The sequence below is a fragment of the Rissa tridactyla genome, unplaced genomic scaffold (assembly GCF_028500815.1).
Source record: "Rissa tridactyla isolate bRisTri1 unplaced genomic scaffold, bRisTri1.patW.cur.20221130 scaffold_29, whole genome shotgun sequence".
Taxonomy (NCBI): Eukaryota; Metazoa; Chordata; class Aves; order Charadriiformes; family Laridae; genus Rissa; species Rissa tridactyla.
Genome location: NW_026529507.1, coordinates 1171168 through 1241752, shown reverse-complemented (window position 1 = coordinate 1241752; position 70585 = coordinate 1171168). Strand labels below are relative to the sequence as shown.

Here is a 70585-nt window from a genome sequence, read left to right as displayed (position 1 = left end):
AAGTGCCAGAGGTGGCCCAAGACATGTGCAGGTATCTCTAAACTTTGATGGAGCAGTTCAGAGGGACAGGGCAGCATCTGGGGCCATCATTTTGGAGGCTCTTGGGGCATTGCTTTGGGCAGCTGAAGTGACAGCAGATGGCCACCTTTAGGACAATGAAGCCTGTTCCTGCTCACTATGTACAGGGCAGCCTGTAGAGCTATTCCTCTGAGCAAATGGAGTCATTGCCATCTGAAGAGCTACGTCTCTCTCTCTTCTCCACCAGCTGTCTTTACCAGATCTCCATTGGCAGTTAGGGCTGGGTTCTCACTGGCACCCCTACAATGCCCAACCTAATTCAGGGCAGCTGCCCAATTTCAAGGTTAACTCCATCCTGTGGAGCTGCCTGAGGTGCCAGGGCTCTCCAGCACAACTGCGTGCAGCCGGCAGGGACAGCACAGGACTTGCGCGAACATCATCCCCATTCAGAGCAGCCGTGTAAGAGACCCCAAGAGACCTTCTGAGGCGGTCAGTGCTTTCCTTCAAGCAACTGCAGTGAGGCAAGTGCTGTCCCATCTCAATCCAGTAGATGCAGGGAGTGCTTCTCCCACATCCCTCAGTCATCCCTTTGATGATGCAGTCAAGGAACAGAGCAATGATTTGCACAGTGTTCCTGGATCTCAGGATACCCATAGCCAAGGACACTTGCAAAAGCCCCTTGTCCTGCCTGGAGATCAGCTTCACCTGCACCACAGGCCCTCTGGGGCTGCAGAGACCCCGCAGACAGCAAAGCCCTCTCCTGCCGGGGCTGCAGAGTCCAGCCCTGCTTCTCTCTCGTCCTGAGGAGAGCAGGGATTGATCTCCTCCTTTCCCCTTTACATTGCCATCTGCCATCCCCCCCAGCATGCTCTGACGCAAACCTTTTGCCTGCACGGTACTTGGGCACTTGGTAACAGCTGGCTTTGTTGCACGCCTGAGCTTGGCCCTGGTGCCACGACTGAGGTCCAGCACATCTCTGCTCTGACACAAAGAACCTATAATGAAGGAGAGGAAGGGGACCAACTCTTATTTAACCAACCTGAGGAAGTCTTGGGCTCACCAACGACGTAACGTCTTACCGGGGACATCAATGACCCTGTGTATTGCGTTGACATGGCTAGGTTTTGGTAGGGGTGAGGGGGCTGCAGAGGTGGCTTAGGAGAAAAGGGATCAAGAGGTGACTCCATGTGAGAGAGAGCGACTTTCAGCTGGCTCCAAAGGGGACATGCCACTGCCCAAAGCTGAGCCAGTAAGCAATTCTCGTGGCACCTCTGTGATAGCATATTGAAGCAAGGCTAAACAGCAGTGTGCAGTCACTGTAAGAGAGAGGAGTGAGACACATGGAGAGAAACAGCCCTGCAGACAGCAAGGCGAGTGGAGAAGGAGGGGGAGCGGGAGTGAAGCTGGGTGGGCACCTGGCAGCCAAAAGTCAGCCCAGCACCCCCTGACATTCCCAGGAGAGCACGGTGCAAATGCTCCTTTAGGTGTCTGGAGGCTCTTTGCCTCAGCTTTTTAGCACAGCTGCCAGATGGGCCAACCAAGGTGATGCTCATCTGGATCAGAAAACCTGTGTCATCCTTGTCAGCCTTGGCTCTAGTAGCAAAGAAAGAGTGGAGTCTCAGCTCCCGAGGGAGTGAGGACGAAGAGCAGAGTGCAGATTCCAGGTCTCAGGGTGGCAGACATTGGCCTGTTCTGGGAACTTTCCGTTCAGGCTGGAAGTGACCTTGCAAGATTTCTATAGACCAACATTCTACGCAAAGCAGGGTCACAGCAGAAAGTGCCTGCAGCATTTGGGTGCTGCCAGTTGTTAGGGAGTTCCCGCAAACTCCAGATCCTTTCAATGATGATGGAGAGTGGCTTTACTGTGGCATCGTCCTGCCCTCTCAGCTCCCTCGGATGCCACCCCTCCAGTCCCATAGACTGGTAAGGATTGTGTTTGCTCAGTAACTCCTGACTCTATCCAAATTCACCACTGTTTTTTTTCCCTCCAGAGTCCTGCCTCAAGGCACAAAGGCCTGGGAGAGCTTGCTGGAGGAGACCAAGGCAAGAAGGACACAGAGAATCTCAGATTCATCTACACCTGCTGTTACTAAATTCCAGCAGTGGCCACTCATTCTCTTTGTTTCTTCTTTAACTGTTCCTGAAGCAAGTTCCTGAGACTTCCTTGTGTTGCTTAAATAGGCAAATGAGTGGAGATCCCAGTGTGATGTGCTTCCTGTTCCTGAACTGCTCTGCATCGACTGGATGGAGGTGGGTCAGACCCTGCCTCATTGCCCTCGTGGGATTCAGTTGCCGGCCAACAGAAACTGATCCTATCAGTCATGGCATCTGGAGTGTGTGTCTCGCACCCACTCTGAAGGCGATGCCTTTCCCGTAGGTCCTGTGCAGTCCCTGCCGGCCACCTGCAGTTGTGCTGGAGAGCCCTGGCACCTCCTGTAGCACAACAGGCCTGTCCATGGCCATTGAGTAGCTGCCCTGAATTAGGTTAGGTGATGTGGGGTTGTCCATGAGACATCTGCCGTTACAGTCAGTGGGGATCTAGTATACACGGCTGATGGAGAAGATGGATGATGTCAATGGCAATGAGTACATCTGGTCCCCTGTCTACCTCAGAAGCCTGCCCTGGGTTGAAAGAGTAGGGAAAAGTTCAGTTGTCCAAAATGTGGGCACGTGCTGGTGGCCAAAGGAATTCCTCGTGAATCTCAAAGATGACGGCACCAGATACTGCCCTGTCTCCATGAACTGCTCCGTTAGATCTTGCAGTTACCGGCACGTATCTTGGACCACGTCTGAGACCTGAAATGTCAGTAGGTGTTTGAGTCTGAAGAGCTCACTGCTGGCCTCCATCTCCAGGAATGACGCTGGGAGCTGAGACCAGCAGCTCCCATGCAGCAGGTGCCTATTTTGTGCCCACCTGAAGAGAGGCAAGAGGAATCCCCCCTCCTGTGGGATTGTGGCAGCCCTAAGTGAGAGCTGAGTCCACTTCACACCCAGGACTACAAACCAAGGAGGAGATGCCTCAATTGACGAAGCCGACTGCCTTCGCTCAGCGGGGGCAAAGGAGATCTGGCACTGTCCAGGTTTCCTGTCTCATAGTAGAAGGAACAAGACCTTTCTCGTGCGCAGCTCTCTCTGACAGGAGAAATTACCCGGCTGGAAAGAAGCGTCTCTCCAGAGGTGCAAGAGAGACCACACAGTATTACTTCAGTCTCTTTCCCAGCAGGTTCCCCTGGAGGCACAGGGACACCTCCAGGGAGCCCCGAGGAGGCAGAGAAAGTGACGTCTCGGGCTGGTCCTCTGCGTCTGAGCTGGGCTGGGCTCCTGGGATGGAGGGAGCTCGTGGCAAGCGGGCAGCGCTGCAGAGAGACGGCTCTGCCCAGGAGCAGCTCCTCTGCAAAGGGCAGCAGGGCTGAGGGCACTGCCTGCAGGTAACGAGGGGAGACGTGTGAGGCCAGCAGATCTTAAAGGCAGCCTGGGGTGGGAGAGTGCTGAGAGCTCACTGGGAGAAATCCTCACAGCCTTTGCACAGTCTCTGGCTGCAGGGCATTGAATCTGCAGCTGCTGGAGGCATCTCCAGAAGCTGGACCAACCCCCAGCCTACGGGATCTGCAAGTACAACTCTCACAGTTTCTCTAGTTTCGAGGAGAAGGACAACGTGTGGAGCAGGGCTTCCCTGCTGCACCGTCAGAGGGACAGGGCATGCTGTGTCTCTGCTGCAGTATAATGCAGAGAGGCTCCCTGGAGCAGTCTCCTAAAGCTGGCATAGCCCATGGCTAATGTGATCTGTCAGGAAGGCTCTCAAGGCTCCGTCGGTGTTGAGAAGGATGTGCTCGAGAGCAGGGCACCCCTACCACATCACCAAAGGCACAGGGCATGTCGGCTGCCTTCTCCCAGGGACGGCTGCCGGGCTGTGAAGGTGGGTGTGCGTGCAGGGGTGCTCAGGGCTGTCCTTCAGAGCAGGGTCCCCGTGTCCCAGGGAACTGTGTGCTGGGCCAGGGACTCTGCTGCCTGCCAGGGTCAGCTCTCAGCCTGCCCGGGGAGCTCCCCATGGCGCTGCGGGGAGAAGCTGTGGGTGGAAGGAGTGACCCCAGTCGTGTCATGGCAGGGTCCTTCTGCAGTCGTGAGGGTGCTGCATGGGTCGTGTTTCCTCCCAGCTCCAGATCACCCCCAGGACATTTGCAGAGGGTCCTTTTGGAGAAGTACAGAGAGGCAGCATTTACCTGAAAGAAAGAGGGTCCCTGCTTGGAGTTTTCCACTCCTTCTTTGCTGGATGGGTTGTGAGAGAGAGGATTTTTCTTCTCCGTTCTGGAGAAGGCAATGATACCCTGGTTCTAGCAGGAACTTTTCTAAGCTGCTTGTTAGCGCTTGCAGGCACTTGCCCTGAGGGCAGAGCTGAGCACACAGCAGGTGTGGTGGGTTCTCTGAGCACTGAAAGGGAGGAGACCTGGGGACAATGACACAGCCCCAGGCAGAGACAGCTCTGGATGGCAGAGACATGGGCAGAGAGTGAGAGGGAGCTACTGCAGGAAAGGTCATGGGAGAGGGGATTCCAGGCCCTCCCTGCCATCCCCTGCAGTGCAGGTGCCTTCTCTGGAGACATTCTATGGTCTCCTCTCCCCACACAGTAGAGTCCTCCACCCTTGACTATCCCGGGTATGAAGTCCTGAGTGTCCTTCCCAGCAGCCCAACCACCAAAGAGGAGAAATCCTTGAGTGTCTGACTGTGTCTCCCTGTCCTGACTCTCTTGGCAGGAGAACTTTGGCATGTTCCCCTTTTGCCCCTTCTGCCCTTGTTCTTTCCCTTCTTTTCACTGTGGTGGGGCGTGAGGATTCGGGTGCAGCTCAGACACTGACGCTGCATGTCCAGTCATGCCGGTGTATCCAGGGAGGAAAAGCATCCAAATCCACTTATGTTTTGGGCTCTGGGGACTGCAGTGTGTGGGGCTGAGAGCAAGCCGGACCTGTGGGCAGGATACTCCATCTTTAGGCTAGTTGATTCTTTCCCAGGAGTGTCCTGCTTGGCTGCACGCTGCCCTCCAGAAGGGCTCAGCTCTCCCGTGGCATCCCTGTGTCGTCTAGGAGCCCCACGGAGTAGACATGTCAGTGCCAAGGCCACGTAAATCCAGCTGGAGGGCTGAATGTAGGCAGCTGCAGTGAGCCCCCTGTGTCCCTGGCTGGGAGGGGAGAGCTGAGATCCTCCTCGGGTCCAGTGAGCTCAGGTGAGGGGCTGGGAGAACTGCGCTTGTAAATGGGACTCCTCTGCTCTCAGCAGTGTCCAGGTTCTTCTCAGGGGAATGTCTGCTTGGGATCATCCTCCAGCTCAAAGAGGCAGCAGCACAGGGCAGCTGAGAGCAATTCCGATGGACAAACTCGCTGTCCTCGCTCTGCACTGAGGGACAGTCCCCTTGGCTCGCAGGACCCACAAGGTTTCACTTGCAGCACAGCAGAAATGCCAGGGATTTCTGCCTTAAAAACACTCCTCAGGTGTGGTGGGGAAACTACAACAGAACAACACCAACAACAAGGTGCCCTGAGCTCTGCCCTGCAGTCGGGTGACAATGCTGAAAAGCCCTTTGATGCCAGGAGTGGATTTAATCTGAGATCACCCCGTGTTCCTTTTTACCCATGGCTGTAGGGCAGGACTGAATCCTGCAGAGATCTCAGCTCTCTGGTGGACTATCAGCCAGCACCAACCAGAGTGTACAAAAAGGACCTGCAAAAGGTCTTCCTGAAAGGCGAGAGCCAGTTTGGTGGGTTTCTAAGACCAATTGAATACTTTAGTTTGAGAGAAATCTTCCCTAACTTCTCACTGCTTTTCTTTCCATTCACAGGTCTCCAAGCCCAGGGGAAGAAAATGTCGAATGGCAGCTCCATCACCCAGTTCCTCCTCCTGGCATTTGCAGACACGCGGGAGCTGCAGCTCTTCCACTTCTGGACCTTCCTGGGCATCTACCTGGCTGCCCTCCTGGCCAACGCCCTCATCATCACCACCATTGCCTGTGACCACCGTCTCCACACCCCCATGTACTTCTTCCTCCTCAACCTCTCCCTCCTTGACCTGGGCTGCATCTCCACCACTCTCCCCAAAGCCATGGCCAATTCCCTCTGGGACACCAGGGACATCTCCTATGCAGGATGTGCTGCACAGCTCTTGTTCTTCGTCTTCTTTCTTGCAGCAGAGTATTGTCTTCTCACCATTATGGCCTATGACCGCTACGTTGCCATCTGCAAACCCCTGCACTACGGGACCCTCCTGGGCAGCAGAGCTTGTGTCCACATGGCAGCAGCTGCCTGGGGCAGTGGGTTTCTCAATGCTCTCCTGCACACGGCCAATACATTTTCCCTACCCCTCTGCCAGGGCAATGCCCTGGGCCAGTTCTTCTGTGAAATCCCCCAGATCCTCAAGCTCTCCTGCTCACACTCCTGCCTCAGGGAAGTTGGGCTTCTTGTGGTCAGTGTCTGTTTAGGCTTTGGTTGTTTTGTTTTCATCATGCTGTCCTACGTGCAGATCTTCAGGGCCGTTCTGAGGATCCCCTCTGAGCAGGGACGGCACAAAGCCTTTTCCACGTGCCTCCCTCACCTGGCCGTCGTCTCCCTGCTTGTCAGCACTGCCATGTTTGCCTACCTGAAGCCCCCCTCCATCTCCTCCCCAGTTCTCGACCTGGTGGTGGCTGTGCTGTACTCCGTGGTGCCTCCAGCACTGAACCCCCTCATCTACAGCATGAGGAACCAGGAGCTCAAGGAGGCCATTAGGTATCTGATTTCATGGATTTTTTTCAAGAGGGAGAAATGTTCCACCTCTCTCCACAAATGACTCCCGCACTATTTGATTCCATCTGCTTTTTTGTGTGTTTTGTTATTGGCTTTGTGTTTTTAATGATTACATTTCTCATCATTGCTGTTGATATTGTCATTTATGGTTTTTATGCTCCTACACAAAGGTTTCACTTGTGTCACTACACCTGAGACATTTATTTCTTAGTTTCACCTGGTTCCCTTCTAAAAATGTATTTCACAGTGGCTCAGAGCTGGCCTCTTTCACAGAGTCTCTGTTAACAAAGCAAGATCTCCCTGGTGCAGTGCTTTAATGCTGGGGTCTTTCTCCAAACATGCCTGAGGAAATTCACCCCTGAAGGTCTTCTTCCTCCTCCATGTGTCCAGGAATAAAAAGCTGACTGTCCGTTTGTAACATTTTAGAGATATTGGACTGGATTTAGGAGTCACCAGTCGGTGTCTGGTGAGAGGTAAGATCGTGGGTTTAACTGAGGGACGTACCCCAGCCCTTCACACAGATGACATAAAGGCCACCCATCCTGTGGGAGGGGAATCTGGAGCTGTCTGGAGAGGCTGGTGTTTCTCCAGGGACAGCATGTTCCTGGGGTTGTGCTGGGATGGCAGAGGTCAGAAGGATGGGGTCTGGGGCCTCAAGCAGAGGCCATGTGCAGACCTCCTCTGGGCACTCTCCCGTTCCTCCCCACCTGTCTACAGCAGGAATTCCCACAGAGGGACAGACACGTCCAGGTGTGGCCACACCACGGCTCACTGAAAGGGCATGAAAAGTCAAGCTGTCTGGGTAGCCCTCTCCTCCTAATCCATCCCTGTGTGCAGCTGGCCTTGTTCATGGTCAGCATGCGCCACTGCCTCATGTGGTGTCCCTCATAATGCGTGGGCCCTTCTCCTCAAGGTCACTGCTCATCCTGTCACGTCCCACCTGGCACTGTAATACGGTGTTTTTCTTCCCCCTGATGCAGGACTGGCCACTTCTCTTTGTAAAACTTCAGCAGTTTCTTCTGGCTGACTCCCAGAATTTCCCAAGGTCCCCCTGGACTGAAGATCCATTTTGTTCGTTCTTCATGTTTGCGTGCAGACAGCTCACCATGGTTGTGGTGATGCATCAGCACAAGATAACAGCACGAGGAGTTGCAGGGCACTACAGGGAATTAAAGACATTCCTAATTTTGTACTGTCCAGCAGAGGAATTGTCACAACAGCTATGTTAGAAACATCTTTGTGCCCCGTAGAGAGGGCACAAAGCAAGCAAATGTAGGGCCTGTGGGGAAAGAGAAGCTGGGCTGTTTGTAGAGGAATCTACGACAATGGTTAAAGAAAAGAACTTGGGAAGGGGAAAGAGGAAAAAGGAAAACCGAAAGTTCAACTCCAGCACAGAACCACGGAACCCTGGAGGCTGGAAGGCAGCCAGCTTCCACCTTCTCTGTGCTTCCTCTTCAGGCTTGATGTTACTCAGAGCTCTTTTCTCATGCATGCCAGCCTCCTGACACCTTGGCATGACTTCCTGCATGTTGGCATGGACCATTCTGGATGACGAAGAGGTGATCCTTGACCACCAAAAAGCTCTCTGCAGGACCCACCTGGCCACAGACATCCTCTGATCCAAGGGTATCAAAATTTACCTCCCTAACTGTTATGCCCATCAGTCTTTATCGTATGAGAATGAATTAACTTTCTTAAGATATATAGCTAGCTAGCTCCCATTGTGTACTGATTTATCATGCTTGGGTGAGTTAAAGGACGTCAGCTCATCACAAGGAGCAGAAGAACAGCCCTGCCCTCAAAATAAGGACTTCTCAGAATCATTCAGCTGTCCATGAAGGATAAAAGATACCCCTGGAGAACCCAGATAATGCCAGTATCCTTGTCCCTCTTACACACCTTTGAAACTCTCCCAGTGTCCAGCATCACAGACAAGTAATTAGCAATAGACCAACTCCGGGGACGTCTGGATCAATAGACAAGCCGCGAGAAGGCTGATGGCTGATGGAGCTGCAGAGATATAGCTACTTTGTGCAGTTTTACTGTGATTAGGAATTGGTACTCCGTGTCTGTGTTAGTTAGTCATTAGTCAAATAATAAGGTACCTGAATGCTTGAATGGCATAAGAACCCTGTGTTTAACCGCATTTGAGGTACCCCAATTGAGCTCGGACGCCTCATGCACATGACTAAATATTTACACTTGCACCTCTGTACTTTGTGTCCTAGCCTCTCTGCTCGGTCAGCACGGGCCACTTGCAAATTTTCATAACACAAGTGACTGATTGCCACTGCAGTGGGGCAAGGTCTCTCCCTTCTCCATGCAGTAGATGTGAGGCAGTTTAGAACACAAGACACGTCACACCAGGGTCTCCACTCATGTGTTGCACTCTCAAAGTGCTGTTTTTTCTCTTGCCCAACATTTACTCGCCCTCTTCATAATACAGTCAAGGAACAGGCAAAAAAATCTCGTGGGGGACCTGTCAGCAGCACCTTGTCATTCATGGAGATCACCTTCACCTTTGTCAAAGGCCCTTGAGGGCTGCAGAGACACCACTGACAAAAACCCTCTTTCTTGCCAGGGCCGCCCTTCCCAGCCCTGTTTCTCTCTGTTCTTGCAGACAGCAGGCTTTGCTCACCATCAACATCCAATTTCAGCTTTAAGCTTCCAGGTGCCGTCCACTTGACCGTGTCTCTGCCGTGAAGCAAAGCCTTTGCACACAGAAGGTCTTCAATGCTTGGTACCAGGTTTCCTTTAAGAGACGTCCGAGCTTGGCCTGGAGCTACACATGAGGTGCCACAGCCCAGATGTGCACCAAAACTCTCAGCCAGGGGAAGAGACAAGTTGAGAGAGAGCCTGTGCTTTTTGACTTTGACAGAGGAACTGCCAAGGCGTGGTGGGACAAGGCACACAGCTTGGGGTGCTGCAATGGATGGCTACAGGCTTTTCAGGAGAGACAGGCTGGAAGGATCAGGAGTGGGGTTTCCTGAAAGTGAAGCCGTTAACTGGATGTATGGCGCAACTCCTTGGGGCAGGTGAAGAGTTTGGTGAGCCTTTGTGGGGGAGGGTGAGAGGAGAGGCCAGTAGAAGTGTCCTGTCATGGCGGGAGATAAGGAACCCACAGTCAGGATGAGGAAGAGGGTATAGTCTTTCTGAAGGATCCCAGGGAAGCGTCTGGCTGTACGAGCCTGGGTCTCGCTGGGGACTGCCATGATACTGGCAGCTTCTGAAAGAGGAGCACAGCAGCACGTACAGTCCAGGTGGTTTCTGGAGTGTCTTAGGACAACGTCTTAGCACAGCTGCCAGATGGGCCAACAAAAATAATGCCAACCTTGATGTGATACCTGCAATGCAGGAAGAGCTGGTCAGAGACGTGAAGATTGGCTGTCGTGACCCTGAAGTGGGGTCCCAGCACTCCAGGGCAGTGAGGAAGCAGAACAGAAGACTGCAGACGCTGGACCTCAGAGGTCCTTTTGCCTTTGGCCTACGCTGAGGAGTTTTCGTGGGGATCCAATGGTCAGGAGCATTGAAGGTGGCGCAAAGCTCTGTACAGCTGGTTTTCAAGGACAGCATCCTCCAAGAAGAACATTGGCCTGTATCAAAACTCAGTTTGAAACCTGAAAGTAAATTCAGGGGAATCATAACGAGATTTCCAACTTCAGGAATTCTTACAGAAGAAAACAAAGATATTAGTTGGACACTGCTCTATTGAGTTAGAGTAGGGAGAGAGAGTTCCGAGATACTCTATGCCTTTTTTGCCTCAGGCTTCCCCAGCAAGGTCTCTCAGGGCTTTGTGCCTCAAGGCAAGACTCTGGACAAGAACAGACAATGGCGGATAGGAATGAAATCAGGATCTACTGGAGCAAACTCAACCACTACCAGTACATGGGAATGGACGGGGTACATCCAGAGGTGCTGGAAAGTAAGAGAATGTCACAGTGAGGCCACTCTCCCTCATCTTGGAAAGGTCCTGGAGGCTGGCGGGACTCCCTGACATCTGGCAAAAAGTAAATGCTGCATGCATCTTTCAAAAGGGTCCAGAGAAGGAGGTGGGGAGCTAAAGGCTGCTTAGCTTCCCTTTAGATGAGGAACATGTCCCAAAGCATGTTCTCTCGCACTGCATTTCTGGGTGCCTGAAGGAGACGGTGCCTGGATGAACTCAGGGAACATGTACACCGGTTACGGTTTGGCACTTGGAGGGCCATGGTGTTATGCCATTGTACACCCCATAAAGATTTGGCCATCTCAAAAAAAGGGACGATAGGAGGGAAGTGCTAGCAGGTGGGACCATTGCTTGACTGCAAAGAGATAAAGGCAGGATCTATCCAACGTATCCAACCTTCATTGATCCCAGCCTCTTTTAGATAGGAGATATAGATGTGAAATATATTAAAATAAACTTGTCCTCGGAACACAGTCTGGGATCTGTGCCTGACAGGAAAATGTGTTTTCTATTGGTCTAAGGCCATCCAGAATGGAAAGTGAACTTCAGGGCAGGGAATGGGGACGTGACATACAGCTGAGGAATATCTCTGTATTGAACTCTGCCTGCCTTTGATTTCCTTTGTTGGCCATTAGGAAACACCATTCTGTGTCAGCTCGTTTTCAAGGTAAAGCAGGTGGGAACCGGTGCCAAGGAGTGGAAACACGCAGCTACGGACTGGAGTGGAGAAAGCTCAGGTTTGAACAGGCTGCTGTAAGTCCCGGTTGCCAGGTGAGAGACATGGTGAGATTGAGACAAAGCCTGTCCATGGAGTGTTTGCAATAAAGGGTCTTGCCTTAAAGGGTCTTGAGGCTCCATTAGCAGAAATTCAGGACCAATATGAACTGGAGATTGCTGGCATCATTTCATGTGTAAGAAGAAAAAATAAAGAAAAAAATAAGAAGGAAGCAATCCTTTCTTATGGTTGTTTAGTATTGAAATGTATTCATCTGAGAACTCTCTAATTAAGCACAGAAGAACTGAGGAATCCAGGAAGTCTATGCACAGAGACTTGGCTGGTTATGGCATTTTGTATGGAAATGAGTCCTCTCCGGCCAAGATCCTGTAGACCCTCAAATACTGGGCAAGCCTCTAGAGAAGTAAAACTCAGCAGCAAACCCCAAGATGGTGAGGGTGTTACCAGGCCCCACTGATGCCCATCACTGGAGACACCATGGAGGGAACGACCGGACAAGATTCCTGTCCCTGGGGACCGGTGAAGCAGAAAGTCAGAAGCACTGGTTATAGGTGGAAAATCAAATGTGGAGGTGGCTCTGAAAACCTTTGATGCACTTCATCAATGGAGATAGCTACGCCCTGTCCCCTGTCCCTTGGGGATTTGCCAGAGCCTGTGAGATTCCAACAGTTCACCCACCTTCTTCCAAAGCCCTGATAATGTTCCCCTCGCACAGAAGATGCCTTAGCCCCCCGACTTGCTTGAACCTTCTGGTGGAAGTTCCAATATGAACTGGTGCCAAAGGCAGCCAAGTGGTGTGCTACATCTGACATTGCCAATGCATTCTTCTTTTCAATCCCTTTGGCAGCAGGGTGCAGGCCACAGTTTGCTTTCACGTGGTGTCCAATGCACCTGGAATGCCCCCAGTGACAGGACAAGAGGTACTTGAACATAAGAAGTTCCATCCAAACATGAGGAGGAACTTCTTGACTTTGAGGGTGGCAGAGCACTGGAACAGGCTGCTCAGAGACGTGGTGGACTCTCCTTCTCTGGAGACTTTCAAAACCCGCCTGGACGCATTCCTGTGCAACGTGCTCTAGATGAACCTGCTCCGGCAGGGGGGTTGAACTACGTGATCTCCAGAGGTCCCTTCCAACCCCTACCATTCTGTGATTCTGTAATCGACTATCCTACAGTTTGCCATGGACTAATCCAAACTGCACTGGAACAGCGTGATACTCCTGAACATCTACAATACATCCATGATCTCATCATGTGGGGCAACAAAGCAGAAGTGTTTGAAAAGGGGAAAAGAGCAATTGAGATTCTTCTGAAAGCTGGTTTTGCCATAAAAGAAGCAAGGTCAAGGGACTTGCAGAGAAGATTCAGTTCTTGGGAATAAAATGGCAGGATGGATGCCGTCATGTCCCTACGGATGCGGTCAACAAGATTGCAACTATGTCTCCACCAGCTAAGAAGAAGGAAGCACAAGCTTTCTTAGGCCTTGTGGGATGCTGGAGAATGCATATTCCAGGTTATAATCAGCTTGTGAGCCCTCTCTATGGAGTAACCTGAAAGAAGATCTATTCTGAGTGTGGCCTTGAGCAACAGCAACCCTTTGAGCAGATCAAACAGGAGATAGCTTGTGTGATAGCTCTTGGGTCTGTCCAGACAGGACCAGCCGTGCGTAATGGTCTCTACAGTGCAGCTGGGGCACGTGGTCTCACCTGGAGCCTCTGGCAGAAATCATCGGGAGAAACCTGAGGTCAACCTCTAGGCTTTGGAGATGAGGGTATTGAGGATCGGAAGCCCTCAGCACCCCAACCGAAAAAGAGATCCTGACAGCGTATGAGGGAGTTTGAGCCACTTCAGAAGTTGTTGATAGGCAAGCACGGCTCCTCCTGGCACAGCAGTTGCCTGTGCTACACTGGATATCCCCTCCACACATCACGCGACTGACGCTACATGGACTAAGCGGGTAGTGCTGATCACACAGTGAGCTCGACCAGGAAAACCAAACCTCCAGGAATCCTTGAAGAGATTACGGACTGTCCAGAGGGCATAGATTTTGGAGCATCTCATGAGGAGGTGGCTCCTGCCCAGGTGGCACCCTCATACAATGAGTTGTCATCTACTGATGAAAGGTGTTATGCTCCGTTCACTGAAGATCCTGTCGTGTTGTAGGAAACCATCGGAAGCTGTGGTGTGGAGTCCCACACAAAAAGTTGCTGAAGCCACGGAAGGAGAAAGGGTGTGAAGGCAGTTTGCAGAAGTGAAAGCCATCCAACTGGCCCTAGAGACTGCTGAACAAGAAGAGTGGCCAGTACTGTCTACTCTGGGGGTGACCAGAGCAAAATTAGGGGCAGAGGGGAGGGCATCAAGACTGCCTTGCAACCATCAGCTCCAGGTGAGCTTTGCCTTTCCTAAAAACATTCTTGTGCAACACAGACAATAAATGCCAAGTACTTTTCTGTAACCCGTCCTTACTTTCACCTCCTGGACACCTGCTTTGTGGCCCATACCAGTGCCCTCTCCATACCCAGCCCCAGCCCCACGCTCGGTCCCACTGTGCAGGATCCCCGTGGGATGCATCGGTTCAGGGGTGGGGAGAGATCACCAGGGCAAAATGCCCTGAGAGCCCTCAGTGCTCAGTCCATGTCTGCCCTCCTGCACTGACAGCACCCTCAGTGCCTGACCGCTTCCCAGCCCCAGCCGTGTCCCACACGGAGGGTCGCAGACAGTCCTGCTGTGGGGTCAACCAAGGTCTGGGCAAGTAGAGAGACTGGGCACGGTGGGGTGTTCCCCTGACAAAGGCGCTGAGACCAGCAAACCTCACCCATTACCTGGGGCGAGTGGCAGGTGCTGGCAATGGCCTATGGGACATGCTGGGGTGATGAATGTCCTGGACACCTTCCTGGTCTGTTCATGCCACCAAGGGCACACAGCAGCCTCCTTTCTCCTGCACCTACGTGTCTCCGCTCCCTTCATGGACACCTGGCTCTGCACTGCACACCCACGGGAGCGTGTCCTCACCCTGCATGGTCACACCGCCCAGCTAATGCTCTTTGGTTTTTTTCTCTCCTGGTCACTTTGCAGTCCAGGCCAGCTCTCCTCACCTCCCTCGCCCTCACCCAGCTGAACCCAGACCAGCAGAGCAGCCCATTCTGGGCTGTCCCCATGGCAGAGCCCACCACAGGGTGAAGCAACACTTGGGGAGCTCACCCCACAGCCCCTCTACAGGGCTCAGCAGCTGCTGGGGGGCAGAGAGGGGTCTCTGTTTCCCCATGAGCCCCTGGGCCGGAGGCTGAACACAGCAGGAGGAAAAGGAGGTTAGTGAAACTTCGTGATCCCTGGTCTCAAGTCCAGGAGATCCCCACCACAGACTGCCTGAGCTCCCCCAGTCCCAGCCCCTCTCCCCAGGCCAGATCAAGCACCCTGGCCCAGCGACAGAGCAGCCTGCCCCAGGCGTGTGCCTGCAGAAAGAGTTTCTCTTTCTCACGGATTCCTCCCTGCAGGCAAACAAATGCTCCCTTGCTCTTCTCCAGAGACACCCCTTCTCCCCAGAGAGCCTTTCCCCAGGTGAGTGTGTCTCTGCTGGCCTGGCTGGCCGTTCACGGTTGCCTCCTCATGCGCCCTGCAGGGCCCCGAGCTGGCGGTGCTGCTCTGTAGAAGGAGGGGGCTGCGGTGCCCTGTGGCCATGGAAAGACCCTGCACTGGCCGGGCTGGTCATAGTGCCGAGCAGCCCCAGCCGTACGATGTTCACGCTTGCTGAGCCCTTTTGCATCTTCCTTCATGGCTCAATAGCCAAGGATGGGGCTGGGCAGGATTCAACCCAACCAACTCGAAATTTCTAACCCAAAAAATCCAACTCAAAAAACCCCAAATCCAACCCAAAATCTAACTGAAAAAAACCCCAAATCCACCCCAAAAAATCCAAGCCCAAAAAATCCAAGCCAAAAAAGGTAAAGCCCAAAAATTCCAAAATCCAAGCCAAAATCCAACCATTAAAAAAAACCCCACTCCAACTTCAAACCCAACCGACCCAAAATCCCAGGGCTCAAGGCCAGCTTGGACGGCGTTGGGGGAACCTGATCTGCTTGAAGATGTCCCTGCCGATGGCAGCCCCACCACTGCGGGCAGCACATCAGCGGTTGCCATGCCACCACCGCCAGACACTCAGTGCTGGCCCTGCCACCGTCACGTCACAATGGCTGCCTGACACGCCTGCACAGAGGTGAAAATCCAAGGCAAAGAATCCAACCCTAAAAAATCGACCTGACCAACCCACAATCAAACCCAAAATCCAACTCATTAAACCCAAAATCCATCCCCAAAAAAACCCAACCCCAAAAACCCAACCCCCAAAAACCAACCACAAAAATACCGGTCCAAAAATCCAACCCCAAAAATCCAGTCCAAGAAACTCAAAATCCATCCAAAATCCAAATCAAAAAACCCCAAATCCAACCCAGAATCCAACCCAACCGACCCAGAAGAGGCTGTGTCCAGTTTTGCGCCCCTCACCACAAAAAAGACATTGAGGGGCTGGAGCAGGTCCAGAGAAGAGCAATGAAGCTGGTGAGGAGTCTGGAGAACAAGTCTGATGAGGAGCAGCTGAGGGAGCTGGGGCTGTTTAGCCTGGAGACAAGGAGGCTGAGGGGAGACCTTCTCGCTCTCTACAACTCCCTGAAAGGAGGGTGTAGAGAGGTGGGGGTTGGTCTCTTCTCCCAAGAAACAAGCAACAGGAGAAGAGGAAACGGCCGCCAGTTGCCCCAGCAGAGGTTTAGACTGGATATTAGGAACAATCTTTCCCCTGAAAGGTTTTTCAAGCATTGGAACAGGCTGCACAGGGAAGTGGCTGAGGCACCATCCCTGGAGGTAATTAAAAGACGGGTGGACAGAGTGCTGAGAGACCTTTGGTTTAATGATGGTTTTTCTTAGAGTTAGGCTGATGGTTGGACTAGATGATCTCAAAGGTCCCTTCCAAGCTAGGCAATTCTATGATTCTATGATTCTCCCTCAAGTGTGCCCCGGGGCCCGGCTCAATGCTGCTGGATGAGCCAGAAGGGCACATTGCCCCAGCACCTGGACACACAGACGCCTGCTGCAGGCAGGGCCCCGGCCGCGCATTGGCATGGTGCCAGAAACCAACCCAGAAAACTGGCAAGTCCTCCTTTTTGTCTCTGTGCCAGGGAGCCAGGAGCTCCCCTCTCCTCCCCTGCGCTGCCACGTTGAAGGGCTGCAGCGCCCACTGTAGAGCAGCTGGCCACAAGGGGGAAGGACAGGGGGACTCTGTCAAAGAGGAGAGCTTTTCTACCCCTTTCCACTTCCTTTACCTTTTCCCCCAGCTTTGTCCTGCAGAAGACAGGCTTGGAGCCAGACAGCACGGGGACCTTGACCCCGAGCGGGAGGTCCAGCAACGCTGTAGGTCCTTCTGCCAGTGGCTGTCTCCTGCTCCCGAGCTAGAAAGAGACACACACTCAGGGGCGCTCAGGCACTATCTCCATAAGCCTCCTGCACGGCACTTGCTAGAAAGGCTCTCGCAAGACTCCCACCAGGGGCAGCGCCAAGAGCAAGCCCCGTCAAAAGCTGCTCTCTGCTTCCTCGCCCCCGGCCCCACAACTCCCATCCTCTCCTCAACCCACATCCGCCTCCTGTCGCAGCAACCCCTGCCACCTGCTTAGCCGTGAGCCATGCTGGGCAGAGAGGCACGACTCCCCGCAACTCTGCCCAATACCACCACCTTTCCATCCCTCCCAGCTCCCCACACACACCCCGAGGCCCCAGAGCAGCCCCACGTGTCCCCGGCTCCCGGGCTGAGCCCTCTCCATCGGCCCGTTGCTCACCTCTCCCCTCCTCCCCACTGTGCTCAGCAGTGTGTCCACCTTTGGGACGCCAGCAGTGAGACGGTGCTCCATGGCTCCTTGCAAGAGCTCTCCTGGAGCTGTGACCCTGCGCTGCCACCTCTCGCTCCAGCGGCACCCAGCTGCGGCCACCACAGCCAGTCTCCCAGCAAGCGGCTCTAGAGAGCAGACGCACATTGTTGCATCGTCACGTTGCCACGACACCGCACTGCACATCGTCATGTTGCCACGCCGCTGCCCGGCTGCTGCCCAGCCACCCCGGGGCCCACCTGGAGGCCCATCTGGACACGTGTGTGGGCCACTCGCTCTCGCTTTGGACAGTCAAGATGTGGCTGTGAATCTAAAAACGACTGCCTGGATGCTAAAAATGCTGTTTGAGAGCTTGACAATGAGTCTTTGAATCTTAAAAAGGGCTTTGGAACTTGTAAATGAGGGTTTGTACCCTAAAAGTAAAGCTTTGGGATCAAACCCATGATAATTTGGTGCCTAAAAGAGGGGTTTAGACCATAAAAATTAGGGTTTTGACATTCAAGATGCACCTTGGACCCTAAAACTGACTGGCTTAATCTTAAAAATGCCTCTTTGGAGCCTGAAAAAGGGCTTAGGAAACTAAAAGTATGTTTTTGTACTCTTGAAAGGAGACATTACACACCACAACTGAGCCTTGGGGTCCTCCCCAGCCCCCAGTGGGGTCGACAGTGTCCCCTGGTCTCACTGTGACACGGAGGTGGACAAAACTGATGCTGCCATGGAACCAGCCCAGCAGGCGGCCGCTGTCCCCACAGCCCTGGGCATAGGGCACCTGTGGGGACAGGGAGGGGGACAAGAGACCTGGAGGGACAGAGACAGGGCTGGGGACAGTGGTGTGGCCAGGACACCTGTGGGGACAGCGATGGGGACATGGCACCTACAGGGATGACACTGGGGTCAGGGATAGGGTCAGCTGCAGGTTGTACACCTGCCCCTCCTCTGCGCTCCCACATGGGGAAGTCAGGGGGCTGAATCTGGCACGTGTGTCCCCCTCCCCGCAGTGTCCCCACACCCCAAGGTGCTCTCCCCATCTCCTCAGTGTGTCCCCCAAACCTGTGAGCAGCAGAAGGGTCCACGTCACCTCCGTGCTGGTGATGACCGCCTGTCTGACGCGGATGGAGGAGGGGAAAGATTGTTCCTAATATCCAGTCTAAACCTCTGCTGGGGCAACTGGCGGCCGTTTCCTCTTCTCCTGTTGCTTGTTTCTTGGGAGAAGAGACCGACCCCCACCTCTGTACACCCTCCTTTCAGGGAGTTGCAGAGAGCGAGAAGGTCTCCCCTCAGCCTCCTTTTGCAGGCTAAACAGCCCCAGCTCCCTCAGCTGCTCCTCATCAGACTTGTTCTCCAGACTCCTCACCAGCTTCATTGCTCTTCTCTGGACCTGCTCCAGCCCCTCAGTGTCTTTTTTGTGGTGGGGGGTGCAAAACTGGACACGGCAATCAAGGTGGGCCAAGTGCAAGGTCCTACACTTGGGTCAGGACAACCCTCGTTACCAATACAGGCTGGGGGATGACTTGATAGAGAGCAGCCCTGTGGAAAAGGACTTGGGGGTCCTGGTGGATGAAAAGCTGGACATGAGCTAACAATGTGCGCTTGCAGCCCAGAAGGCCAATCGTGTCCTGGGCTGCATCAAAAGAAGCATGGCCAGCAGACCCAGAGAGGGGATTCTCCCCCTCTACTCTGCTCTCGTGAGACCCCACCTGGAGTACTGTGTCCAGCTCTGGAGCCCTCAGCACAAGAAGGACATGGACCTGCTGGAGCGGGTGCAGAGGAGGGCCACGAAGATGATTAAAGGGCTGGAGCACCTCTCCTGTGAAGACAGGCTGAGAGAGGTTGGGGTTGTTCAGCCTGGAGAAGAGAAGGCTCCGGGGAGACCTTATAGCGGCCTTCCAGTACCTGAAGGGGCCCTGTCAGAAAGCTGTTGCAAGGCTGTTTGCAAGGGCATGTAGCCTTAGGACGAGGGACAGTGGTTTTAAACTAGAGCAGGGCAGGTTTAGATTAGAGTTTAGGAAGAAGTTCTCTCCACTGAGGGTGGTGAGACAGTGGCACAGGTTGCCCAGAGACGGGGTGGAGGCCCCATCCCTGGAGACATTCAAGGCCAGGTTTGATGAGCCTCTGAGCAACCTGATCTAGTTGTCGGTGTCCCTGCTTACTGCAGGGGGGTTGGACTAGATGACCTTTAAAGGTCCCTTCCAACCCCACACATTCCATCATTCTGTTATTCCATGATTTGTCCAAAAGCTTGTTGCTGCTCAGGGTCCCCTTTAGGCAGATTTGTGTATTCAAAAGACCATTTGATTTTCTTTGTCTCTTTGCTTCTCTCTGCGAATCGAGGGAGCTCGTGACGTGAGTGTAAGCCTCACTGCGTGCAAAGAACAATTATGGACAAAGAAAGAAAGTCCAGGACAGGGAATCTTTTGGGAAGTCTTGGGATCTGTGATTTAACAAAAATTATGTTTTCTGTTGGTCTAAGGTTAGCCGCTGTAGGAAGCAGATTTCGGTGGGGGTAATGTGGACTTTACACATAGCTGAGGAATGTCTCCTTTTTTTACTGAACTATGCATTCCTTTGTTTCCATTTGTTGGCAAGTGACAAACACCCTTCTGTGTCCGTGTGCTGCTCGTTCTCCAAGTAACCCAGGTGGGAACCGGTGCCAATGGGCTGAACCGCGCAGCTTCAGTGGAGGAAGCTCAGATTGGAACAGGGCTGCTGTAAGTCCCAGGGGGCTGATGAGAGAAATGCTGGGTTGGGGGCAGGATGAAGACTGGCCATAGGTTGTGGAACACAAAGGGTCTTGATTTTCATATCTGTTCAGACTGCATTAGCAGACGCTCAGGATCAGTATCATGTAGAGACTGCTGATTTCCATTCATGTATAAGCAGAAAAATAAAGTAGGAAAAAGAAAAAAGAAACCCTTTCTTCTTGTTGTTTAGTAATCATATTATTTCACTTTGATTACATTCCTGCAACTTCTCTAATTAAGCACATGAGAATTGAAGACTTTAAGGAAAAATATGCCCAGAGAGACTTGACTTGTTAGGGCGTTTTGCATGTTAATGAGCCCTCTGGTGCCAAGTGCCTGAACTGCAGATCCTGAAAGACTGAACAAGCCTCAAGACAAGTAAAAGTCAGCAGCAAACCTCCAAGAGTTTCCCAGAGTCCTTGGAGGCTGGTGAAGCAGGAAGTCAGAGGTGCTGCTTCGAGGTGGAAAATCAAACGTGGAACGTGGTTGTGAAAGCCCTTGATGGGTGTCACCAAGCAGGACAGCCAAGCCCTGACCCCATCTGCTGGGAAAGGGGATCCGTCAGCTCACGGGATGCTCACACCTCAAGCCCTGCTCCCCCGGACACTGCTTCAAGGCTTCTAACAGAGATGCAGACTGCTGCATTGGACATATGTATGTTTATATTTTTTTTAATAGGTACTGATACTCCTTGGGAAATCAAACAAACTCCTGAAGGAGTATTGAAGGATTCTTGATATGGTCAGGGCTGTATAAGGGCATGTGTAAAGCATCCCTGCACCTGATGCGAATTAATTCGGTGGCCATGGAAGCTCTGATGCACACACAAGATGCCGGTGTGACCAGGAAGGGGAAGACTGGATCTAAACAGCACGTTTCCAAAGCTGAGAGCATGAGCGTCATGGTTTCACTGCAGGAGAGCTCCAGCCTTGGGGCAAAATCACAAAAGTGGTCTAGTACATCAGGGCCAGCAAATGTGTCTGGGACAAGAAGGAAATGATTACTGCAGATGACAGAAATCCCCCCAGCCAAGGTGCAGCTGTCTTCTAGCGACAACCCTTCCAGTTCAGGAGTCTTGCAGAGAGCAGGGGGTGGCACAGAGCCAAGTACTGTTCATAGCATGTGGCCACCAGCAGGAGCCACTCTGTACATGCCAAAGGTGCAGGAAATAGCCCTAAGAGCGCTGTGAGCAGAGATGGTGCTGTGCCCAGTGGGAGGACAGTCAGGGTGGCGGAGCTGTAGCAGGTTTCCATGTTTTCCAGCAGCAGCCCCATGCTGAGGCTGTTCCCGACTGCAATTATGGGGCAGGTCATGGGAGGGAGGAGGAAGAGATTTTTCTGAAGGTTGGGGGCGTTGCCCATTCCCATTAGGGGTAACGCCATTGATGATGACAAATTGTCCTAATCCCCTGTTTCCATGGAAAATTTTAGGTCTTCCTGTCCCCTCTCTCCTTGTGGGTACGCCTTCGAGTAACAACATTTGTTTCTCTGTTAGGTGCCTAAGGACATTGGGAAGGAAGTTCAGAGAGGTGAAACACGGAGGTGTCTGTGCTTCTGAGTGCATCATAGTCCCTAGACGTGCTCTGTTCTGTGTGAAGGGTGAGAAAAGCCATCTTCTGGAGGGCAGTGACACTCCTGCTTGCAGAACGCTTTCGGACTGCGCGGGCGAAATGCTCTGTGGACGTGCTGCTTTCAGACTGTGTGAAACAAGGGATGGGCCATAAGGACAGGGGAGGGTGAGGCAGCACACAGAGGCACTTGCGATGAACCGGAAAAGGCAGGTGAGAGAAATCTCATTGGGCCGGTGGGGTTGTTCCTGAAGTCACACGCAGAATTGTCAGGGCTCTGACAGGGCTGTTCAAAGCCGCGAGCCCTTCCCTTCCACGTGCAGAGGCGTAGGGACTCTCTGGCCTCCTGCTGCCACTCCCAGATGCTGGGAGGCACCTCAGCCCTGTGGTGTGGTGCCCATCTGAGATGCCTCATGGCATGAGGTATGGACATAGGGACCCTGGTTCACGGAAGCACATCCCAGTGCGGCATCCAGGTGGTTTCCCAGAGGACGTTCCTCTCAAAGTCAAGTTACCCGAAGACAGAGTGTGTCCCGCAGGCCTTCGTGGACGCTCTGGGAATAGCTGGTGGCACTTGTGCTCAACTCGGGTTCCTCTCCCCACATGCACATGATGTGCATGCTTCAGTCTCCTCCATGCAATGCAATCAAGGACTTCTGACCTAATCAGGTGGCACTTTCTCAGCTCGCTGTGGCTCCATCAAAGATGTCCCTGAAGCTCCAGGGGAACCTGCGGTGAAACAAGCTGAAGTCATGACTGATGTTTCCTCCCTCAGCTGTTGGGGGGGACATTCCTTTCTGGCACTATCATTTCCCCTATCAGAGGCAGAGTTAGGTCCCAGAACGACCTCTTCTTTTCCACCTATGAGACAGGACACCCAGACAATGAAAGGGAGGAATCTCCTGTACCCCTGCAAACCACAGTGCACATTTGAAGTGCCAGAGGTGGCCCGAGACATGTGCAGGTATCTCTAAACTTTGATGGAGCAGTTCAGAGGGACAGGGCAGCGTCTGGGGCCATCATTTTGGAGGCTCTTGGGGCATTGCTTTGGGCAGCTGAAGTGACAGCAGGTGGCCACCTTTAGGACAATGAAGCCTGTTCCTGCTCACTATGTACAGGGCAGCCTATAGAGCTATTCCTCTGAGCAAATGGAGTCATTGCCATCTGAAGAGCTACGTCTCTCTCTCTTCTCCACCAGCCGTCGTTACCAGATCTCCATTGGCAGTTAGGGCTGGGTTCTCACTGGCACCCCTACAATGCCCAACCTAATTCAGGGCAGCTGCCCAATTTCAAGGTTAACTCCATCCTGTGGAGCTGCCTGAGGTGCCAGGGCTCTCCAGCACAACTGCGTGCAGCCGGCAGGGACAGCACAGGACTTGCGCGAACATCATCCCCATTCAGAGCAGCCGTGTAAGAGACCCCAAGAGACCTTCTGAGGCGTTCAGTGCTTTCCTTCAAGCAACTGCAGTGAGGCAAGTGCTGTCCCATCTCAATCCAGTAGATGCAGGGAGTGCTTCTCCCACATCCCTCAGTCATCCCTTTGATGATGCAGTCAAGGAACAGAGCAATGATTTTCACAGTGTTCCTGGATCTCAGGATACCCATAGACAAGGACACTTGCTAAGCCCCTTGTCCTGCCTGGAGATCAGCTTCACCTGCACCACAGGCCCTCTGGGGCTGCAGAGACCCCGCAGACAGCAAAGCCCTCTCGTGCCGGGGCTGCAGAGTCCAGCCCTGCTTCTTTCTCGTCCTGAGGAGAGCAGGGATTGATCTCCTCGTTTCCCCTTTACATTGCCATCTGCCATCCCCCCCAGCATGCTCTGACGCAAACCTTTTGCCTGCACGGTACTTGGGCACTTGGTAACAGCTGGCTTTGTTGCACGCCTGAGCTTGGCCCTGGTGCCACGACTGAGGTCCAGCACACCTCTGCTCTGACACAAAGAACCTATAATGAAGGAGAGGAAGGGGACCAACTCTTATTTAACCAACCTGAGGAAGTCTTGGGCTCACCAACGACTTAACGTCTTACCGGGGACATCAATGACCCTGTGTATTGCGTTGACATGGCTAGGTTTTGGTAGGGGTGAGGGGGCTGCAGAGGTGGCTTAGGAGAAAAGGGATCAAGAGGTGACTCCATGTGAGAGACAGCCACTTTCAGCTGGCTCCAAAAGGGACATGCCACTGCCCAAACTGAGCCAGTAAGCAATTCTCGTGGCACCTCTGTGATAGCATATTGAAGCAAGGCTAAACAGCAGCGTGCAGTCACTGCAAGAGAGAGGAGTGAGACACATGGAGAGAAACAGCCCTGCAGACAGCAAGGCGAGTGGAGAAGGAGGGGGAGCGGGAGTGAAGCTGGGTGGGCACCTGGCAGCCAAAAGTCAGCCCAGCACCCCCTGACATTCCCAGGAGAGCACAGTGCAAATGCTCCTTTAGGTGTCTGGAGGCTCTTTGCCTCAGCTTTTTAGCACAGCTGCCAGATGGGCCAACCAAGGCGATGCTCACCTGGATCAGAAAACCTGTGTCATCCTTGTCAGCCTTGGCTCTAGTAGCAAAGAAAGAGTGGAGTCTCAGCTCCCGAGGGAGTGAGGACGAAGAGCAGAGTGCAGATTCCAGGTCTCAGGGTGGCAGACATTGGCCTGTTCTGGGAACTTTCCGTTCAGGCTGGAAGTGACCTTGCAAGATTTCTATAGACCAACATTCTACGCAAAGCAGGGTCACAGCAGAAAGTGCCTGCAGCATTTGGGTGCTGCCAGTTGTTAGGGAGTTCCCGCAAACTCCAGATCCTTTCAATGATGATGGAGAGTGGCTTTACTGTGGCATCGTCCTGCCCTCTCAGCTCCCTCGGATGCCACCCCTCCAGTCCCATAGACTGGTAAGGATTGTGTTTGCTCAAGTAACTCCTGACTCTATCCAAATTCACCACGGTTTTTTTTCCCTCCAGAGTCCTGCCTCAAGGCACAAAGGCCTGGGAGAGCTTGCTGGAGGAGACCAAGGCAAGAAGGACACAGGGAATCTCAGATTCATCTACACCTGCTGTTACTAAATTCCAGCAGTGGCCACTCAGTCTCTTTGTTTCTTCTTTAACTGTTCCTGAAGCAGCGGCCTCTCCTCTTGGTGCCCTCGAACCCTTGCCTTGCAAGGGTCTACACTTGGGAAGCTCTAGCTTACCTAAAGCCATCCCCATTTCTCCTCTAGAGACCCAGCATCTGTAGTCTGGCTTCAGTCTTTTCTCACTCCCCTTGGGAGCTGAGACCCCACTATTTCATGGTCGCTACAGCCCAGGCTGACATTTTCACACCCCTGATCAGAATTCCCTCTGAATTGACTGGACTCAGCAACACCTTTGTTGGCCTACCTTGCGCCTGTGCAAAGATGTTGTCCCAAGAGACCCAGAAACCTGCTGGACAGTATGCATGCTGCTGTGTTCCCCTTCCAGTGGTGTCAGGGCCATTAATGTCTCCAATAAGACCTGGGGTCATTATTCTGGAGAGTTCCTTGTGTTGCTTAAATAGGCAAATGAGTGGAGATCCCAGTGTGATGTGCTTCCTGTTCCTGAACTGCTCTGCATCGACTGGATGGAGGTGGGTCAGACCCTGCCTCATTGCCCTCGTGGGATTCAGTTGCCGGCCAACAGAAACTGAATCTATGAGACATGGCATCTGGAGTGTGTGTCTCGCACCCACTCTGAAGGCGATGCCTTTCCCGTAGGTCCTGTGCAGTCCCTGCCGGCCACCTGCAGCTGTGCTGGAGAGCCCTGGCACCTCCTGTAGCACAACAGGCCTGTCCATGGCCATTGAGTAGCTGCCCTGAATTAGGTTAGGTGGTGTGGGGATGTCCATGAGACATCTGCCGTTACAGTCAGTGGGGATCTAGTATACACGGCTGATGGAGAAGATGGATGATGTCAATGGCAATGAGTACATCTGGTCCCCTGTCTACCTCAGAAGGCTGCCCTGGGTTGAAAGAGTAGGGAAAAGTTCAGTTGTCCGAAATGTGGGCACGTGCTGGTGGCCAAAGGAATTCCTCATGAATCTCAAAGATGGTGGCAGCAGATACTGCCCTGTCTCCATGAACTGCTCCGTTAGATCTTGCAGTTACCGGCACGTATCTTGGACCACGTCTGAGACCTGAAATGTCAGTAGGTGTTTGAGTCTGAAGAGCTCACTGCTGGCCTCCATCTCCAGGAATGACGCTGGGAGCTGAGACCAGCAGCTCCCATGCAGCAGGTGCCTATTTTGTGCCCACCTGAAGAGAGGCAAGAGGAATCCCCCCTCCTGTGGGATTGTGGCAGCCCTAAGTGAGAGCTGAGTCCACTTCACACCCAGGACTACAAACCAAGGAGGAGATGCCTCAGTTGACGAAGCCGACTGCCTTCGCTCAGCGGGGGCAAAGGAGATCTGGCACTGTCCAGGTTTCCTGTCTCATACCAGAAGGAACAAGACCTTTCTCGTGCGCAGCTCTCTGATAGGAGAAATTACCCGGCTGGAAAGAAGCGTCTCTCCAGAGGTGCAAGAGAGACCACACAGTATTACTTCAGTCTCTTTCCCAGCAGGTTCCCCTGGAGGCACAGGGACACCTCCAGGGAGCCCCGAGGAGGCAGAGAAAGTGACGTCTCGGGCTGGTCCTCTGCGTCTGAGCTGGGCTGGGCTCCTGGCATGGAGGGAGCTCGTGGCAAGCGGGCAGCGCTGCAGAGAGACAGCTCTGCCCAGGAGCAGCTCCTCTGCAAAGGGCAGCAGGGCTGAGGGCACTGCCTGCAGGTAACGAGGGGAGACGTGTGAGGCCAGCGGATCTTAAAGGCAGCCTGGGGTGGGAGAGTGCTGAGAGCTCACTGGGAGAAATCCTCACAGCCTTTGCACAGTCTCTGGCTGCAGGGCATTGAATCTGCAGCTGCTGGAGGCATCTCCAGAAGCTGGAACATCCCCCAGCCTACGGGATCTGCAAGTACAACTCTCACAGTTTCTCTAGTTTCGAGGAGAAGGACAACGTGTGGAGCAGGGCTTCCCTGCTGCACCGTCAGAGGGACAGGGCATGCTGTGTCTCTGCTGCAGTATAATGCAGAGAGGCTCCCTGGAGCAGTCTCCTAAAGCTGGCATAGCCCATGGCTAATGTGATCTGTCAGGAAGGCTCTCAAGGCTCCGTCGGTGTTGAGAAGGATGTGCTCGAGAGCAGGGCACCCCTACCACATCACCAAAGGCACAGGGCATGTCGGCTGCCTTCTCCCAGGGACGGCTGCCGGGCTGTGAAGGTGGGTGTGCGTGCAGGGGTGCTCAGGGCTGTCCTTCAGAGCAGGGTCCCCGTGTCCCAGGGAACTGTGTGCTGGGCCAGGGACTCTGCTGCCTGCCAGGGTCAGCTCTCAGCCTGCCCGGGGAGCTCCCCATGGCGCTGCGGGGAGAAGCTGTGGGTGGAAGGAGTGACCCCAGTCGTGTCATGGCAGGGTCCTTCTGCAGTCGTGAGGGTGCTGCATGGGTCGTGTTTCCTCCCAGCTCCAGATCACCCCCAGGACATTTGCAGAGGATCCTTTTGGAGAAGGACTTCAAGGCAGCATTTACCTGAAAGAAATGGAGCCCATGTTTTGAATTTTCCACCTTTAGTGGGATGCATGGGGAGGGGGAGAAAGGAATTTCCTTTTCCATTTAGGATGGCACCTCCCCACCACCACACATACATTCCCTGGAGACACTCCCTGGTCTCCTCTCCCACATCCTGGAGGAGAAATGTTCAAGTGTCTCCCTGTCCTGACTCTTTTTGAAGAAGAATTTTCACCTGTTCCCCTCTCACCCCTGCTGTCCTTGTTCCTTCCCTTCTTCCACTGTGGTGGGGGCTGAGGATTCAGGTGCAGCTCAGACACTGATGCTGCACGTCCTGTCATGCCTGTGTATCCAGGGAGGAAAAGCATCCAAATGCCTTTAATATTTTGGGCTCTGGGGACTGCAGTGTGTGGGGCCGAGAGTAAGCCACCCCATCTTTAGGCTAGTTGATTCTTTCCCAGGAGTGTCCTGCTTGGCTGCACACTGCCCTCCAGAAGGGCTCAGCTCTCCCGTGGCATCCCTGTGTCGTCTAGCAGCCCCACGGAGTAGACATGTCAGTGCCAAGGCCACGTAAATCCAGCTGGAGGGCTGAATGTAGGCAGCTGCAGTGAGCCCCCTGTGTCCCTGGCTGGGAGGGGAGAGCTGAGATCCTCCTCGGGTCCAGTGAGCTCAGGTGAGGGGCTGGGAGAACTGCGCTTGTAAATGGGACTCCTCTGCTCTCAGCAGTGTCCAGGTTCTTCTCAGGGGAATGTCTGCTTGGGATCATCCTCCAGCTCAAAGAGGCAGCAGCACAGGGCAGCTGAGAGCAATTCCGATGGACAAACTCGCTGTCCTCGCTCTGCACTGAGGGACAGTCCCCTTGGCTCGTAGGACCCACAAGGTTTCACTTGCAGCACAGCAGAAATGCCAGGGATTTCTGCCTTAAAAACACTCCTCAGGTGTGGTGGGGAAACTACAACAGAACACCACCAACAACAAGGTGCCCTGAGCTCTGCCCTGCAGTCGGGTGACAATGCTGAAAAGCCCTTTGATGCCAGGAGTGGATTTAATCTGAGATCACCCCGTGTTCCTTTTTACCCATGGCTGTAGGGCAGGACTGAATCCTGCAGAGATCTCAGCTCTCTGGTGGACTATCAGCCAGCACCAACCAGAGTGTACAAAAAGGACCTGCAAAAGGTCTTCCTGAAAGGCGAGAGCCAGTTTGGTGGGTTTCTAAGACCAATTGAATACTTTAGTTTGAGAGAAATCTTCCCTAACTTCTCACTGCTTTTCTTTCCATTCACAGGTCTCCAAGCCCAGGGGAAGAAAATGTCGAATGGCAGCTCCATCACCCAGTTCCTCCTCCTGGCATTCGCAGACACGCGGGAGCTGCAGCTCTTCCAGTTCTGGACCTTCCTGGGCATCTACCTGGCTGCCCTCCTGGCCAACGGCCTCATCATCACCACCATTGCCTGTGACCACCGTCTCCACACCCCCATGTACTTCTTCCTCCTCAACCTCTCCCTCCTCGACCTGGGCTCCATCTCCACCACTCTTCCCAAAGCCATGGCCAATTCCCTCTGGGACACCAGGGACATCTCCTATGCAGGATGTGCTGCACAGCTCTTGTTCTTCGTCTTCTTTCTTGCAGCAGAGTATTGTCTTCTCACCATTATGGCCTATGACCGCTACGTTGCCATCTGCAAACCCCTGCACTACGGGACCCTCCTGGGCAGCAGAGCTTGTGTCCACATGGCAGCAGCTGCCTGGGGCAGTGGGTTTCTCTATGCTCTCCTGCACACGGCCAATACATTTTCCCTACCCCTCTGCCAGGGCAATGCCCTGGACCAGTTCTTCTGTGAAATCCCCCAGATCCTCAAGCTCTCCTGCTCACACTCAGACTCCCTCAGGGAAGTTGGGCTTCTTGTTGTTAGTGTCTGTTTAGCATTTGGTTGTTTTGTGTTCATCGTGCTGTCCTACATGCAGATCTTCAGGGCCGTGCTGAGGATCCCCTCTGAGCAGGGACAGCACAAAGCCTTTTCCACGTGCCTCCCTCACCTGGCCGTGGTCTCCCTCTTTATCAGCACTGCCATGTTTGCCTACCTGAAGCCCCCCTCCATCTCCTCCCCAGTTCTCGACCTGGTGGTGGCTGTGCTGTACTCAGTGTTGCCTCCAGCACTGAACCCCCTCATCTACAGCATGAGGAACCAGGAGCTCAAGGAGGCCATTAGGTATCTGATTTCATGGATTTTTTTCAAGAGGGAGAAATGTTCCACCTCTCTCCACAAATGACTCCCGCACTATTTGATTCCATCTGCTTTTTTGTGTGTTTTGTTATTGGCTTTGTGTTTTTAATGATTACATTTCTCATCATTGCTGTTGATATTGTCATTTATGGTTTTTATGCTCCTACACAAAGGTTTCACTTGTGTCACTACACCTGAGACATTTACGTCTTAGTTTCACCTGGTTCCCTTCTAAAAATGTATTTCACAGTGGCTCAGAGCTGGCCTCTTTCACAGAGTCTCTGTTAACAAAGCAAGATCTCCCTGGTGCAGTGCTTTAATGCTGGGGTCTTTCTCCAAACATGCCTGAGGAAATTCACCCCTGAAGGTCTTCTTCCTCCTCCATGTGTCCAGGAATAAAAAGCTGACTGTCCGTTTGTAACATTTTAGAGATATTGGACTGGATTTAGGAGTCACCAGTCGGTGTCTGGTGAGAGGTAAGATCGTGGGTTTAACTGAGGGACGTACCCCAGCCCTTCACACAGATGACATAAAGGCCACCCATCCTGTGGGAGGGGAATCTGGAGCTGTCTGGAGAGGCTGGTGTTTCTCCAGGGACAGCATGTTCCTGGGGTTGTGCTGGGATGGCAGAGGTCAGAAGGATGGGGTCTGGGGCCTCAAGCAGAGGCCATGTGCAGACCTCCTCTGGGCACTCTCCCGTTCCTCCCCACCTGTCTGCAGCAGGAATTCCCACAGAGGGACAGACACGTCCAGGTGTGGCCACACCACGGCTCACTGAAAGGGCATGAAAAGTCAAGCTGTCTGGGTAGCCCTCTCCTCCTAATCCATCCCTGTGTGCAGCTGGCCTCGTTCATGGTCAGCATGCGCCACTGCCTCATGTGGTGTCCCTCATAATGCGTGGGCCCTTCTCCTCAAGGTCACTGCTCATCCTGTCACGTCCCACCTGGCCCTGTAATATGGTGTTTTTCTTCCCCCTGATGCAGGACTGGCCACTTCTCTTTGTAAAACTTCAGCAGTTTCTTCTGGCTGACTCCCAGAATTTCCCAAGGTCCCCCTGGACTGAAGATCCATTTTGTTCGTTCTTCATGTTTGCGTGCAGGCAGCTCACCATGGTTGTGGTGATGCATCAGCACAAGATAACAGCACGAGGAGTTGCAGGGCACTACAGGGAATTAAAGACATTCCTAATTTTGTACTGTCCAGCAGAGGAATTGTCACAACAGCTATGTTAGAAACATCTTTGTGCCCCGTAGAGAGGGCACAAAGCAAGCAAATGTAGGGCCTGTGGGGAAAGAGAAGCTGGGCTGTTTGTAGAGGAATCTACGACAATGGTTAAAGAAAAGAACTTGGGAAGGGGAAAGAGGAAAAAGGAAAACCGAAAGTTCAACTCCAGCACAGAACCACGGAACCCTGGAGGCTGGAAGGCAGCCAGCTTCCACCTTCTCTGTGCTTCCTCTTCAGGCTTGATGTTACTCAGAGCTCTTTTCTCATGCATGCCAGCCTCCTGCCACCTTGGCATGACTTCCTGCATGTTGGCATGGACCATTCTGGATGACGAAGAGGTGATCCTTGACCACCAAAAAGCTCTCTGCAGGACCCACCTGGCCACAGACATCCTCTGATCCAAGGTTATCAAAATCTACCTCCCTAACTCTTATGCCCATCAGTCTTTATCGTTTGAAAAGGAATTGACTTTCTTATGATATATATCTAGCTAGCTCCCATTGTGTACTGATTTATCGTGCTTGGGTAAGTGAGTTAAAGGAGGTCAGCTCATCACAAGGACCAGAAGAACAGCCCTGCCCTCAAAATAATGACTTCTCAGAATCATTCAGCTGTCCATGAAGGATAAAAGATACCCCTGGAGAACCGAGATAATGCCAGTATCCTCGTCCCTCTTACACACCTTTGAAACTCTCCCAGTGTCCAGCATCACAGACAAGTAATTAGCAATAGACCAACTCCGGGGACGTCTGGATCAATAGACAAGCCGCGAGAAGGCTGATGGCTGATGGAGCTGCAGAGATATAGCTACTTTGTGCAGTTTTACTGTGATTAGGAATTGGTACTCCGTGTGTGTGTTAGTTAGTCATTAGTCAAATAATAAGGTACCTGAATGCTTGAATGGCATAAGAACCCTGTGTTTAACCGCATTTGAGGTACCCCAATTGAGCTCGGACGCCTCATGCACATGACTAAATATTTACACTTGCACCTCTGTACTTTGTGTCCTAGCCTCTCTGCTCGGTCAGCACGGGCCACTTGCAAATTTTCATAACACAAGTGACTGATTGCCACTGCAGTGGGGCAAGGTCTCTCCCTTCTCCATGCAGTAGATGTGAGGCAGTTTAGAACACAAGACACGTCACACCAGGGTCTCCACTCATGTGTTGCACTCTCAAAGTGCTGTTTTTTCTCTTGCCCAACATTTACTCGCCCTCTTCATAATACAGTCAAGGAACAGGCAAAAAAATCTCGTGGGGGACCTGTCAGCAGCACCTTGTCATTCATGGAGATCACCTTCACCTTTGTCAAAGGCCCTTGAGGGCTGCAGAGACACCACTGACAAAAACCCTCTTTCTTGCCAGGGCCGCCCTTCCCAGCCCTGTTTCTCTCTGTTCTTGCAGACAGCAGGCTTTGCTCACCATCAACATCCAATTTCAGCTTTAAGCTTCCAGGTGCCGTCCACTTGACCGTGTCTCTGCCGTGAAGCAAAGCCTTTGCACACAGAAGGTCTTCAATGCTTGGTACCAGGTTTCCTTTAAGAGACGTCCGAGCTTGGCCTGGAGCTACACCTGAGGTGCCACAGCCCAGATGTGCACCAAAACTCTCAGCCAGGGGAAGAGACAAGTTGAGAGAGAGCCTGTGCTTTTTGACTTTGACAGAGGAACTGCCAAGGCGTGGTGGGACAAGGCACACAGCTTGGGGTGCTGCAATGGATGGCTACAGGCTTTTCAGGAGAGACAGGCTGGAAGGATCAGGAGTGGGGTTTCCTGAAAGTGAAGCCGTTAACTGGATGTATGGCGCAACTCCTTGGGGCAGGTGAAGAGTTTGGTGAGCCTTTGTGGGGGAGGGTGAGAGGAGAGGCCAGTAGAAGTGTCCTGTCATGGTGGGAGATAAGGAACCCACAGTCAGGATGAGGAAGAGGGTATAGTCTTTCTGAAGGATCCCAGGGAAGCGTCTGGCTGTACGAGCCTGGGTCTCGCTGGGGACTGCCATGATACTGGCAGCTTCTGAAAGAGGAGCACAGCAGCACGTACAGTCCAGGTGGTTTCTGGAGTGTCTTAGGACAACGTCTTAGCACAGCTGCCAGATGGGCCAACAAAAATAATGCCAACCTTGATGTGATACCTGCAATGCAGGAAGAGCTGGTCAGAGACGTGAAGATTGGCTGTCGTGACCCTGAAGTAGTGGGGTCCCAGCACTCCAGGGCAGTGAGGAAGCAGAACAGAAGACTGCAGACGCTGGACCTCAGAGGTCCTTTTGCCTTTGGCCTACGCTGAGGAGTTTTCGTGGGGATCCAATGGTCAGGAGCATTGAAGGTGGCGCAAAGCTCTGTACAGCTGGTCTTCAAGGACAGCATCCTCCAAGAAGAACATTGGCCTGTATCAAAACTCAGTTTGAAACCTGAAAGTAAATTCAGGGGAATCATAACGAGATTTCCAACTTCAGGAATTCTTACAGAAGAAAACAAAGATATTAGTTGGACACTGCTGTATTGAGTTAGAGTAGGGAGAGAGAGTTCCGAGATACTCTATGCCTTTTTTGCCTCAGACTTCCCCAGCAAGGTCTCTCAGGGCTTTGTGCCTCAAGGCAAGACTCTGGACAAGAACAGCCAATGGCGGATAGGAATGAAATCAGGATCTACTGGAGCAAACTCAACCACTACCAGTACATGGGAATGGACGGGGTACATCCAGAGGTGCTGGAAAGTAAGAGAATGTCACAGTGAGGCCACTCTCCCTCATCTTGGAAAGGTCCTGGAGGCTGGCGGGACTCTCTCGCACTGCATGTCTGGGTGCCTGAAGGAGACGGTGCCTGGATGAACTCAGGGAACACGTACACCGGTTACGGTTTGGCACTTGGAGGGCCATGGTGTTATGCCATTGTACGCCCCATAAAGATTTGGCCATCTCAAAAAAAGGGACAATAGGAGGGAAGTGCTAGCAGGTGGGACCATTGCTTGACTGCAAAGAGATAAAGGCAGGATCTATCCAATGTATCCAACCTTCATTGATCCCAGCCTCTTTTAGATAGGAGATATAGATGTGAAATATATTAAAATAAACTTGTCCTCGGAACACAGTCTGGGATCTGTGCTTGACAGGAAAATGTGTTTTCTATTGGTCTAAGGCCATCCAGAATGGAAAGTGAACTTCAGGGCAGGGAATGGGGACGTGACATACAGCTGAGGAATGTCTTCTCTGTATTGAACTCTGCCTGCCTTTGATTTCCTTTGTTGGCCATTAGGAAACACCGTTCTGTGTCAGCTCATTTTCAAGGTAAAGCAGGTGGGAACCGGTGCCAAGGAGTGGAAACACGCAGCTATGGACTGGAGTGGAGAAAGCTCAGGTTTGAACAGGCTGCTGTAAGTCCTGGTTGCCAGGTGAGAGACATGGTGAGATTGAGACAAAGCCTGTCCACGGAGTGTTTGCAATAAAGGGTCTTGCCTTAAAGGGTCTTGAGGCTCCATTAGCATTAATTCAGGATCAACATGAACTGGAGATTGCTGGCATCATTTATTGTGTAAGAAGAAAAAATAAAGAACAAAATAAGAAGGAAGCAATCCTTCCTTATGGTTGTTTAGTATTGAAATGTATTCATCTGAGAACTCTCTAATTAAGCACAGAAGAACTGAGGAATCCAGGAAGTCTATGCACAGAGACTTGGCTGGTTATGGCATTTTGTATGGAAATGAGTCCTCTCCGGCCAAGATCCTGTAGACCCTCAAACACTGGGCAAGCCTCTAGAGAAGTAAAACTCAGCAGCAAACCCCAAGATGGTGAGGGTGTTACCAGGCCCCACTGATGCCCATCACTGGAGACACCATGGAGGGAACGACCGGACAAGATTCCTGTCCCTGGGGACCGGTGAAGCAGAAAGTCAGAAGCACTGGTTATAGGTGGAAAATCAAATGTGGAGGTGGCTCTGAAAACCTTTGATGCACTTCATCAATGGAGATAGCTACGCCCTGTCCCCTGTCCCTTGGGGATTTGCCAGAGCCTGTGAGATTCCAACAGTTCACCCACCTTCTTCCAAAGCCCTGATAATGTTCCCCTCGCACAGAAGATGCCTTAGCCCCCCGACTTGCTTGAACCTTCTGGTGGAAGTTCCAATATGAACTGGTGCCAAAGGCAGCCAAGTGGTGTGCTACATCTGACATTGCCAATGCATTCTTCTTTTTCAATCCCTTTGGCAGCAGGGTGCAGGCCACAGTTTGCTTTCACGTGGTGTCCAATGCACCTGGAATGCCCCCAGTGACAGGACAAGAGGTACTTGAACATAAGAAGTTCCATCCAAACATGAGGAGGAACTTCTTGACTTTGAGGGTGGCAGAGCACTGGAACAGGCTGCCCAGAGACGTGGTGGACTCTCCTTCTCTGGAGACATTCAAAACCTGCCTGGACGCATTCCTGTGCAACGTGCTCTAGATGAACCTGCTCCGGCAGGGGGGTTGAACTACGTGATCTCCAGAGGTCCCTTCCAACCCCTACCATTCTGTGATTCTGTAATCGACTATCCTACAGTTTGCCATGGACTAATCCAAACTGCACTGGAAGAGCCTGATAGCCCTGAACATGTACAATACATCCATGATCTCATCATGTGGGGCAACAAAGCAGAAGTGTTTGAAAAGGGGAAAAGAGCAATTGAGATTCTTCTGAAAGCTGGTTTTGCCATAAAAGAAGCAAGGTCAAGGGACTTGCAGAGAAGATTCAGTTCTTGGGAATAAAATGGCAGGATGGATGCCATCATGTCCCTACGGATGCGGTCAACAAGATTGCAACCATGTCTCCACCAGCTAAGAAGAAGGAAGCACAAGCTTTCTTAGGCCTTGTGGGAAGCTGGAGAATGCATATTCCAGGTTATAATCAGCTTGTGAGCCCTCTCTATGGAGTAACCTGAAAGAAGATCTATTCTGAGTGTGGCCTTGAGCAACAGCAACCCTTTGAGCAGATCAAACAGGAGATAGCTCGTGTGGTAGCTCTTGGGTCTGTCCAGACAGGACCAGCCGTGCGTAATGGTCTCTACAGTGCAGCTGGGGCACGTGGTCTCACCTGGAGCCTCTGGCAGAAATCATCGGGAGAAACCTGAGGTCAACCTCTAGGCTTTGGAGATGAGGGTATTGAGGATCGGAAGCCCTCAGCACCCCAACCGAAAAAGAGATCCTGACAGCGTATGAGGGGGTTTGAGCCACTTCAGAAGTTGTTGATGGGCAAGCACGGCTCCTCCTGGCACAGCAGTTGCCTGTGCTACACTGGATATCCCCTCCACACATCACGCGACTGACGCTACATGGACTAAGCGGGTAGTGCTGATCACACAGTGAGCTCGACCAGGAAAACCAAACCTCCAGGAATCCTTGAAGAGATTACGGACTGTCCAGAGGGCATAGATTTTGGAGCATCTCATGAGGAGGTGGCTCCTGCCCAGGTGGCACCCTCATACAATGAGTTGTCATCTACTGATGAAAGGTGTTATGCTCCGTTCACTGAAGATCCTGTCGTGTTGTAGGAAACCATCGGAAGCTGTGGTGTGGAGTCCCACACAAAAAGTTGCTGAAGCCACGGAAGGAGAAAGGGTGTGAAGGCAGTTTGCAGAAGTGAAAGCCATCCAACTGGCCCTAGAGACTGCTGAACAAGAAGAGTGGCCAGTACTGTCTACTCTGGGGGTGACCAGAGCAAAATTAGGGGCAGAGGGGAGGGCATCAAGACTGCCTTGCAACCGTCAGCTCCAGGTGAGCTTTGCCTTTCCTAAAAACATTCTTGTGCAACACAGACAATAAATGCCAAGTACTTTTCTGTAACCCGTCCTTACTTTCACCTCCTGGACACCTGCTTTGTGGCCCATACCAGTGCCCTCTCCATACCCAGCCCCAGCCCCACGCTCGGTCCCACTGTGCAGGAGCCCCGTGGGATGCATCGGTTCAGGGGTGGGGAGAGATCACCAGGGCAAAATGCCCTGAGAGCCCTCAGTGCTCAGTCCATGTCTGCCCTCCTGCACTGACAGCACCCTCAGTGCCTGACCGCTTCCCAGCCCCAGCCGTGTCCCACACGGAGGGTCGCAGACAGTCCTGCTGTGGGGTCAACCAAGGTCTGGGCAAGTAGAGAGACTGGGCACGGTGGGGTGTTCCCCCGACAAAGGCGCTGAGACCAGCAAACCTCACCCATTACCTGGGGCGAGTGGCAGGTGCTGGCAATGGCCTATGGGACATGCTGGGGTGATGAATGTCCCGGACACCTTCCTGGTCTGTTCATGCCACCAAGGGCACACAGCAGCCTCCTTTCTCCTGCACCTACGTGTCTCCGCTCCCTTCATGGACACCTGGCTCTGCACTGCACACCCACGGGAGCGTGTCCTCACCCTGCATGGTCACACCGCCCAGCTAATGCTCTTTGGTTTTTTTCTCTCCTGGTCACTTTGCAGTCCAGGCCAGCTCTCCTCACCTCCCTCGCCCTCACCCAGCTGAACCCAGACCAGCAGAGCAGCCCATTCTGGGCTGGCCCCATGGCAGAGCCCACCACAGGGTGAAGCAACACTTGGGGAGCTCACCCCACAGCCCCTCTACAGGGCTCAGCAGCTGCTGGGGGGCAGAGAGGGGTCTCTGTTTCCCCATGAGCCCCTGGGCTGGAGGCTGAACACAGCAGGAGGAAAAGGAGGTTAGTGAAACTTCGTGATCCCTGGTCTCAAGTCCAGGAGATCCCCACCACAGACTGCCTGAGCTCCCCCAGTCCCAGCCCCTCTCCCCAGGCCAGATCAAGCACCCTGGCCCAGCGACAGAGCAGCCTGCCCCAGGCGTGTGCCTGCAGAAAGAGTTTCTCTTTCTCACGGATTCCTCCCTGCAGGCAAACAAATGCTCCCTTGCTCTTCTCCAGAGACACCCCTTCTCCCCAGAGAGCCTTTCCCCAGGTGAGTGTGTCTCTGCTGGCCTGGCTGGCCGTTCACGGTTGCCTCCTCATGCGCCCTGCAGGGCCCCGAGCTGGCGGTGCTGCTCTGTAGAGGGAGGGGGCTGCGGTGCCCTGTGGCCATGGCGTGACCCTGCACTGGCCGGGCTGGTCATAGTGCCGAGCAGCCCCAGCCGTACGATGTTCACGCTTGCTGAGCCCTTTTGCATCTTCCTTCATGGCTCAATAGCCAAGGATGGGGCTGGGCAGGATTCAACCCAACCAACTCAAAATTTCTAACCCAAAAAATCCAACTCAAAAAACCCCAAATCCAACCCAAAATCTAACTGAAAAAAACCGACCAAATCCAGCCCAAAAAATCCAAGCCCAAAAAACCCCAAATCCAACCCAAAATCTAACTGAAAAAAACCGACCAAATCCAGCCCAAAAAATCCAAGCCCAAAAAACCCCAAATCCAACCCAAAATCTAACTGAAAAAAACCAACCAAATCCAGCCCAAAAAATCCAAGCCCAAAAAATCCAACCCCAAACATCCAACCCAAATTAATCCAAACTCCAGTCCAAAGTCCAACCCAACAAAACAAAATCCACCCCAACATCCAACCCAACCCACCCAAAATCCCAGGGCTCAAGGCCAGCTTGGACGGCGTTGGGGGAACCTGATCTGCTTGAAGATGTCCCTGCCGATGGCAGCCCCACCACTGCGGGCAGCACATCAGCGGTTGCCATGCCACCACCGCCAGACACTCAGTGCTGGCCCTGCCACCGTCACGTCACAATGGCTGCCTGACACGCCTGCACAGAGGTGAAAATCAAATGCAAAGAATCCAACCCTAAAAAATCGACCTGACCAACCCACAATCAAACCCAAAATCCAACTCATTAAACCCAAAATCCATCCCCAAAAAAACCCAACCCCAAAAACCCAACCCCCAAAAACCAACCACAAAAATACCGGTCCAAAAATCCAACCCCAAAAATCCAGTCCAAGAAACTCAAAATCCATCCAAAATCCAAATCAAAAAACCCCAAATCCAACCCAGAATCCAACCCAACCGACCCAGAAGAGGCTGTGTCCAGTTTTGCGCCCCCCACCACAAAAAAGACATTGAGGGGCTGGAGCAGGTCCAGAGAAGAGCAATGAAGCTGGTGAGGAGTCTGGAGAACAAGTCTGATGAGGAGCAGCTGAGGGAGCTGGGGCTGTTTAGCCTGGAGAAAAGGAGGCTGAGGGGAGACCTTCTCGCTCTCTACAACTCCCTGAAAGGAGGGTGTACAGAGGTGGGGGTCGGTCTCTTCTCCCAAGAAACAAGCAACAGGAGAAGAGGAAACGGCCGCCAGTTGCCCCAGCAGAGGTTTAGACTGGATATTAGGAACAATCTTTTCCCTGAAAGGTTTTTCAAGCATTGGAACAGGCTGCACAGGGAAGTGGCTGAGGCACCATCCCTGGAGGTAATTAAAAGACGGGTGGACAGAGTGCTGAGAGACCTTTGGTTTAATGATGGTTTTTCTTAGAGTTACGCTGATGGTTGGACTAGATGATCTGAAAGGTCCCTTCCAAGCTAGGCAATTCTATGATTCTATGATTCTCCCTCAAGTGTGCCCCGGGGCCCGGCTCAATGCTGCTGGATGAGCCAGAAGGGCACATTGCCCCAGCACCTGGACACACAGACGCCTGCTGCAGGCAGGGCCCCGGCCGCGCATTGGCACGGTGCCAGAAACCAACCCAGAAAACTGGCAAGTCCTCCTTTTTGTCTCTGTGCCAGGGAGCCAGGAGCTCCCCTCTCCTCCCCTGCGCTGCCACGTTGAAGGGCTGCAGCGCCCACTGTGGAGCAGCTGGCCACAAGGGGGAAGGACAGGGGGACTCTGTCAAAGAGGAGAGCTTTTCTACCCCTTTCCACTTCCTTTACCTTTTCCCCCAGCTTTGTCCTGCAGAAGACAGGCTTGGAGCCAGACAGCACGGGGACCTTGACCCCGAGCGGGAGGTCCAGCAACGCTGTAGGTCCTTCTGCCAGTGGCTGTCTCCTGCTCCCGAGCTAGAAAGAGACACACACTCAGGGGCGCTCAGGCACTATCTCCATAAGCCTCCTGCACGGCACTTGCTAGAAAGGCTCTCGCAAGACTCCCACCAGGGGCAGCGCCAAGAGCAAGCCCCGTCAAAAGCTGCTCTCTGCTTCCTCGCCCCCGGCCCCACAACTCCCATCCTCTCCTCAACCCACATCCGCCTCCTGTCGCAGCAACCCCTGCCACCTGCTTAGCACGACTCCCCGCAACTCTGCCCAGCACCACCACCTTTCCATCCCTCCCAGCTCCCCACACACGCCCCGAGGCCTCAGAGCAGCCCCACGTGTCCCCGGCTCCCGGGCTGAGCCCTCTCCATCGGCCCGTTGCTCACCTCTCCCCTCCTCCCCGCTGTGCTCAGCAGTGTGTGTCCACCTTTGGGATGCCAGCAGTGAGACGGTGCTCCATGGCTCCTTGCAAGAGCTCTCCTGGAGCTGTGACCCTGCGCTGCCACCTCTCGCTCCAGAGGCACCCAGCTGCGGCCACCACAGCCAGTCTCCCAGCAAGCGGCTCTAGAGAGCAGACGCACATTGTTGCATCGTCACATTGCCACGACACCGCACTGCACATCGTCATGTTGCCATGCCGCTGCCCGGCTGCTGCCCAGCCACCCCGGGGCCCACCTGGAGGCCCATCTGGACACGCGTGTGGGCCACTCGCTCTCGCTTTGGACAGTCAAGATGTGGCTGTGAATCTAAAAACGACTGCCTGGATGCTAAAAATGCTGTTTGAGAGCTTGACAATGAGTCTTTGAATCTTAAAAAGGGCTTTGGAACTTGTAAATGAGGGTTTGTACCCTAAAAATAAAGCTTTGGGATCAAACCCATGATAATTTGGTGCCTAAAAGAGGGGTTTAGACCATAAAAATGAGGGTTTTGACATTCAAGATGCACCTTGGACCCTAAAACTGACTGGCTTAATCTTAAAAATGCCTCTTTGGAGCCTGAAAAAGGGCTTAGGAAACTAAAAGTGCGTTTTTGTACTCTTGAAAGGAGACATTACACACCACAACTGAGCCTTGGGGTCCTCCCCAGCCCCCAGTGGGGTCGACAGTGTCCCCTGGTGTCACTGTGACACGGAGGTGGACAAAACTGATGCTGCCATGGAACCAGCCCAGCAGGCGGCCGCTGTCCCCACAGCCCTGGGCATAGGGCACCTGTGGGGACAGGGAGGGGGACAAGAGACCTGGAGGGACAGAGACAGGGCTGGGGACAGTGGTGTGGCCAGGACACCTGTGGGGACAGCGATGGGGACATGGCACCTACAGGGATGACACTGGGGTCAGGGATAGGGTCAGCTGCAGGTTGTACACCTGCCCCTCCTCTGCGCTCCCACACGGGGAAGTCAGGGGGCTGAATCTGGCACGTGTGTCCCCCTCCCCACAGTGTCCCCACACCCCAAGGTGCTCTCCCCATCTCCTCAGTGTCCCCCCCAAACCTGTGAGCAGCAGAAGGGTCCACGTCACCTCCGTGCTGGTGACGACCGCCTGTCTGACGCGGAGGGAGGAGGGGAAGCTGATGCAGAAGATGTGCTGGACGTCGGCTGGGTCGAACACCTCCAGGGTGTCGCTCTGCTTCTGCTCCGTCAGCATGCAGGCGTGGGGGGGCTCCCCACGGGGATCCACTGTCACTGTGGGGAGGAGGGGACGGTCACCCAGCATGGCGGTGGCAGGGGGGGAAGGGGGAGTGAGGGGTCGGCATACATCCCTGACGCCGTGGGAGAGGGCCTGGCAGGAGCAGGCGTGACGGCCAGAGTCACGGAGCAAGAGGTGGGTCCTGCTGTAACCCAGGAGGAAGAGGTGCTGCTGGGCAAGCGCCAGCTTGTGGTAGCCATGAGAGGGGGGAGACAGGATGGAGGCCATCAGTGCTCGCTGCCAGCCGCGGCCCAGGCTCTGCAGGTACGGCCCCTTGGTGTCTGGAGGGGGGGGACGCCGGGACGTTGTTACTGGCTGTGGGACAAAGTGCCACCACCCCCACGCCCCCGTGGCAACGGCCGACTCCCAGTTGAGGATGGCGGCCCTCTTGCAGGGCCAGGCACTGGCTGGGGAGAGGGGTGCGGAGGGGAGGCAGCGGCACGTCGGGTCCAGGCTCAGCAGGTCGGGCAGCGTCAGGAAGGAGATGATGAGCAGCAGCTGTGGGGAGAGGGGGGCGGAGAGCATCAACCCTGGGCACCCCCGGCTTTGAGGGGGAGGCCCCAGCACCGCCATCTCCCCCTGCTCAACGCACCGTCTCGGGGACGTGTCCCCCCCTCCTCACAAGTCTTCAGGCTACTGAGGCGTCGCTTGGGCTTGAGGGAGGGGAGTGGGTGAGGTGATGGCGGGTGGCCCCACAGCCAGCATCCCCCTCCCCCATCCCGGCCCAGCCCACCGCCCTCCTCCTGGGTGCTCAGGCTGCACAGCAGCAGCACCCGCCCTTCCCCTGAGGTGATGCTGCCTCCGATTGGTCCCCTCGGCTGTCACTCTGCCCTGGGTTGGGGCCTGCCCTGCCTGGAGGCGGCTCCTGATTGGCTCCCAGGTGGTCAGGCTGCCCAGGCGCAGGTCACCTGAGGTGATGCACTCTCTGATTGGCTGCCTGGGCTGTCACTCTGCCCAGGATGTTTCCTCTCATTGGCTGCCTGGCATTTCCCCCTTGCTCCTCCCATCAACTGATGGGTCAGACACTTATCAATCATCTGTGTGCTGCTCGAACTCCAGCTGTGATTGGTGGAGCCCACATGCCCCGCCCCCACATGGTGCCAAGGGTTGTTTTTGACTTCCGCCACCTTCCCTGCACGCCTTGAAGATTGATTGGTTGTTTACACATCAATCGTGTGCCTTGCTCCCGCCTCCTCAAAGGCAATTGGCTCTTTGGGGCAGATAGGCGGGACAGAGAGGGGAGGGCGGACGTTGCCAGACGACAAGCTGCGCCTTTGGGTTCAGACCTTCAGGTTGGAACTGTGGGCCCTGAAGAAATGTTCTGCTTCAGAAAAGATGGTTTTGAGTCCCAAAACTGAGGATTTCAGCCTTAAACATGGGGCGTTGGAAATGAAATGGAAGCTTTGAACCCTGAAATCAGGTTTTGTGCCCTCAAATGACGTTTTTCTACCAAAACCTGAGGCTTTACACCCTAAAAATGGGGCTTGGGAGGCTCAAAATGAGGTTTTCGGCCTTCCAAATTGTGGACTGAATCCTAAAAAGGGAGATTTCCTTCCTGAAAATGAGGTATTGGAAGCTAAAAATGAGGATTTGGTCCTGGAAATGAAGTTTGGACTTTGAAAATGAGGCTTTGGCCCTCCAAAATCAGACTTTGAGCCTTAAAAATGGTGCTCTCGGCCCTTCATATGAGTCATTGGACCTTAAAGTGGGGCTTGGAAAGTATAAATGAGGTCTTGGACCCTAAAAGTGAGGATTTGGACCCAAAAAAGGAGCCTTTCAGGCCTAGAATGAAGGTGTTGGACTCTAAAAATGAGGCTTTTGGACCTAAAAAATGAGGGTTTGATCTTTAAAGGAGGGCTTTGGCCCATAAAAATGAGGGTTTAGACATTTACAATGTGTCTTGGACCCTAAAAACGACTGGCTGGATCGTCAAGACCATGCTTTGGAGCCTGAAAATGAGGCTTTGGACACTTAAGATGCAGCTTTGGACTCTGAAAAGGAGCTTTTGCAAACTGAAACGGAGCCTTTGCACCATGAAAATGGTGCTTTAGAGCCTACCATGAGGCTTTGGAAGCCCAAACTAAGACTTTGGAAAATAAAAATGAGGCTTTGGACACTGTAACTGTAACTATGGACCGTACAGCAAGGCTTCATGCCTGAGAAAATGAGGGTTTACACCCTGAAAATGAAACTGGTGGCTCTAAAAAAAAGCTATGGTCATTAAAGACGGGTTGTGACCCTCAAAATGAGGGTTTTGACCCTATACCAAGGGCTCGGGGTGGGCATCGAGAGGCAGCCAGAGGGCTCTGGGCTGCAGCAAAGGGCACATCTAGAGCCCAGGGCCGCACCAAGGGGCAAGCAGAGGGCCTTAGGAAGCACGCAAAGAGAAATGGAGGTCCTTGGGAGGCAGCCAAAGGCCATTTGGTGGCCCCTCAGCTGCCCCGAAAGGCCCACACACTGGTCCCGGGGGGACAGGGGAAGGAAACAGGCCTTGAGAAGACAAGAGGAGGGGTCCCGTGGCAAAGACAACAAGCTGAAGCCCATCCATTGGCAGGACACCAAAAGGCCCAGCGAGGGCCCTGGGTGGGAACCCAAAGGCCCATCAGGGCTCTTGAGGGGACCAGAGGATAAAGGCACAGAAGAAGGCGCAGCCTTCAGCAGCACCTGCAGATGGGACTCGCCTACGGCATGAGTAGAGCTTTGCAGGGCTGGACCAGCCCCTCAGAGAGCCCAGCCGCAAAGCTTCCTACACAAGGCTAAAACCTTGGCTGCTTTTCTCTTCCCTACTTCACATTCCCTGTAAAACTGGGTCTTAGCCTGACCAGGGCTGTAGGAGGGAGGAAGACGAGGGAAAACGTTGCAGGGAAAATGCCCAGACACGGTGTGGCCTGGTGTGACTCCTGTAGGTACAGGCAAGCCCTTGGGAGCGTCCTGGTTTGAGGTAAAGCAGAACCAATTTTGTGTTCAGTAATTTTACTCTGCAGCTAAGCCTCTTCTAACCAACTGAACTCTCTGACATTAACAGCGTATTGTCCAGACGCTGTTCGCTCCCAGAGTGATAAGACCTGGTTGTTTCTAATTTATGCCAAGGAACGGTGTGCAGAGAGGCTCCTGCTCATCCTTATTGCTGTCACAGCCAAGCTCAGCTCACTGTGTTATTTGCCCCGTTGGAGGGGGGGAAGCGGAGAAGCGTAGAGGGGCGGCACCTGCGGGGAGGAGGGGACAGGACGGGGGATCCCAAACTGACCCACAGGGTATTCCATCCCACCTGCCCCACGCTCAGTATAAAAGCTGAGGGATCACATGGGGCAGTCTCTTCTTTCGACGGCCGACGTCCCAGGAGGACTCTGTCAGTTCACCTGACTTTAATCCTGAACCGCGCATTCCCAAACCCAGATCGGGAATCCAGCTCCCGTCCATCGCTGAGTCCAGTCTGGGACTTTCCCAGTGCCTGCCGGTGACGTGATCGTCATCCTGGGAGTCTGATACAGTTTTGTGCATATCGTATAGATTTCAATAGTTTCTTTTTATTTTATTATTCATATTTTATTAAAGTAGTTAGTTGCTTCTGTGACTCCAGAGGTGTAATGCCGGGACTGCTGAAGGCCTTCTGTTGGCCGGGGAGCATCTCGCTCAGCGCCTCAGGGGAGGGGTGGGAGGAGAGTCTGTGAGATCTGCTCTTTGATTTCTCCTGCTTCCTCTGCAGGTGGGGCTGTTGCAGGGAGGCTGAGAGGTGGCAAGACCTTCCTTGGTTGAAGCTTCTCTGAATTCTGCTCTGACATCCTTTCTTCCTCTGACTTCTTCTTCAAGGTTTCCAGAACTTCAGGGTCAATGGTTTTGGCATACCCGACCGATTCTGCACCCAGCTGCTGAATTCTGGAGATGGCTTTTTGCGTGCTCTCCTTGGCAGTCTCACGACTCACTCGGGAGATATCAACAGCCTTTTGCAGTGCCTGCAAGATGAGCAGCTTTGCCCAAGAAGAAGAAGTGTCCAAAGGATCTGCCCCTCTGGCACTGGCAACCGAGCTTCCGCTGACCTCATCGGGAGCCCTCCTTAAGACGTGGACGGACTGGTCCAGCGCCTTCACCTGCTCCAGCACTTCCTTGACCATGGTCTCGGCCTTCCCCTTTAACGTCCTGGTCTTCGTCCAGCGTAGCCTGCAGCAGCGTAGGCTGGATGCTTTTAGGCACTTCTTCTTCGGCCTTCTTCTTCGGCACACTTTGGAGACTAGAATGTTGCAGGTTGTTGCAGGGGACGGAAGGCCGGCAGCATTTAATGGGCCCCCTGCTAATGAGAACTGGGCTAATCAAAGACTGCCTTGAAGAGAAAACCAACCCACGAATGGCCAAGCACCGGCACTGTCAGGTTCAGGGACGCTGCATCTTTGGATGCAGAAGTCTTTGGATGAAAACCAGAGGTTTTCAACCAGACGCGAAACCAGCACCATGAACCATGCGGCCATTTAGTGCAGCTCACAGGTTCGTGCTAAATGTGCGAGTCCAGGCGCAGAAGTGGCCACTGAGAGTGCCCAGGCACACTTTTGTGTCAGAAGGGGCTAGTGCCTCCTGTCCGAGATACACGGGAAGGAAAGCGCCCACTTCTTGGTCTCTGACAGCCACCTTCAAACGACAACAGGACACACACCAGCCAGGCACCACTTCCTCAGCAACCAAGCACGGCTCACAAGCCCCGAGGAGCTGCATCTGTGTGTGTGGCAGCACCCTCTCCCAAGGCCCGGGTACCAAGGCACTAGCGCACAGCGGAGGCGGCCCCCAGACCGACCCCCACCTCTGTACACCCTCCTTTCAGGGAGTTGCAGAGAGCGAGAAGGTCTCCCCTCAGCCTCCTTTTCTCCAGGCTAAACAGCCCCAGCTCCCTCAGCTGCTCCTCATCAGACTTGTTCTCCAGACCCCTCACCAGCTTCATTGCTCTTCTCTGGACCTGCTCCAGCCCCTCAGTGTCTTTTTTGTGGTGAGGGGCGCAAAACTGGACACAGCACTCGAGCTGGGGCCTCACCAGTGCCCAGTACAGGGGGACGGTCACTTCTCTAGTCCTGCTGGCCACACTGTTCCTGATACAGGTCAGAACGCTGTTAGTCCAACCTGGCCTTGCGTCCCGGGATTCTGGGTTTGTTGGGTTGGAGTTTGGGGTGGATTTTGGGTTTTTTGATTTGGCTTTTGGATTGGATGTTGAGTTTCCTGGACTGGATTCTTTTTGTTGGACATTTCCTGTTGGATTTTTGGGGTTGTTTTTTTTATTTATTTAAGTTGTTTTTTGGGGTTCACGTTTTGGGGTTGGATTTTGGGTTTAATTATGGGTTGGTCGGTTGGAATTTTGGGGTTTGATTTTTACCCCTGTGCGGGCGTGTCAGGCAGCCATTGTGACATGAGGGCGGCAGGGCCAGCGCTGAGTGTCTGGCGGTGGTGGCATGGCAACCGCTGATGTGCTGCCCGCAGTGGTGGGGCTGCCATCGGCAGGGACATGTTCAAGCAGGTCAGGTTCCTCCAACGCCATCCAAGCTGGCCTTGAGCCCTGGGATTTTGGGTTGTTTAGGTTGGATTTGGCGTTTTTTGCGGGTTTTTTTAGGGTTGGATTTTTTATGTTGGATTTTTTGGTTGAGTTTTCCATTGAGTATTTGGGTTTTTTGGGGTTGGATTTTTTAGATTGGATTTTGTATGTTTTTTTTTGTTGTTGTTGTATTTGGGGTTGGATTTGGGGTTTTTCGGGTTGGATTTTTAAGGTTAGATTTTTTCTGTTAACCGAGCTGAATTTCCGGTTGGATTTTGGGTTGGGTTTTTAATTTTTTTCGGGTTGGATTTTTCGGGTTAGAAATTTTGGGTTGGATTTTTTCGGATTGGATTTTTTGGGGTGGATTGTTGTTTTTTTTCAGTTAGATGTTGGGTCATATTTTGGGTTTTTTGGGTTTGATTTTTCGGGTTAGAAATTTCAAGTGGGTTGGGTTGAATTTAATGTTGGGTTTTTTGGGGTTGGATTTTTCTGGGTTCAGGTTTTGGATTTTTTTTGGGTTTGAATTTTTGCGTTGGATTTTGGGTTGGATTTTTGGGGTTAGATTTTCACCCCTGCACGGGCGTGTCAGGCAGCCATTGTGACATGAGGGCGGCAGGGCCAGCGCGGAGTGTCTGGCTGTGGTGGCATGGCAACCGCTGATGTGCTGCCCGCAGTGGTGGGGCTGCCATCGGCAGGGACATGTTCAAGCAGGTCAGGTTCCTCCAACGCCATCCAAGCTGGCCTTGAGCCCTGGGATTTTGGGTGGGTTGGGTTGGATGTTGGGGTGGATTTTGTTTTGTTGGGTTGGATTTTGGATTGGATTTTGGATTTTTTTGGGTTGGATGTTTGGGCTTGGGTTTTTTGGACTTGGATTTTTTGGGGTGGATTTGGGGTATTTTTCAGTTAGATTTTGGGTTGGATTTTGCGTTTTTGGGTTGGATTTTTGGGGTTGGACTTTTTGGATTGGATTTTTGCAGTTGGTTGGGTTGAATTTTGGGTTGGGTTTTTTGGGGATTGGGTTGTTTGGAGTTGGGTTTTGGACTTTTTTGGGTTTGATTTTTTGGGTTGGATTTTGGGGTTGGGTTTTTTGGGTTTGATTTTTACCCCTGCATGGGTGTGTCAGGCAGCCATTGTGACATGACAGTGACAGGGCCAGCGCTGATTGTCTGGCGGTGGTGGCATGGCAACCGCTGATGTGCTGCCCGCAGTGGTGGGGCTGCCATCGGCAGGGACATGTTCAAGCAGGTCAGGTTCCTCCAACGCCGTCCAAGCTGGCCTTGAGCACTGGGATTTTGGGTCGGTTGGGTTTGAAGTTGGAGTGGGGTTTTTTTTAATGGTTGGATTTTGGCTTGGATTTTGGAATTTTTGGGCTTTACCGTTTTTGGCTTGGATTTTTTGGGCTTGGATTTTTTGGGGTGGATTTTATGTTTTTTGAGTGATATTTTGGGTTGCATTTTGGGTTTTTCAGGTTGGATTTTTGGGGTTGGATTTTTGGGGTTTGGTTTTTCAGGTTGGATTTTTCGGGTTGGATTTTTCGGGTTGTTTGGGTTGAATTTTGGGTTGGGTTTTTTTGTTTGGGTTTTTTGGGATTGGGTTTTTGGGGGTTCGGTTTATGGTTTTTTGATTAGATTTTGGGTTTTGGGGACTCGATTTTTGGGGTTGGGCTTTTTGAACCCTGGGATTTTTAGTTGTTTGGAGTGGATTTTGGGGTGGTTTTGGTTGGGTTTTTTTGGGTTGGGGGTGTTTGGGTTGGGTTTTTCTTTTTGGGCTAGATTTGTTGGGGTTGGATTTTTGGACTGGGCTGTCCCCAGGGCCCTGCATCCCCCATGCGTTTAAACTTGGCTGTCTGATACCAACCAAATCCCTTTGATTTGGCTGAAAATAAAAGTATTCCAGTGCTTGACAAACCTTTCAGTGAAGAAATGTTTTTCCTACTATCCAATCTAAATCTTCCCTGGCACAACTCCTGGCCATTTCCTCTTGTCATGTAACTCGTTACTTGGGAGAAGACACCAGCAGCCACCTCGCCACTTCCAAGCCTGTAGTGCTGCATTGGGTTTTCGTGACCCAAGTGTAGGACCCGGCACTTGGCTGTGTTGAACCTCAGGCCACTGGCCTCTGCCCATCGATCCAGCCTGTCCAGATCCCTCTGCAAAGCCTTTCTACCCTCAAGCAGGTCGACACTGCCAACCAACTTGGTGTCGTCTGCAACCTTATTGAGGGTGCACTCGATCCCCTCATCCAGATCATTGATAAAGACATTAAAAGGAACTGGCCCCAGTTGTAGGCCCTGGGGAAAACCACTTGTGACCAGCTGCCACCTGCATTAAACTTTGTTCACCACCACTTTGGCCACTCTTTGGCTCAGCCATCCAGCCAGGTTTTCACCTGGCATAGAGTACTCCCGTCCAAGCCACGGGCAGCCAGTTTCTCAGGGAGAATGCTTTGGGAAATGCTGTCAAAGGCGTTTCTAAAGTCCAGGTAAAGAACATCCACAGCCTTTCCCTCATCCACTAAGTGGGTCACCTTCTCATAGAAGGAGATCAGGTTTGTCAAGCAGGACCTGACTTTCATGAACCCATGCTGACTGGGCCTGATCACCTGGTTGCCCTCATGTGCCACATGATGGCACTCAGGATGATCTGTTCCATGATCTTCCCCACACCGAGGTCAGACTGACAGGGCGGTAGTTCCCAGGATGCTCCTTCTGGCCGTTTATGTTGATAGGCGTCACCTTTACTAACCTCCACTTAACTGGCACCTCCCCGCTTTGCCAGGACTGCTGATAAATGATGGAAAGCGGCTTGGTGAGCATCTCCGACAGCTCCCTCAGTACCTGTGGGTGGAACCCATCTGGCCCCATAGATTTGTGTATGTCTAAGTGCTGTAGCAGGTCCCTCACTATTCCCTTTGGATTATGGGGGCTTCATGCTGCTCCCCATCCCTGTCTTCCCCCTCAGGGGCTGAGTACCCAGAGAACTGCTGGTCTTACTACTAAAGACGGAGGCAAAGAAGGTATTAAGTACCTCAGCCTCTTCCTCATCCATTTTCACTATGTTTTCCGCCATATCCAATAAAGGATGGGGATTCTCCTTAGCTCTCTTTGTGTTTCTAATGTAATCATAGAAACATGTTTTAGTGTCTGTTATGACATTAGCCAGGTAAAGACCTAGTTGGGCATTGGCCTTTCTAATTTTTTCCCTGCATAACCTCACAACATCCTTGTAGTTCTCCTGAGTTGCCTCCCCCTTCGTCAAAATGTCATAATCTCCTTTTTTCCCCTGAGTTTGAGACAAAGCTCTCTGTTCGGCCAGGCCAGTCTTCTTCCCCACCAGCTTGTGTTTAGGCACATGGGGATGGCCTGATCCTGCGCCTTTAAAAGTTCCTTCTTGAAAAACGTCCTGCCTTCCTGGACTTCTTTTGCCCTTCAGGACTGCCTCCCAGGGGACTCTGTCAACCAGGCCTCTCAAAAGGGCAAACTAAGATAACCAGGTCCGAAGCCCAGAGAGTTATTGCCATTAGGCACCTCCTGATGGTGGAGGGAGGGGAAGCCCAAAAGAAGGAACTCCGTGACACTGGTATGGTTCAATAGTTTGCATCCAAGCTGCAGTGTTCAAGGGCAGATGGTCAGTGGAGGAAACAATGCTTCAGGAGGTTAAAAGAAGATGAGACAGAGCGAAAGAGTGTAGAAGGACGAGAAAAGAGGTTCATGGGGACATTCGGGCACAGGCTGGAAGGAAAACAGAATGGAGAGGAGAATCATCTGAAAGCAAGAAGACATCCTTTGATGTACAAAGAACAAAGTTATTAAGGGAGTTAGAGTAGGACTTCACTAGAAACAGTAGGTAAGTTATTGCACATGCACTCTTTACCCAAGAGTCTCTTTACAGTAAATGGAGACCACAATTGGTGTTTCTCAATCTAGTCTTTTTCCTCTAGTTCTTCCTCTAGTCTTATTTAAATACATCATTTAGGATACGCTAAAAGGAATTCTATTGGAAGAGAAAACACCTCAGAAAGTGGAGAAAGTGGCATGGAGAGAGTGACAAATGAGGAGACGTGGGAAGTAAAGGTAAGCAAGACAGGGAGGAGGGAAAGGTCCTCAGTCACTGACCACTTTCTCGCTGAAAACCAGTTTTGGTAAATCATTCTGGCTGTGAGGGGGAAAAACAAAAGAAGATTTAAAAAGCAACGCAAAAGAGGGGAAGGACCAAAAGGGAAAAGCTATGGGCTTGCTTCTTTCAGGAGCCTCACCTTTACCTTCCCGTCCCTGACTGTTACAGCCCTGACCAGCTCTTCCCTGTTTGTAAGGAGGAAGTCCCACAGGGCACTTCACCTCATGGCATCACAGTCACCCTTGTAAGGAAGACATCCCCAATGAGCTCCAAACCCCTCCTGGGTGGTTTGCACCTCACTCTCTTGCCCCTTCAGCAAATGCTGGGATAGTTTAGGTCGGCCATGAGGACCAGGGCCTGCAAACATGAGGTTTCTTCCAGGTGTCTGAAGAAGGCCTCATCTGCTTCCTCTTCCTGGTCAGGGGATCCATAGCAGACATCCACCCACCACAGCGGTGCCCATGTCCTGCCCTCTCGTGCTGGCCCTTCAGCTCTCAGTTGACTCATCACCTCCCCCCAGGCAGAGCCCCACGTGTTCCTGCTGCTCTCTCCCAGAAAGGGCAACTTCCCCTCTGGGTCCAGACCTATGGCTTGACCAGTACCAGACCCCGAGTTTCTCTAGGAAGGAGTATTTGTAGTGCCCTGCAACTCCTCATGCTGTTCTCTTGTGAGAGACACCCCAGTCAAGATGAGCCAGCTGCGTGCAAACATTAAAAGCTGAGTAAATGGTGCTTCAGTCCACCGGGACCTTGAGAAACTCTGGGATTCGGACAGTGGAAGTCACTTGAAGTTTTACAGGGAGAAGTGGTCAGTCCTGCCTTGGTGGGTGCTGGGGGGGAAGGGGGAGAATAAGCCCATACATCAGCACAGGCTGGGACCTGACGGGCTGAGCAGAGACTCTGAGGAGAAGGGCCTGGGCACTACGAGGGATGCCCTACGAGCCCGTAGAGTAGGGACACTATGAACAAGGCCAGCTGCATATGGGGCTGCATTAGGAGGAGCGTGGGCCACCCAGAGAACCTGAGTTCTCATCCCCCTCAACTCAGCACCGGTGTGGCCCCACACATGTGGCTGTGTCCCAGTGTGTCGCTCCCCATTTCTGAGAAGTAGTGATGAACTAGAGAGTGCTGAGTGGAGGTCTGCCAAGGTGGGGTTCGGGACCTCGTGCACGTGACCTGTGTGGGGTGGCTGAGGGATGTGCAGTTCCTTGGCCCAGCACTGTGGGGGCTCCAGGCAGTATTGCAGTAACCTGAGAGCGCTTGAAGGCTGCTTTCAGAGATGATGGGCCTTTCCTTTCTCGTAAGGTACAGCATGAGAAAGAAATAACGATGCAACGTGCAGCTGGGGAGGTCCAGACTGCACATGAGGAAAAAGAAATGTCACTCCAAGGGCAGTGCTGTGGTGTAACAAGTCACCCAGAGGGAGACGGGATCAGCCCACGGCTTTGTGTTTCAAGGAACAGCCAGGGAGGACGGAGAGACATCAGTAAAGGAAGGAAGATGCTGAGGTGAGAGCAAGGTGTGGTGGCAGGGTGGAGGTCTACAGCCTGCAGAGAAAGAGGTGCAGGTGTGGGACACTGTAGGACAGCCTGTGGTGGAGCTGATAGAGGGATGAAGAAAGCCTGAAACGCACCAACAGGGATGAGCTCTTTCTGCCCTCGGCTATGGCTGTTGTCTCTGCCACCGATGCCTGTGAGGAAGCACTTTATCCTGACAGCATTAGTGTCTCATTGCCTCCCCTTCCCCACCCAAGAGCCTGGGAGCTGTTGTTGCATAGTCCTACCGTTGAGCATCCCCACATCTCACTGCCCCAGGAAGAGCCCTGAGTTACTTTTGAGAGACAGGATCTCCCTTTCCAAGGGCTGGGGGTCACGGCTTCACCCTTTGGCTGAATGGAACCCATCCAGGTTTACTCCGAATGTGTTCCACCTGGACATTCCCTTTGCCTATCTGTCATCTCTGCCTCCAGTTGACTGCTCTAACCAGCCACTGGGGAGGCTTTGTCAGTCATGGTCCTCAGTGGGACCCATTAACACTCCAGGGAACTTTGGGTTTTGAATCTGACATTAAAAGGCCTTTGGCTGGTCCTCTGCGTCTGAGCTGGGCTGGGCTCCTGGCATGGAGGGAGCTGATGGCAAGCGGGCAGCGCTGCAGAGAGACAGCTCTGCCCAGGAGCAGCTCCTCTGCCAAGCGCAGCAGGGCTGAGGGCACTGCCTGCAGGCAGCGAGGGCAGAGGAGGGAGGCAGAAAAAGGTTTAAAGGCAGTCAGGAGTGGGAGGATGCTGAGTGCTCAAGAGAGGAGAAGTCTTTGCAGTCCTTGACACAGTAAGTCTCTGGGTGCAGGGCAATGCAGCTGCAGTTCGTGAAGGGATCTCCTAAAGCTGGCATAACCCACAGCCTGTGGGCTCTCTGTCTTCTACAGAGGAGGAGGACGTGCTCAGAGCAGGGCTTCCCTGCTGCACCATCAGAGGGACAGGGCATGACAGGGACAGGGGCGGCTGCAGGGGTGTGAAGGTGGGTGTGCAGCCAGGGGTGGCCACGGTTGTCCCTCAGAGCAGGGTCCCTGTGCTGCAGGGATCTGTTTGCCGGGGCAGGGACTCTGCCGCCTGCCAGGGTCAGCTCTCAGCCTGCCTGGGGAGCTCCCCATGGCACTGCGGGGAGAAGCTGTGGGTAAGAGGAGTGACCTCTGCCAGGGCAGGGTCCTTCTTTTGTGAGAAGGTGCTGCATGGGCCAGGGCAGCTCACAGCTCCACATCACACCAGGACATTGGCAGAGGCAGCATTTCAAGAGCAATGGTCAAGGCAGTGCCTATCCTAGAGCTGAAGATCTTTCCAGGATTTGTGATCTCAGCTTGCTTCTAAGGGAAAGGAGAAAGGGGCTCTAAAGGTTAAGACTGAGCCTCCTGACCTGTTGCACTGAGGGATCAGCAGATCTGCCAAAAGCCTCGTAAGTGCCTTCCCCCACTCCTCTACCTACAGACAGCACCGGCATCACCTTTGCTTGCGGCATCAGTGCTTATCTGAACTACTCCTTAGGACCTGCTGACAGGGAGGTGCCTCTGAGCAGTGCCCTTCTGCCAGGAGGTGCCTGCAGGGCAGAGCTGAGCACAGAGCGGGTGGGATGGGGTCTGTGAGCACTGGCAGGGAGGAGACTTGGAGACAGAGAAACAGCTCCCAGCAGGGACAACTCCAGGCAGCAGAGAGCCAGGCCACCCCTCTGCATCACTCTCTGCTCAGCTGCACAGGGAGAGAGGGAAGAGTTTGGAGAAATGGACTTTGAAACTGGACTCTTCTGAGCTCAGAAAACTCCCGTTTCTTCTTCAAGAAGGTTTCTAGTGAGAACATCCTCTAACAGAGAGACGTGTAAGCAGAGGGCACCTGTGTGGTGACCAGCAGGTCACTCATGGGCAGACCGGCTCTCCTGACTCTGCATTAGGGCACAGGGAGCCCATTTGTCGCTCAGGGCTCACCAGTGGTCAGGCTGAGAGCAATGGGAAAGATGAGGATTTCTGCCCCTTCAGAGCAAGTGCCCTCACTCAGCAGCAAAAACCTGAGCTCACAAAAAAGATGAGTGGAGCTCCCTCAAAGAGAAGTAATTCTGAGGGGGTGTTGGGGGAACTAGCTTAGGATTGACTCAAGAAGTCAGCTGTAACTTGTCAATGTCTTCTCCTCTTTCAATGGTCAGCCATGCCCAGAGGCACCAAATGTCCAACAGCAGCTCCATCACCCAGTTCCTCCTCCTGGCATTTGCAGACACATGGGAGTTGCAGCTCTTGCACTTCAGGCTCTTCCTGGGCATCTACCTGGCTGCCCTCCTGGGCAACGGCCTCATCATCACCACCATTGCCTGTGACCACCGCCTCCACACCCCCATGTACTTCTTCCTCTTCAACCTCGCCCTCCTCGACCTGGGCTCCATCTCCACCACTGTACCCAAAGCCATGGCCAATTCTCTCTCGGACACCAGGGCCATCTCCTATGCAGGATGTGCTGCACAGGTTTTTCTCTTGCCTTTTCTGATGGTAGCAGAGTATTGTCTTCTCACCATTATGGCCTACGACCGCTACGTTGCCATCTGCAAATCCCTGCACTACGGGACCCTCCTGGGCAGCAGAGCTTGTGTCCACATGGCAGCAGCTGCCTGGGGCAGTGGGTTTCTCTATGCTCTCCTGCACACGGCCAATACATTTTCCCTGCCCCTCTGCCAGGGCAATGCCCTGGACCAGTTCTTCTGTGAAATCCCCCAGATCCTCAAGCTCTCCTGCTCACACTCCTACCTCAGGGAAGTTGGGCTTCTTGTGGTCAGTGCCTGTTTAGGCTTCGGGTGCTTTGTTTTCATCGTGCTGTCCTACGTGCAGATCTTCAGGGCCGTTCTGAGGATCCCCTCTGAGCAGGGACGGCACAAAGCCTTTTCCACGTGCCCCTTCCTCTCCTTCATTATAGGTTCTTTGTGTCAGAGCAGAGGTGTGCTGGACCTCAGTCGTGGCACCAGGGCCAAGCTCAGGCGTGCAACAAAGCCTGATCCACCGTTGCTCCAGGCAACAAAGCAACAAAGGATCACCCCAGAGATGAGGGCATGCTTTGACCTGACTGGCCAAGGACTGACCCCGAGGAGAAGGTCCTGGGCATTACAAGGGATGCAACTTTAGCCAGTGGTACATGCGGACCGTGAACTGGACTAGCTGCACACAGGGCTGCATTAGGGGGCACACGGCCACCCAGACAAGGCACTTATCATCCCCCCTGACCCAGCACTGTTGTGGCCACATCTGGTCTAGTGTGTCTGTGTGTGGGGCTCTCTGTTCTGAAGGAAGGAGGAGGAAGTGGAGAAGCTCCAAAGGACATTGGCCAGGATGGCGTTTGAGGCCTTTGTGGAGAAGCTGAGGGAGCTGGGCTTCTGTACCTTTTGAAGTGGAGGCCCAGGGCTCTCTAGGAGTAGCCTGCACCTGCTTGAAGGGTGGCTTCAGAGATCATGGAGCTTTTCTTGGTAGTAGGAAGAGAAGGAAACCTCAAGAAACTGCAGCTTGGAAGGTTTGGACTGCATGTGAGGAAAAAGAAATCTCACCCAAAGGGTTGCACTGTGGTGCAAGAGGTCACCCAGAGGGAGTCTGTATTAGCCCATGGCTTTGTGTTTCAAGGAACAGCCGGTGAGAGTGGAGAGACATCAGAAAAGATACGGAAATGCCAGGGTGAGAGCGATGTGGGAAAGCACGATGGGTGCCTGCAGCCTACAAGGAAAGAGGCACAGGCATGGGACAGTGATGGTCAGCCTGCAGCAGAGATGGTGTAGGGCTCTGGCAAGGCTAAAAAGCCCAACAGCACCAAGGTCTTTGTCCCCTTGGCTATGGCAGTTGCCTCTGCCACCAAGGCCCACCAGAAGAAACTTTATTTTGAGGCTCTGGGCTTGGTTTCTGCTTCACGGTTGCATGGGGAAGGAGGGAGGTGTTGCACAGTCTCCCTACCCTTGGCCTTGCTCACCCTCACACCCCACTGCCCCCAGGAAGAGCCCTGAGCCACACCTGAGGGGCAGGATCTCAGGCACTGGTCTGCCTGAGGGTCAGGTTTGGCCCTTCTGCTTCATCAAACAAAGCAACAGTTTTCTCCACATTACAGCCACCTGCACTGTGCCTTTGCCTTCCTGCAATCACAGCCTCCAGCTATCTCCTCTAACGAGCCCATGGGGAGACTTTGTCAGTAGTGGCCCTCAGTGGGGCCCATTAATGCTTCCAGGTACTTTGAGTTTTTCTTCTGACTTCTTGAACAGTTTTTTCAATCTTCTCTCAGTATCTGAGGTTCATGGACACAGAGCTAAATACGCCACGGGGCTCATTAAAGTACAGAAAGCCCTAAAGACCTATTTCTCTTCCTTCAATTTCCTTCAAGTCTTCAAGACATCTACAGTGAATTGGAGTTTTTTCATAGTGTAGTTAAGAAGGAAGATTTCAAAGAGAACCTAATATTTCTTCTTCTTAGTATTATTATCATTTTAAAGGTGTTTTTTTTTTAATTTACCTTTCAGTTTACAGAAGAGGTGATAGTAGTTTTCTGCAATTGATATTGATCCAGAGGGTCTCCTCAGGAGGTCTGGATGTTTAGGAAAAGCAGTCCCTTGAGGTGACACTGTATGGACATCCTTGCTCCTCACCCCCACAACCCCACCATCTCTGTCATTGGCCAACTGGGATTTACATCAGTTTCCTTCCATCAGACTTCTCCACTGATCTCTGCAGCTGGATGTTACAGCTCCATTGCACCAGCTCCCACCCGAGCTCCTTGGAGACCTGGCTGCGCCCAGGCACAGAAGGATTTTTCCCCTTTGCAAGCAAAGAAAAGTAAAGAATAATCATGTTTGAGAAACACTAAAACACCCTCTGCAGCCATATGCTAAGCAGAAGCTGCCTCTAATGAGGTTGCTTTTCTATGAGGGATAATCTTATGAGAAATAGGTACAAACAGATAGGTATAAAGACTTAGTTCTCCTGAAAACTCTTTCTTAGGGGAACCTGCAAATTTGCAGACAGCTTAGAGCAAAGCAGCTTCTCCTCAGGCCCTGCATCATCAAACCTGCAGCTAGCGTATGCGCTAGTGAGTGAAGAAATAGAAGATAAGCGGGTGAAGCGTATGCAGGGGAAGAAGGCCTTATTGTGGCTTGGCACACAGGTTGTCCTCAGGGTGGTGCGTGTAATGTAGGCATAAACCACAGTAGTCAGGGTGAATGAGCTCAACAACACAGCGGAGGAGAGAGCAACGCTCCTGTTCCATAGTAGCCAGTGCCCACGCAGGCTGCTCCCAGCAAAGGATGATGCCGCAGGAGAAGGAGTCACTACTTTGGGCACAGAGGGTCTAATGGCATACGAGATGGTGGGGCTGAGCACAAGTAGAGTTATCATTCCCCAGCAGCTAAAGATGAGGATGGAGCACAACCAGGAGTTCATAAGGACAGCGCAGTATGAGGGGTTACAAATGACCCTGCAGCAAATGAAACGCATCACAATACAAAGGTTAAACTCATCTGTGCCCAGGAAGTCAGAGCAGAAGGTCGAGGACTTGTAAGCAGCCCCAGAAGCACCTTAACCTCCAACATGGGACTGCCAAACACGTTAGGGGTGATGACCAAAGTGAACCAACTATCCAAGAAGGACAAGGTGCTGAGGATGAGATACGTGGGGGCGTTATTGGTGGTGGAGCCAAATGATGGCAATGGTGACTGCATTCCCCATGACAGTGAGCAGATCAACCACCAGCAGCAGTGTGAAAAGGAGGATTTTCAACGCTTGAATGACTGAGACGGTCTTTAGGAGAGATATAGTAGAACTGTGAGGATCCATTTTGGTACCCGGTCAGTTGAAGGTGTGACAAGAGTAACTAATATCATGCTTGGGGAAATTCATCTTGTTACATTTGTCAACCTTCCTTCCCTTTTGTCAGGCTTCCTCTTCCTTCCAGAAAATGGGAGACCAGAATTGTGCTCTGTAGGGATTCTGCTTTTCTCTGTGTCTTCACCCAATGACATGAAAAGTACTGATCCAACCCACTTCTCTTCAGAAAAAGAAGATGCCTCTCCTGCCTGGCTGGTTTGCATGGGTATTCTGGACTGCCAGCTGGGAACTGATATTTCTGGCAAAAGCTGTGTGAATGATGTTCCATTTCTAACGGTGGTGTAGCTGGGCATCAAGCCTGTGCCAGTGTGCAACCAGAGAACTTAGGTCATTAATCCCCTGGCTGGTCCAGGCACTCTCCCATCTCATCATGCACATTGACGAGAGGAGAGACTGGTCTGAGGCAGTGGATTGACTTGAAACCAAGGGATTGAGCTCAGTCAACCCCCTTCAAAATTAACCACCTCCAAGATTAGCCAAAATGAGTCACCTTCAAAATTAACTGGTGGACTTGGCAGTGTTAGGTTAAGAGTTGGACTTGACGATCTTAAGGGCCTTTTCCAGCCTAAAGGATTCTATGATTTTATGATCATTTTGAAAGCATCTCTTCTACAGACGCACAGAGCCATTGCAATGGTCTCCTTCCAATTTCCCTTTAAGCCTTCTCTTGACTAGGATGCCTGCAGCACCATAATCTGTATGTTACTTGTAATACTGAAGTTAAGGCACTCAGTTAAGTTCCTGGAGTTTGTAGTCACGGAAAACTCCTCTTGAGTCTAAAGGAAAACAGAATCAGCAACAAAGCTGTTTGGCAACAAAACAGGAAAAGAGAGCAAAGGGGAAAAAGGCACTGTGTAAGTGTAAACAGGTTTCCAGTCGGCAGGCTGCTCTGATGGAGCCCTGCACGAGCCTGTGCCCGGTTCTCATTAGAGCCTCTTCCCAACTGCCCTCTGTGCGGGTGCATTCTCCCATGGGAATGCAGTGAGCTTCAAGCTGGAACCATGGGTGAGTAGGTGGTCAGTGGCCAGCCCAGCCCACAGCACAACAGTAGGCTACGGGGTCTGTGTTCAGCAACTGGAGCAGGGCTGCGAACACCCTGCACTCCCATGCCTGGGTACCTGCCATGGGGAGACCATGAGGACCACGGCCCAGGCGCTGGAGAGAATTAGTGCCTAAGGCAGACCTGGGTCTCCTCCTAGAGAGACTGATGGGCTGCAGAAGGCTGACTGGCTCCCTCCCGCCCACTGGCAGCACAAGACTCACGGGGTCCTGCTGACCATAGGCCTCGATGCTGCAAGAGCCGAGGAACTCATGGAGGAACAGTGTGGGGCAACTGGGCAAAACAGGCTCTAAGTCCTTGTCCGGCCTGGCTCTCCAGACTGTACCCGCACAGGCTGATCAGGATATACTTCTTCAGCTGCTGCCGCCATTGGGTGGGCACCAGTGAGAACCCACAGCTTCCTTCAGTCAGGGAAGCAGTCTCTGGAAGCAAGCGGTGCTGTAGAGGAAAAAGGTGGCTGAGGTTTCTGGGAGTCCCTCTCCGAACCCGAGTGTGAAAGGAAAAACGCTGTTGTTTTTGACAGAAGAGTTCACCTGGAGTCAAAGTGTGGCTCAGATCTTAAGTAGAGCCAAGGGTAAGTGTGAAATGGAAGAGGATGATTTTTAAGGACCATTCCAACCACAGCCATTCTGGGATTCTGGAATTCGAGGATTAAATTAAACCACTCCTCAACTGTGTGCCAAGTACAGTCTGCCACCAATGAGGTTCATGTTCCACAAGGCAGAACCATGCAAGAAATCTTTTACACAGAAAGTAATCTAAAAAGTAACCACAATTAAAGAGTTGGCTACAGACAGAATTAGACACATTACTGGAATATAGACAAGCTTTTCACTCCCTGAAGCTCAAAGCATCTTCTGGATGTTGAGATGTGTCTAAGTGATCAAAGAGGAAGGGCAGGGCAAATCTAGAGAGCAATCACATGTGCTTCTGTTCAGATGTGCTGCTGGAAAGGTGACTCCAGACATGGTCTATTTTTTAGAGAGCTGTGGAAATACGTGAAAGATGAGGGAGATTAAATGCACAGCCTGATCGAGAGAGTACTGACGATGCAAACAGAGTGGAAGGTCAATAGCTCTCCTCTTCCTATTAATGCACACCCTGAAAACCACTCATTTTGATCTCATCAGAAAACAATTACATGATATTTAAATTATTTCAGTTATTTTGTGTTAGTTGATGAGATTGTGCTCATACACGTGCCAAAATGTCTCAGTTCTTTAGGCAGAGCTCTGCAGTCTGACCATCAGTGCCCAGCGGTATCTCCAGAGGACGCAGTGTCTCTGAAGCACGTGCCGGGGACTGGCCACTGTCACAGAGGACCTGCTGGAGAGCAGAGCCCCTCGGAAGCTGCAGCTGCAGCCTGGGCAGAGGGTCCCAGGGCACCCACACTGGCACCACACGCCCATGTCCCTCTAACTGCATCCCACCCCAATTTTATCATCTCTTGCCTTTGCAAACGGAAGCAATACGCATAATCCCCCAGAGATCAGTATATTAAAACAAGACAAAGCCAAGCAAGGAGGATAACACCAACAAAATGTTAAGCTTCAAGTTGCAAGAGGACATCATCCCAAGCACAAACCAAGGCTGGGCAGAGAATGGCTCGAGAGCAGCCCAGAAAAGAACGGGTTGCCCACAGAAGTTTTGGAGGCTCCATCCCTGGAGGTGTTCAAGACCAGGTTGGATGGGGCTTTGAGCAGATGAAGTGTGACACCTACAAACGCCCATTTCTCATGGAGGGTGCTGCTCAGAGCACCACCGGTTATTATTTGATCATTGTCCGGCCAGAACTGAGCCATCTCCTTCCCGCTAACGCTACCAGGGGTGAAGGCGGCCAAGAAGAGAAGGGAGAGAATCCGAGAGCCCAAAAAGGTGCTGTGAAAACGGGGAGTTTTTGACCCCTACTATCCCAGGGGTAACTGGGGAAGAAAAGCGTTAAGAGAAACTTTTGTCCTGTGTCTCCGGGTTCATCTCTGTGTCTCCCCAGGGCTTCCACCCCAGAGATGCTCCCTTTTCCTCCTCGGCCAAACGGGATCTGTCCTGGAGGTTTGGGAGCTCTGCCTGAAAATGGCTGCCCATGTTGAGGTGCCTGAAATCATAAGGAAGAGGAGGTGAGGAAGGCAAGTTGGGAACAGATACAGCACGATCAGCAGACACTTAGGAAGAGGGGAGGTGTGAGGAGCTGCACTAAATAAGTTACGTCTTTCCCAGCAAAGCATGACTAGCTCTCCTCTAACAACTGCCACAGTCCCTTCCCAGCACCACCAACATCACCGTGCTGCGCCAAGAGTCCTTTTGCAGCCCATCAGGCAAGGAAGTTTTTCCTTCTTCTCTCAAAACCTGACCAAACTGGCGAGGTTCACTCCCAGAGCAGCAGCGAGCTGCAAGAGCTGCGGCCACTGAGCAAGTGCATCAGAATGTTGTGTAGAACACGGGAGGCTGGCAGCACTCTTTATGACGTAAGCACAGACAGTGCTTCACTGGGCATTTTGTTGCATTTCTGGCCAACACGGGGGCATCCTCTGGCCATAACAACCGTGCTGTTGACTTCAGCAGAATTGGCCAAGTGATGGGGAGAAAGTCAATGTCAACTGCGAGGGCCCGCACAGCCCAGGCACTGCACCAACCTCCCACCAAGTCCCCAACTGCGGTTCCCTCATCCCCCATTTGCTGAGTGTTTGCTCTTATTCTGACTGCTGGGCCACAACCCATGGCTGCATGCGGATTTTAGTGCTATCCTTCATCAGACAAAACCCAAAGTCCCTCACCGCACTGCCTGAAAGATAGAAAAAAACTGCTCAAGATAAAAATGATTACGCTGAGACCGCCCTTTAGCCTTCCTTGCCATCCTCATCCTCGCACACCACTAACTATTCCCTTGGGATTTCCAGGCTCCCCAAAATCGCACGGAGTTAGAGAATTTGCTGCGCATGAGAAATTCCCCATCCCAAGGGCTGATGGTCCCCTGGGCCTAACGTACGAGGCCCCACAGGACAGGGCCAGACCTGCGTGCAAGCATGACATCAACTGATAACTAAAAAGCACTTCATAAACCCAAACTTGGGAAATAGTTAGCCCCAAAACCAGCAGCAGCACGTTGCTCGGTGAGGCGAGCTGCCACGACTACCCTCAATGAACATCTTCTGGCTGTGAGCTCCAGAGACTCATCCCTAACGGCAAAAAGTTCGTTTGGGTGCACTCTTAATCTCCCATCCCTCCCACAGGCAACGAGACACCAGTTGTTTCCACTCGAGCAAGTGGTTCCTGTTCTGAAGCTTTGGATTATCCCTGACCTGTGCGCAAGCCCTGATATCCATCATTGAATTTGAAGTTAACCGTGGCTCCGTAGGTAATCAAGCTTTATGTACTGGCTCTGTCGCTAAGGATGATTGGAGATAGTCGCTGAGTAGTTGCTAAGGAGAGGATCAAGGGGAATTGTTCGAAGGAACCAAGAACTTAACAATGTGCATGATGACATTGTTGAGTGTTTATGGATAAGAATCAAGGGGAAGGCCAATAAGCCGGACATCATGGGGGGAGTTTGTTATAGACCCCCCAACCAGGATGTAGAGGCCAATGAAATATTCTATAAGCAGCTGCCATAGGTCTTGTGATCACTCGCCCTTATTCTTGTGGGGGACTTCAACTTCCCAGATGTCTGCTGGAAATATCATGCAGCAGAGAGGGCACAGTCCAGGCAGTTCCTGGAGTGTGTGGAAGACAACTTCCTAACACAGCTGGTGAGGAAGCCAACTAGGGAAAGTGCCCTACTGGACCTGCTGCTTGTTAACAGAGAAGGTCTTGTAGGGGATGTAAAGATTGAAGGTCGTCTTGGGCAGTGTGACCATGAAATGATAGAATTTTCGATTCTTGATGAAGCAAGGCGGGGAGCCAGCAGAACTGCCACCCTAGGTTTCCGAAGGGCAAACTTTGGCCTGCTTAGGAGCATGATTGAGAGTGTCCCTTGGGGGACAGTCCTGAAGGGCAAAGGTGCCCAGGAAGGCTGGTCTTACTTCAAGGATGAACTCTTAAAAGCTCGGGAGAAGGCCATCCCCAAGTCTCAAAAAAACAAGCAGACAGGGAAGAAGACCAGCCTGGCTAAATAGAGAGCTTTGGCTGGACCGCAAGAAAAAAAAGAAAGTTTATGATCCTTGGAAAAGGGGCTTGGCTACTGATGCAAAATACCAAGATGTAGTGAAGCTCTGCAGGGCAAAATTAGAAGGACCAAAGCTCAAGCAGAACTCATCTTGGCCACCACGGTTAAAGATAACAAGAGGTTCTTCCAGTATATCAATAGGAAAAGGAAGACTAAGGAGAATGTAGGCCCACTAACGAATGAGATGGGTGCCCTAGTGGTGGAAGACACAGAGAAGGCAGAGCTACTGAATGCCTTCTTTGCTTCAGTCTTCACTGCTAAAGCTCTCCCTCATGAATACTAGGCCCTGGAGGCAAGGGGGAAGGTCTGGAGAGAGGAAGAGTTTTCCCCAGTAGAGGAAGATCGGGTTAGAGACCACTTGGCCAAACTGGACATCCATAAGTCCATGGGCCCTGATGAGATGCACCCGTGAGTGCTGAGAGAGCTGGCAGATATTAGTGCTTGGCCGCTCTGCATCATCTTTGAAAGGTCATGGAGAACAGGAGAGGTGCCTGCGGACTGGAGGAAGGCCAATATCACTCCAGTCTTCAAAAGGGCAAGAAGGAGGAGCCAGGGAACTACAGGCCGGTTAGTCTCACCTCCATCCCTGGGAAGGTAATGGAGCGACTCATTCTGGATGTCATATCCAAGCACGTTAAGGAGCAGGAAGTTATTGGAAGTGGTCATGCTTGGCCAATCTCATAGCCTTCTATGATGTTATAACAGGTTGGCTGGATGAGGGCAGAGCAGCAGACGTCATCTACCTTGACTTCAGCAAGGCTTTTGGCACTGTCTCTCATAACATCCTCCTTAGGCAACTGAGGAAGTGTGGACTAGACAAGGTGACAGTGAGGTGGATGGAGAGCTGGCTGTGTGACAGGACTCAGAGCATTGTGATTAATGGAGCAGGGTTGAGTTGGAGGCCTGTAACCAGTGGTGACCCCCAGGTGTCAATACTTGGATCAGTATTGTTTAATGTATTCATCAGTGACCTGGAATAGGGGACAGAGAGTGTGCTCAGCAGGTTCACTGATGATACCAAACTGGGTGGGGTGGCTGACAGCCCAGAGGGCCGTGCTGCCATCCAGCGTGACCTAGACAGGCTGGAGAGCTGGGCAGAGAAGAACCTCATGAGGTTCAACAAGGACAAGTGTAGGGTCCTGCACCTGGGGAGGAAGAATGTCAGGCACCAGTATAGGTTAGGGGTGGACCTGCTGGAAAGCAGCTCTGAAGAAAAGGATCTGGGGGTCTTGGTAGACAGTAAATCATCCACAAGCAATCAATGTGCCATTGTCACCAAGAAGGCCAATGGAATTGTGGGCTGCATAGGGAAGAGTGTGGCCAGCAGGTCAAGGGAGGTCATTTCCCCCCTCTACTCTGCACTGGTGAGGCCACAACTGGAATACTGTGACCAGTTCTGGGCTCCCCAGTTCAAGAGAGACAGGGAACTACTGGAGAGAGTCCAGCGTAGGGCAACAAAGATGATTGAGGGATTGGAGAACATCCCTTATGAGGAAAGGCTGAGAGAGCTGGGACTCTTGAGCCTGGAGAAGAGAAGGCTGAGGGGAGACCTTATTAATGTTGACAAGTATCTAAAGGGTGGGTTGAAGGAGGACGGAGCCAGACTCTTTTCAGTGGTTCCCAGTAACAGGACGAGGGGTAACGAGCACAAGCTGGAACATAGGAAGTTCCGATCAAATATGAGAAGAAACTTCTTTATGGTGAGGGTGACAGAGCACTGGAACAGGCTGTCGAGGGAGGCTGTGGAGTCCCCTTCTCTGGAGACTTTCAAGACCTGCCTGGACCTGCAGTCCTGACTCGTGCTCTCGGCAATCCTGCTTTAGCAGGGGAGTTGGACTAGATGATCTCTAGAGGTCCCTTCCAACTTGGAAATTCTGTGAAAATTCTGTGAAAATTCCGTAAATCTGTATCTGGGACACGATTGAAACGATTACCGCAGATGACAGAAATCACCCTAGCGAAGGTGCAGCTACCCTCTGGAGACCGACCTGCCAGCCAATGAGTTTTTCAGAGAGCAGAGGGTGGCACAGAAACCAATGCTGATCCTAGGATGTGGTCACCAGTAGTAAACACAGCGTACATGGCAAAGGTGCAGAAAACAGTACTAACGCCATGACGAGCAGAGATAGTCCTTTCCCCAGTCATGAAGCTGGCCATCAGCTGTGGCAGGGTGCTGGTGCAGTAGCACATCTCCAGGGAAGACAAATGCCTCAAGAAGCAGCCCATGGCAGTATGCAGATGCTGGCTTTCCTGCATGGTGATGATGATGATGACGATGAGAGCTTTCCCAAATGCACACACCATGCAGATCATAAGGGAGATGAGGAAGGGATTTGTCTAAGGGCTGGCAACATTCCTCACTCCATAGCTATGGGAGACTCCATGCTTGTCCTATTGCCCTTTCTCCATGGAATTTTTTATGTCCTTCTTTTCCCCTCTAACTTGGTAGGGAAATTGCGAGGAACAGCATTTAGTTCAGTTTTAGATGCTTGGGTGTCAGAGAGATAAGTCACTGCAAATACATTTCTTTTGTTTGATTAAAGAAGGAGTATAAATCCTTGTTCACATAGTCACTGGGTCATACTGGTGAGGTAGATTATAATGAAGTCAAAGTGGGGTGTCCACAATTCTTTGTGGACAACATTATCACAGGCAAAAAATCAAGAAAAGAAAAAACCTCACCCAACAACAATGACAACAACAAAAACTAATAAAGAAAGGCTGGGCCTATAATGACTTACATTATGAGTCATATGCTGAAGAACATGAACACTCTGCAGCTTCTGAAAACCACCCAGGCACCAGTTTCCACAGGGCATCCTTGAGCTCCTGGTTCCTCATGCTGTAGATGAGGGGGTTCACTGCTGGAGGCACCACGGAGTACAGCACAGCCACCACCAGGTCTAGAATGGGGGAGGAGATGGAGGGGGGTTCAGGTAGGTAAAGATTCCTGTGCTGACAAACAGGGAGACCACGGCCAGGTGAGGGAGGCACGTGGAAAAGGCTTTGTGCCGTCCCTGCTCAGAGGGGATCCTCAGCACGGCCCTGAAGATCTGCATGTAGGACAGCACGATGAAAACAAAGCAAACAAATACTAAAGAGACACTAACCACAAGAAGCCCAACTTCCCTGAGGGAGTCTGAGTCTGAGCAGGAGAGCTTGAGGATCTGGGGGATTTCACAGAAGAACTGGTCCACTGTGTTGCCCTGGCAGAGGGGCAGGGAAAATGTATTGGCCGTGTGCAGGAGAGCATGGAGAAACCCACTGCCCCAGGCAGCTGCTGCCATGTGGACACAAGCTCTGCTGCCCAGGAGGGTCCCGTAGTGCAGGGGTTTGCAGATGGCAACGTAGCGGTCATAGGACATGACGGTGAGAAGAAAATACTCTGCTGAAATGAAAAAGACAAACAGAAAGACCTGTGCAGCACATCCTGCATAGGAGATGGCCCTCATGTCCCAGAGAGAATTCACCATGGATTTGGGGACAGTGGTGGAGATGGAGCCCAGGTCAAGAACAGAGAGGCTGAGGAGGAAGAAGTACATGGGGGTGTGGAGGCGGTGGTCACAGGCGATGGCCATGATGATGAGGCCGTTGGCCAGGAGGGCAGCCAGGTAGATGCCCAGGAAGAGCCCGAAGTGCAAGAGCTGCAGCTCTTGCGTGTCTGCAAATTGCAGGAGGAGGAACTGGGTGATGGAGCTGCTGTTGGACATCTGCTGCCTCTGGCCTTGGGGGGCTGTCGAAGATGGAAAAGACAGTGACAAGTTAGAAGAGACTCGTCTGAGCAAAACCTGATGCATTTTCCATAGAAATCCTGCTGAACCCTCCTCCTCCGGAAGAGGAAGGCCTTGGCAGGTCCGTTTCATGAGCTCTGATTGGTGCTGGCTGAGGGTGCTCCAGGGAGCAGGGGGGCTCTGCTGTGGGTTCTGGAGGAGTGAGTCCTGCTCTACAGCAGTGGGTAAATAAGAACTTGGGTGATCTCAGATTAAATCCACTTGTGACACCAAAGAGCTTCTCAGCATTGATTACTCCCCATTCACCCGACTGCAGAGCAAAGTTGAGGGGATTTTGTTTTGTGTATTTTGTTCTACTCTGTCCTCACCAAACCTGAGGAGTGTTTTTGGCACTGCCATTTCTGCTGCATGCCAAGTGCAATCTTGTGGGTGCTGAGAGGCAAAGAGACAGTGTCTTTTGGCAGACTGAGGACAGCCCGTCTGTCCATCAACCCTGCTCTCAGCTGCCCTGTGCTGGCAGCACGTTGAGCTGGAGGACGATCACCCACAGATGTTCCACAGAGAAGGAACTGGGCACTGCAGAGAGCAGAGGAATCCAGTCTCCAAGTGCAGATCTCCAAACTCCTCTCACTGTCTCATCATACCAGAGGAGGATCTCAGCTCTGCCCTGCCAGCCAGGGACTCAGTGGGCTCACTGCAGCTGCCTGTGCATAGCCGCCCAGCAGCATTGCCATGGCCTTATCACCGAGGTGTCTTCTTCATGGGGTCCTTGATAACACAGTGATGCAACAGGAGAGCTGTGCCCTTGTGGAGGGCAGCCTGCCACCCAGCAGGACTCTGAAGGGAAAGAAGAAAATGTCTTGAAAGTGTGCTGAAGTGAGAGTCATCTCATTTGTTTCACTGGGAGCATTGGGATGGGGAGGGGACTGGCACACTTTACTCCCATGGACAAATTTGTACGGCAAGACCCCCAGGTTTTGTCTCTGAAGTGCATTTGAGTCCCACCGCCCCATCCTAGTACAGTGATAAGAACAAGAGGAGCAAGGATGGGAGGGGGAAAATTGACAAAGGCCAAGTGCAGCTGCTGATGGAGGTGGGACAGGGACAGACAGTAGGTTACTCGATAATTTCTCCTCTTCCGGGGTGAGGCCACTGAGGAGACTGAGTCCCCATGGCTCTAAGAGCAGAGGCTATGCTAGGTGGGAGAAAAGACCAAGGGTTTTCTCCAGGGAAAGTTTCTGCTCTGCAGGGGATGGCAGGGAGGTACCTGAATCCCCCCTGCCATGGCATTTCTGAGAGCAGCTCCCTCTCCTTCCCATGTCTCTGCTGCCTGGAGCTGCCCCTGCCAGGAGCTGCTGCTCTGTGCCCACGTCTCCTCCCTGTCCCTGCTCCCACAGCCCATCCCACCCGCTGGGGGCTCAGCTCTGCCCTGCAGACCCCTCCTGGCAGCAGGGCACTGCCCAGGGCCATCTCCCTCTTTGTGGCTCCTCAGGAGGAGAGGAGAGAAAGCCTGATGCTGGAAGCAAAGGTGCTGCTGGTGCTGTGTGTAGGGAGAGGAGGGGCTGAAGGCACTTTGTGAGCTTTCTGGCAGATCTGCTGATCCCTCAGTGGAACAGTGACAGCTCCTTTCCCTCAGGAGACAGCTGAGAGCACAGACCCTGCAATGTCTTCATCTTCCAGGCAGCCCCTGCCTTGCCTTTCCTCTGTAAATGCTGCCTCTGCCAGTGCTCTGGGGGAGATCTGCAGCTGTGGGCAGCCCTGACCCACACAGCACACACTCGAAAAAGAGCCAAAGGACCCTGCCCTGAGGGGAGTCTCTCCTTTTCCCCACAGCTTCTCCCCACAGACGCTCGGGGGGGAACTCCTTGGGCAGGCTGAGAGCTGACCCTGGCAAGCAGCAGAGTCCCTGCCCCGGCACACAGAGCCCTGGGGTGCAGGGACCCTGCTCTCAAGGACAGCCCTGGGCACCCCTGCCTGCACACCCACCTGTCTTCAAAACCCTGCCACAGTCCCTCGCAGAAGGCAGCCCTCCTTCATTGTCGCTGCCATGGTGCAGCAGGGCATCCCTGCTCGGAAGCACGGCCTCCTTCTCCACACCAGAGAAGCCAGGAGAGAACGAGCTCAGAACTCTCCTCCCACTCCCAGCTGCCTTTATCCTCTCTGTGCCTGGCTCCTCTCGGGTGCCTGCAGGCAGTGCCCTCAGCCCTGCTGCGCTTGGCAGAGGAGCTGCTCCTGGGCAGAGCTGTCTCTCTGCAGCGCTGCCCGCTTGCCATCAGCTCCCTCCATGCCAGGAGCCCAGCCCAGCTCAGCAGCAGAGGACCAGCCCAAGGCAGCCCTTTCTCTGCCCCCTCGGGGCTCCCTCCAGGTGTCCCTGGGGCTCCAGGGGAACCTGCTGGGAAACAGGATGAAGTCACCACTGATGTTCCCTCCCTCAGCTGGGCAGAGACACTTCTTTCCAGAACTTTTAATTCTCCTCTCAAAGTTACATCGAAATATCACCTTTTTTGGTCTTATTATTAGATAACCGCAAGCTCTGCTGGAACCGTTCATAGAGACAGGGCATCGTCTCAGGGATCATGAATGAGCCTGGTGGGAAAGCCCTTTGGCCGAGTGAAATGACAGCTGATGCCTAAACAAGGGCCATAAGAATCTTCTCCTCTTTGTGTTCATGGCAGTTTTTAGAGGAATTCCTATGTACAACTGCCGTCCTGGACCATAGGGAGAGCTTGGTCTCTCTCTTTTCCATCAGCTCAATTTACCAGATCTCCAGTGCCTCTAATGGCATCGCAGAGAGTGCAGCTGGGTGTCTGTTCCCTTGACTGGTGCCTTCAGTCAGAGGCATCAGTCATCAGGTGTCATCAGAGAGGCGAGGGCTGTCCCTTCTCCACACAACAGCTGCAGGCATTGCATGGACATGGAGCACGTCACACGGGGATCTTTACTCACTGCCCTGATGATACAATCAATGAAAAGACCAATAGATTTCACAGTGTGCCTGGATACATCTTGTCCTCCAGGGCAGCATCCTCCAGATGCAGCAGTGGTCCATATCAAAACTCAACTGAAACTCAAATAGGAATTCCAGGGCACCGAGATGAGCTTTAGGTAATTCAGAAATAGTTAAACGAAGAAAAGGGAATAATGTAGGACCGCTGTCGAATTTAGTAGGAGTAGGACTAGACCTGAGATATTCAATGTCCTCTTTGCCTCAGTTACCAGCAGCGAGGTCTCCCAGGCCTTGGTGCTTTGAGGCAGGACTCTGGAGGAGAGCAACCAGCAGTGGATGGGGATCAAGTCAAGGGTTACTGGAGCAAACTACACCCTTACCAGTCCACGGGTCCAGAGGTTTGCATCCAGGGGTGCTGAGAGAGTGATTTTTCACTAGGAAGTGTTGGTCTGTTATGATCCCAGTAA

General features: G+C 52.7%; 1 protein-coding gene and 1 pseudogene across 1 annotated transcript; one reads left to right on the top strand and one right to left on the bottom strand.

The window, feature by feature from the left end:
• Window positions 1–28883: 28883 nt before the first annotated feature.
• LOC128903243 (olfactory receptor 14J1-like) lies at window positions 28884–58128 on the top strand (the record flags this gene model as incomplete). The annotated part of the gene is made up of 2 exons (XM_054187255.1): window positions 28884–29381; window positions 57865–58128. Coding segments are annotated over 2 exons (762 nt in total), but the record flags the coding sequence as incomplete, so codon positions are not given.
• An 8054-nt stretch (window positions 58129–66182) lies between these two features.
• LOC128903242 (olfactory receptor 14A16-like) lies at window positions 66183–67150 on the bottom strand (annotated as a pseudogene).
• Window positions 67151–70585: the final 3435 nt, after the last annotated feature.